Source organism: Phocoena phocoena, chromosome 15 (genome assembly GCF_963924675.1).
Source record: "Phocoena phocoena chromosome 15, mPhoPho1.1, whole genome shotgun sequence".
Taxonomy (NCBI): domain Eukaryota; kingdom Metazoa; phylum Chordata; class Mammalia; order Artiodactyla; family Phocoenidae; genus Phocoena; species Phocoena phocoena.
In genome coordinates, this window is record NC_089233.1 from 22,674,743 (window position 1) to 22,746,831 (window position 72,089).

Here is a 72,089-nt window from a genome sequence, read left to right on the forward strand (position 1 = left end):
ACACAAGATACTTTTGACATAAAAATAAAAGGGGGGGCTAGGGAAAGGGAGAGAGGAATAGGTGAAGCACAGAGAATTTTTAGGGCAGTGAAAATATTCTTTATGATGCTACAATGATGGCTAATGTCCTTATATATTTGTCCAGACCCATAGAATGTGCACCACCAAGAGTGAAGGCTAATGTAAAATATGAATTTTGAGTGATAATAATGTGTCATGTTCATCAGTTGTCACAAATGTGCCACTCTGACAAATGTGCCACTCTGGTGCGGGATGTTGACGATGGGGGAGGATCTACACGTGTGAGGGCAGAGGAGATATGGGAAATCTCCCTGCCTTACGCTCAATTTTGCTGTGACCTAAAACTGCTCTAAAATATAAGGTCTGGTTTTTAAATTAAATAAATCATTTTAAAATGAAACAAAACCTATGACTTAGCTATGACAGAGGACTAGCAAACTGGCATCCCATGGGCTGAATTCAGCTTGCAGATGTGCTGGTTTTACCTGCCCAGCATCTATCCCCATTTCTCCTGTTACAGAATTCCAAGTTTCCTTTGGATACATGGTCTATCTTATCTCACAGTCCATGTGGTTTGGGAAGAACTGACCCCTTCTTTTGGCTCCATCGCTGGACCCGTGAGCCCCACCCGGCCAATCAGTGCGTTTGGGTCTGTCTTCAGAAATCCAACCCAACTCGTGCGTTGGATTGAGATGGGCACATGAGAAGGGCTGGTCCGACAAGAGCGAAACTTCTATTTTAGCTCAGGTTACTAAGCTGTTAGGATACATCCAGGGATGCTGGAGTCCACCTTTTTATGATGTTGTAAGAGCCTGTATAAGAATGTAGCTAATCCAAAGCAAAGCAGAGCCCATTGGTGGAAAGGGACAAGTACTTTTTGCTCCTGGATCCAGCAAGTTCTAAAGTTCAGCAAACTTCTATATTTTTCAGTTATGAGTTGATACATTCCTTTTTAAAATTTAAGCTGGTTTGAGCTTTGTTATATTGATTCCAATAAAAAGATTCCTGATGAATACACAGTAGTGAGCTGATCTGGGATTCACACCCAGGTCTAGGTTCAAGGACCCACTACACACCCCTCAGTGAATTCCTACATTAAGAATTCAAAAGGGAAGGAAACTGACCTTGCCCATGAGGCCATCTGAATCCAGGAACTGCAGGTAGCAGGTAACGCCTGAGCGGCAGCAGGGCGTGGTGGTGTAGAGGAGGGGGGATCTGTGCAGGGAGCTACAGGGGGTGTGCAGACTTCCAGGGTGAGAAATCTGTAAAAGGGAGGAGGGACCAGCGGACAAGTTACACTCTTATGGGAGGTGGGGGACTGGGCAGGTCCGCACCGTGGGCCTAGGGTGCTCCAAGCGCGCTTTCACCGGCCCTTCCATCCTGAATAATTTCAGTCATAATCACTGTGTGTGTCTCTCTCCCTATCAGTCTGTCTGTCTTTCTGTCTATTCATCTATTCCTTGCCTCCCTGTGTCTCCACTTCTTTGTCTCTCCCTCACTGTCTCTCTTTTTCTTTTCCTCTCTGTCTCTCCCTCTCTGTCCGGGTGTGTGCCCCTCCCCCTCCCCTTCCTCCTCCCCCCACCCACACTCGCTCTCCTATAACTGCTGGGAGGCAGTCCACTCCATCACCATCACCACCAGAGTTCAACATAACATCAGTTCTCACATGTCCAACTTGACAGCCTCATGACTTGTCTTCCCACCCCCATTCTTGTCTCCCTTCCATCAGTCCTCCACCTCTCTGACAAAGCAAATGTTTTAAAATGCAAATCTAAACCTGGCACTCCCCTGCTGAAAACCAGAGGTAAAGACCAAACTCCTCACCACAGGCCACAAGGCCCTTCCCACTCTCCAACCGCAACCGGCTCCATGTACTCTCCAGCTCACTGCACCCCAGTCTCCCTGGTCTTCTGGTTCCTCAAAGAGTCCTTCTCACTCCCACCCCAGGACCTTTGCACTTGCTCTTTTTTCTCCCTGAGATGCTCTCCTCACTCCCAGCCCCACATCCCTTCCTTAGTTAACTATTATTCATCTTTCACATCTTGTTTCAGGTCTAAGTATTGCTTCCTCAAAGAAGCCTTCCCTGATTGCCAAACCACATCGGATATCACTAGTATGTGGTTTCTCATTCCTATGACTTTTTCTGTAAAGCATTTACCTAAGTTTATAATTATGTGTGTGTGTGTGTGTCTGTCTGTCTGTCTGTGTGTTTATGGTATCAGATGGATTAATTCATGCCTGTCTTTTGCACTTAAGATCCAGGAAAGCAGAGACCAACTTTTTAGAACAACTGTATACCCTGAACTCAGTACAGCGGCTGGCAGACAATTCTCGTTTGTTATAGTCCCCACTTCTCCCTTTTGCCTTCCCAACACTGAATAAAGTGTTAGTTACAATTTATATTATATTTGTGCTACTGTTTTTCTTAAAGAATTATTACTTTATACCACTGTCTCTGTCAAAGGGCAGAGAAATGAAAGCTAGACCAAAAAGGCTAGGTGTCACCAGAAAAATGGGAAATAGCATATTTCCTTATGGAACTGAAGAATGAACAATGGTTCTGCCTCACTCATGTTTATTACCTGCCCAGGCTCATAGGTATTTGAGTTTGCAACCCGCGTCCCTAACATTCTCCATATATTTCTATTATATTTATTTACTCATTCATTTAAGATTTATCGCTGGACACCTACCTGGCACTGTTCTTAGCACTGGGATACGGCAGAGGACAAGACAGATGAAGTCCCAGCCCTAGTGTCACATGGAGCCCACCTTACATTGTGTAACAGTTTTCTGTTGGATACATGTCTCTCCACTAAACTAAGCTCCTCCCAGTGGTTACAGCACAGGCTCTGAAGCCAGACCACCTGGAACCTAATCCCAGCCAGGTGGCCTTGGCAAATTACTACACTTCTCTGTGCCTTGGTTTTCTCACCTGTGAAATGGGGCTAATAATTGTACCTTCCTTCCAGTGTTATCATGAGGATAAAATGAGTGAAGACATACCTGTTTCATAAGTCCCCAGTCAATGTTAACTCTTATTACCCACCTCTGTACCCTAAGCAGGGCCAGGTTCATGGGCGTGCTGTCACACAGGCCCCTCGCTTAGAAGGGCTCCATGTTTGGTTTAATGCTCTGCTGTTACCACTCTGAAATGCTTAATTTTTGAACAAGGGCCCCACAGTTTCATTTTTGCAACAGGCCCTGCAATTATGTAGCCAGTCCTGGTCAACACATGTCAAATGTCCAGTGAAAGTCTGTTGAAAATGAATAAGTATATGAATTTCACCAACCACAGTTGTCAGCTCACATACTCCATTGTCTTACAGAGCCAGTCAAGTGGGTCAGCGCTTGGGCAAAATTAAACAGACTTTGTTGTTGACTCATCATGTCCCTCCCCCAGGACCAAGAACACCCAAGGCCTGACCTTGGACCTTAAAGTTCTTCTCTTCCCACCCATCCATTTCCCAGGAAACCTGGACATTGACAAGCTGCCAAGGCTCTCAATAGAGCAGCAGAGAACCCAGTCCAATTCCCTGTTCTCCAGAACTGCAGTCTGCACTGTCTCTGCTACTCCACACCATTTCTCCGTGCTCAGCATCCCTAGAATGAGGCATACCTGGTTTCCTTCATCCCCATTTTACAGATGGGGAAATGGAGGCTCAGAAACAAGACGTGTTAAGATTCCCCATGCAGCCCAGTCCCTCTGCCCAGTCAAGTCTCTAGTTTTATAAAGAGTCTCTAACTAGAGCCCCAGAATCAAGCCACACAAATTATTTTTAAAGTAGCAGCCATATATGATAATGACATACCCTGACTGAGTATCGTGTCTGTGTGAGTGTGGATGAGTGTGTCTGAGTGGCTGCAACATCCCATCCCTGGCAGGAGGGATCCATGTGGAGGGCTTCTGCAACCCTGCCCATGTCCCATTCAAAGGCACTCAGCTCAGGGACAGTCCACCTCTGGCCAACACACACACTCAGATGAACGCACACTTCCTTTTTTTTTTTTCTGTTTTTTTTCTTAACATCTTTATTGAGTATAATTGCTTTACAATATTGTGTTTGTTTCTGCTGTATAACAAACTGAATCAGCTATACATATACATATATCCCCATATCCCCTCCCTCTTGTGTCTCCCTCCCACCCTCCCTAACCCACCTCTCTAGGTGGACACAAAGCACCGCGCTGATCTCCCTGTGCTATGCAGCTGCTTCCCACTAGCTATCTCTTTTATATTCGGTAGTGTATATATGTCCATGCCACTCTCTCACTTCGTCCCAGCTTACCCTTCCCCCTCCCTGTGTCCTCAAGTCCATTCTCTACGTCTGCATCTTTACTCCTCCTGCCCCTAGGTTCATCAGAACCTTTTTTTTTTTTTTTTTAGATTCCATATATGTGCGTTAGCATATGGTATTTGTTTTTCTCTTTCTGACCTACTTCACTCTGTATGACAGACTCTGGTCCATCCACTTCACCACAAATAACTCAATTTCGTTTCTTTTTATGGCTGAGTAATACTCCATTGTATATATGTGCCACGTCTTCTTTATCTATTTATCTGTGGGTGGACACTTAGGTTGCTTCCATGTCCTGGCTATTGTAAATAGTGCTGCAATGAACATTGGGGTACATGATTTCTTGAATTACAGCTTTCTCAGGGTATATGCCCAGTAGTGGGATTGCTGGGTCATATGGTAGTTCTAAGCTCAGCTCCTCTGGTCCAGGAGAACGGACAACCCTAGAGCATCTTCGCTCCTACAGCCTCCTCTTCCCACCCCCTGCCCTGGGTGGAGAATCCTCAATATGGAGATGGACTCGAAGCCCTGGCAGGGGGTGGGGCGCGGGCGCTTGGGGGGAAAAGAAGTGGCTGGGGGGAAGGTTGAGAAAGGCAAACTGAGGACACGCTGGAGGAGTACGGAGCCTTTGCGGGAGAAGCAGGTCCCACCCACACCACGCCCCTCCCATGCGGTGGGGGGAGATGAGGGTAGTCTGTTCCCACCCAGACTTCCTCTGGTGTTCCCAGGTCTAACTCCATCTCTAATCCAGAAACCGAAGCCGAGAGAGGCAGCTGGGACCCCCTCCTCCCAAGCATCTCCCCCCTCCACCTCCACCGCGTCCAGGCATTGCTGATTGGCTGCGGGGAGCGGCGTCCCAGCCCCCCGGCTCCGAGGCGGGAGCCTAGAGGGTCGGAGGTGGGAGGTGCACAACCGGGCTCCGGGAGCCCCTCCCGAGTCCCTGCGCCCTGCGCCCTGCGCCCTGCGCCCTGCGGGAGGGCTGAGCCGGGACTCCAGGCGAGCAGGTGCGGAGGGAGCAGAGGGGACCACGGCCGAGGGTAGAAGCAAGTCCTGCAGGGAGAGGCGCTGCTGCTCCAGCTGCTGCCTCGGCGGCAGCCACCACCGAGCCGGCGTCCAGAGCAGGGCTGGCAGGCCGGGCGCAGAGCTGAGGCGAGCGAGGGGCGCGCTCATGGAGCACACGCACGCCCACCTCGTAGCCAACAGCTCGCTGTCCTGGTCCCCCGGCTGGGCCTGCGGCTTGGGCTTCGTGCCCGTGGTCTACTACAGCCTCTTGTTGTGCCTCGGTTTACCAGGTGAGGGGCGTGGGGGACAGGGAGGGAAGACGGGAGCCCCGAGTGCGGGGTGACCCTGCCCGGGACCCCCAGGCCTAGCCACTCGGAGCGATCCCTGACGCCCCCCTCTGAAAAAGTTTACGCCTTAAGGGCAACTGCGGACATTTCCAGGCTGGGGGAAAGGAAGTTGCGGTGGCCTGGCGGGGACCGTGCGTGTGTGCGTCTCACGAGTGTACGCGGCAGGCGATGGGCAGGGTGTGAGTGGGGTCGGTGTGAGTGCGCGGGATTCGAGCGTGTCTGTGTGTATTTGTGTGCGCGACTGAAGCGGTCGGCGCCCGTGAGGGGGTCCAGAGCGGGCTGTGTGTGTGACCCGACTGCAAGTCCGGACAGATTGTTTCGCGGGGGCCTCCCCTCTCCTGTCGCCCCCAGACTAGGGGCACCTCTGCCCCTCTGCCCCGCGGCGTGTCGCCGCCTGACCCGAGATGAAGCTGGAACCCCTGATCCTGGGCACTCTCTGGCCCCCGGGGGGCGCTGGGATGGAGCGAGGGATGAGCCCCCGCTGCCACCCTGAGGAACGCGTCTCCAGGCCGGCTAGAAAGAGTCGGGGCGGCTCCGGAGCCATGCCCTGGACACAGGGCAAGGGTGCAGAGGTACACGCGGGCTGCCGAGGCCGCCACCTCAGGGGGTCACAGTCTCCTTGAGGACATGCCTCACCCCTGGGCTTTGCCTCCTGGTCCACCCACCCTAGGCAGCTCAGAGCTGCTGCACATGTCTGGCTGGTCCCACATCCTAGCCTCCTGTCCAAAGTATAGCTGAGACTTGTCCTGAGTTCCTGAAGAGAGCTGAGCTGTTGGGAGGGGGCTTACTGAGGGGGGAGGGGGGAGTTGGTGCTTGCCATGGTCGCCTGAGGCGGGGGCGGGCTTCCTGAGGCTCCAGCTTGAGAGGGACCTTTCTTCCAGCTAGTCCCTGAGACAGTCTCTGTGGCAGAAAGATTCCTAAAGGTCACTTCCATGCAGATGGGAGAGAGGGACAGAAAGAAATGAAAAAAAAAAAATCCAATCTATGTAAAGCCTAGAATCGTAGCATCATCAACCCCACTGTCTTTAGCATCCTGGGATCCTGGGAATTTGGGAGCTGGATTTCTGAGAGCCTAGTGAGATTTCCTTTCCAAGACATTCATCTTGGTAGTCATGGACCCTGCTAAGGTTGTTTAAATAAATCCTCCCTCCCAAATTTGGCAGGTTCGAGAAACCACAAGTTTGCTAAGGCTGAGCCTCTCCCCCAGTGAGTGATGGGAATTTTATCACTAACTAATCGCTCTGGCTGCCCTCGCAGAGAGGCTAGCCTGGTTCCCCCTGCTGGGGTGGTGGCATGTGTCCTGTAATTACCTAGAGCTGGAATTGATTTCGGCCCAGTTCCCACCTCCCCATGTTGGCCCCCCTGAGCCTCTTCAGAGCTCTCCTTTGGGGAGTGTTCTTGAGAAGGTTGGTTATTTGTTGAACCGGAGATGTGACAGGGCCCCTTTCTGACTCCTACCCTTCACCCCTCCATCTCCTCTTTGGACTCAAGAGTAACTACTCTCTCAGGCTTTTCTTCTGGAAACCCCTTAAGGGACAGAACCATAAAGACGAGGAGAGGCTCTAAGGGTCCAGAGCAGGGAAATGAGGATGGGGAGAATGAGGGAAAGCTCAGACCTTCAAGCACCTCAAGGTGGGAGTCAAGGTACCACACACCTTTACGGCTTAACTCCTATGCCAGCTAGGAGCTTCCTGACCCATTGACATTGGCACCTATTATATGCCAGGTACATGCTCTTCAAGGCTGAGCTCAGGGCCTAGAGACAAAAGAGTGGGGGACTGTGATTAGAACTTGAAGGGCATTGATGTGTTCATACATTCAGAGTTATGACCACCTACTGTGTGCCAAGGGCTAAGGACGTGTAAAAAAGGGACTCAGAGACCCCTAAGATGCAGTCTCTGAGGTCAAGGAGCTCATACGTGGAGCTTGTGATGGATGCAGAAGGACCAAACATTCTGGAGAAAATCGATTAGAGAAGCCAGGCTTGCAGGAAGATCATGGGCTCTGTTAATGGCTTGCAAGGTGGTTCAAAAGTGAAATCCTTAAGTCATTCTCTCGAAACCGTAAGGGCAGACAGGTATGTCCTAGTGACTAAGAATGCAGACTGTAGAATGAAGCAGAGCTGGGTATTAATCTGTGAACCTTTCATGTCTCTGTGCCTCAGTTTCCACATCTGTAAAATGGGCATTATGCGAGTACCTACCCCTGAAATTGTGGTGAGAAGTAAAGATGTGGATGGAGGCGAGGGTGCATGTGAAGCCCACAGCTCAGTGCCTGACACACCACACATTGATTGCTGCTGTGCTGCTGCAGTTGTGGTTATCATGAAGCTGCCTTGGTTATAAGGAGGAGGGGGGTTGCTCAGCCCTGCCTGAGCCAGAGAAGGGACTGGGAAGCACGCTGAGAAGAGCACTCAGCGCAGTGCGGTGCTTCTCTGTCTGAGCTCACTACAGTATTCCCTGCCCTGCCCCTAGCCCCAGCAATTCGCAAACCCTTTCTACCTGGCCTCCGACTGGGAGGCTCAGCTATGCTGGGTGTGAAGTAACAGACCACAGGGCTTGGTAATATTGTTGAAAACTGAGATTTTAATTGAGTCACTTTTCCTGGCAGTGGACTCACCCCAATTCCAAATTCTCGCCATGGTGGTTGGAGAGTGAAAGAGCGATGGGGAATGGCTGTTTGGCAACAGGGGAGCTAGTAACTAGGGGAAAGCCGGGCTGTTTCTTAGCACTTTCAGCCTCTAGATTGAAAGGAAGAGCTTGGGAAAGGCCATGTGGTCCAATCCCCTGCCTCTAGAAATTACCCCAGACAGTCCAATTTAACTGGTCTGGTGTGGGATCCAGAGGGTTCTAATGTGAAGTATAGGCAAAGCTCTGCCACTTAAGAATTCTTATTCTCTGTACCACAATCTTCCCTACCTATAAAATGATGGTAACGGTAGCGCACAGGCAGTGTATATTAAATAAGATAACCTATGTTAAAATGGCTTAGCACAGGGCCTGGACTGTGGACCACACTGGATCTTTCCCTGTATTAAATGCTTATATTATTGCAGTGGATCCCCACCACATCCCTGTGACCTGTACGTGCCCTGAATGCATCTTACAGAAGAGCAAACTGAGATTCAGAGAAGTGGAGGTCTCATCTACGGTCACACAGTCCAGCCAGCGTGCAAACATCTTTCCATTGCATCCAGTGCCTTCATTACTGCCTTCGTTACTACTAGTTCTTTTAACTAACTTCAGTTCTTCGTGCTGTGGGCTCACTGGAGAAAATTGGTGTCCCAGCTGTTCCTAAAACTCCATCTCTTTCCTCCTCCATTTTAAATAAGCAAAATGTTTCCAACTTTTCAAAACGCATACACTAAGCCAACAAAGTAGAGTTGGGGACACTGATTGGGCCACAGCTGGGACAAGACAGTGCAAAGCAAAAGGCAGTGCCAGAGGAAAAGATGAGCCTGAATGCCTGGGGGAAGAGAGTGGGAGGGAGGACGGCTGAGCCCCCCTGATAAGGAAGGAGTAGTGGAAAATTAAACTGAGATTTGAAAGACATTTTTAAAATTTTACCTTCTAAAAGGCACAATGGATGTTAAGGGAGACAAAGTGAAGAAGATGAAGCCCGAAACTGCATGCCACCCAGCAGAAGGGAGCATTTCTACAACTGCCTGCCTGCCTCTGAGGGCTGGTGCAAGATGAAAGGAGATGATGAGTCTGTAGCCTGGCAGGTAGTAAGTGCTTTGACATGTGCTAGTTACTGTTGTTGTTAACCACAGGTGGAAGAATGGTGGCTGCTAAGCTGGGCTGAGCCCTCCAGATGTGTTCTCTTTTGCCTGTAAAATCTTTAGAGAAAACGTAGTAAACAGATTAAGAGTACAAAGTCTGGAGCTGGACTTCTGGAGTTTGAGTCTTGGCTTTACTACTTATAAGCTGTGTGACTTTAGGCAAGTGGCTTTAACTCCTCTGTGCCTCAGTTACCCCACCTTTAAAGTGGGGATGATGATAATAATGGTACATACTTCATAGAGTTTCTGTAAGTATTAAATAAGTTAAGCACGTAACACAATGCCTGGCACACAGGAAGCACTCTGTAAGTCATTTTTTCACCATTTAAAAATTAGGGAAATCAAGGGAAAATTCCCTACTTGCTTTATGACATCAGCTTTACCCTAATATCAAAACCAGACAAAGACATTACAAGAGGGCTTCCCTGGTGGCGCAGTGGTTGAGAGTCCGCCTGCCGATGCAGGGGTCACAGGTTCGTGCCCCGGTCCGGGAAGATCCCACATGCCACGGAGCGGCTGGGCCCGTGAGCCATGGCCGCTAAGGCTGCGCGTCCGGAGCCTGTGCTCCGCAACGGGAGAGGCCACAACAGCGAGAGGCCTGCGTACCGCAAAAAAAAAAAAAAAAGACATTACAAGAAAACTACCAACCAATAGTTAGTCCTCATGAACATAGTCATAAAAATCCTCAACAAAATATTAGCAAATCTAATCCAGCAATATATAAAAAGGATAATATGTAAGACCAAATTGGGTTTATCCCAGGAATGCAAGGCTAGTTCAACATTTAAAAATCATTCACCATAGTAACAATGTGATTCACCATATTAACTAAAAAGGAAAATCCATATAATCATTTTAACAGATGCAGAAAAATATTTGACAGAATTCAACATCCATCCATTTGATGAAACCTTATCAAACTAGGAACAGGCAGAGAACTTCTTTAACCTGATAAAGGACATCTATAAATAATCTACAGCTAGCATCACATTTAATGATGAAAGTTGGAATGCTTTCCCCTCAAGATCTGAAACAAGGCAAGGACGTTCTCATCACTCCTATTCAGCATCATACTGGAAGTTTTAGCCAGTGCAATACGGCAAGAAAAAGGAAAAAACCCAGGTATACAGGAAGGAAGAAATTAAATTGTTTCTATTCACAGATGATATAATTACCTTCATAGAAAATCACAAAGACTCCACAATAAAAGTTCCTACAAACAAACTGAGTTCAGCATGTTTGCACACTGTTAATATGCAAAAATTCTATTGTATTTGTACATATTAACAATGAACAATTTGAAATTAAGCTCTGGGATTTTAAAAAAATAGCTTTCCAGGTTCCCTTAAAAAATCAGAACTGAGGGCTTCCCTGGTGGCGCAGTGGTTGAGAGTCCGCCTGCCGATGCAGGGGACGCGGGTTCGTGCCCCGGTCCGGGAAGATCCCACATGCCGCGGAGCGGCTGGGCCCGTGAGTCATGGCCGCTGAGCCTGCGCGTCCGGAGCCTGTGCTCTGCAATGGGAGAGGCCACGACAGTGAGAGGCCCGTGTACCGTAAAAAAAAAAAAAAAAAAAAATCAGAACTGAAAACATTAAGCTCATGTTGCCAGAAAGTAGCAATTGACTAGAGCTGAGTAATAGGCTGCTTTTCCTATGCAGCTGTGTGTGTGTGTGTGTGTGTGTGTGTGTGTGTGGACATACACACACATTAAAAAGGTAATAACATTCATATTATTTGAAAACCTAAAAGTATAAAAAAGGCACACATTGCGAAGTCTCCCTCCCATTCCTTTCCCCTGCTCACCAGTTCCCAAATCCACCCCATCATCACCACCACCACACAAGTAACCACTGCATTAGTATCTTAGTTTCCTATTTATTCTTTCAGAGTTTTTAAGTATATATACAAGCAAATATGAATAGAGGATTTCAACTCTCCCTTTTTTTTACTCTCTCCAAAATGAGCACATTATTCACACCATCCTATATCTTACTGTTTTTTCGCTTAATATATCACCCAGAACAGTATATATAATGCTTTTTTCATTCTTTAATGAAGCTGCATGGTATTCCATTGTATATTTGTACCATAATTTAGTGGTCGCCCCCTCAAAAGCACACATGCACCCCAGTTCGAAACATTCCCTACCTGGTGCACCTAATTCTCCTCTAAAACCTGTCTGGCCCCTCTTAATGCGCATTTGGCCTTAGGATCCTTGTTATAACAGTGGGAGAAAGACTACTACATGAGGAATCCTGAATTCCAGGATTGGTTCTGGTAATAAGTCACTGTGAGACATTGGACAAGTCATTCTTGATGGGTCTGTCAAAGGCCCAGGAAAGCTGGGCTCTGCTTGTGTTACTCAGTTGGAGATATGGCCCGTAGATGGGACATAAGTACAGACCAATGAAGTATCTATGCTGGAGGCTGCCTGGGCTGGCCTTGGGTTGGGGTTCAGAACAGTAGCTTTGTAATCCTTGTCTCTGACTACGAGTTCAATAAATGTTATTAAACTTCTGTGCCCTGCATTGTTTTGTGGCAATTTGAAATAAAACATGCAAAGGCTTCTTTTGTTTTTGTTTAATTTTTATTTATTTATTTTTGGCTGCGTTGGGTCTTTGTTGCTGTGTGCGGGCTTCTCATTGCAGTGGTTTCTTTTATTGAGGAGCACAGGGTCTAGGCGTGCGGGCTTCAGTAGTTGTGGCACGTGGGCTCAGTTGTTGTGGCTCACAGGCTCTAGAGCACAGGCTCAGTAGCCGTGGCACACGGGCTTAGTTGCTCCGCGGCATGTGGGATCTTCCTGGACCAGGGCTCAAACCCGTGTCTGCTGCATTGGCAGGCAGATTCTTAACCACTGCGCCACCAGGGAAGTGCACAAAGGTTTCTCATAGTCCCTCACACATTGTAGAAGCTCAACAAATAGTAGTTCACATTGTTTTCATTGCCTAACATGTCATTGTGTTCAAGCCCTGAAGCCACACACTGCTTTATACATAGGTCTTTTCCATAAATGCACAATTCCACTCCAAGTGTACCCACCAGATATGAAGCTCCATGTCCTGGCAAACTAGGAGAGAATGATCCAGTGGATTAAGCAATCAGTGCCATCGTAAGCCTAGGGAATTTGTACCCCTAAGAGAGCTGCCTGTGGTTCAGTGAAACCTCCAGACATAATATCAGTTCGGAACACGAAATGGTCTTCAGCTAAAGCTAGTGCAGAGAATGACAAGCACCACCAGCAAGATCACCCTGTATGCTGCAGCCGGGATCGCGAACAGAAGTGGAGCAGGGAGGGGAACGCAGATCCTGCCACCGAACCTCCATGTAGATCTGAAATCCGTGGACGATGTTCATAGGGGAAGCAGCCCTGCAATGCTAGGGGTTGGGGAGGGCCTGTGTCTTGAATTCAGATACCTGCATGGGGCAGTCAGAGAGTATAAATGAACAAAATGGGCCAGTTTTAAGAACTGCTTCACTTATCCATAGAATTGTGCTTCCTTGCTGTTTTTCCGAAAATACGTGGCTCTCAATGATAGAGACGTAGGTACCAAAAACACTGCCCTTTCCTCTTAATAATTGCTAGCACTTATGTAGCACTCATTATGTGCTAGAGATTCTTCAAAGCACTTCATATACGTTAGCTTATTTAATTCTCACCACAACCCTTTGAGGCATGGATAAATATTATGCCCATTTTCCAGATGAGAACATTGAGACACTTACCCAAGGTCACATAGCTAGAAAATGACAGAGCAATATTCAGTACCGCTGTCCAGCTTTATTATAAGAAAATGGCAGCACACGTGTAATGACAGCTGACAACTGACGGTCAGGCTGGGTTGAGAGGTGGGGGTGATAGACAATAGGGAGGAGGGGGACCTGGGGGAGTTAGAAAGTGCTGCCACCACTCAGCTTTCCAGCCAACGGTCCAGTGTTGCCAAATTGTTCCCAAAACTCTAGAAATCCAGATTTTTATTTGAAATGTACCAGTGTTTAAATGTTGGCAACTAACTCACAAATTTTAAAAACACTATGTGAGCCAGCTATGTGAGCCACTATGTGAGCCAAATCAGACATGTCTGCAGGCTTGATACGGCCCACCAGGCTGCCAGTTCTCAAACTCCAGAGTGGGGACATCTTCCAGAAGCACCCAGAAACACCAAGGGGGTAACAGGGAGTGGAGAATAAAAGCAAGAAGCTAAAAGGAGGAGCAAGAAATAACAGAGATGGAGACCCAAAGAAAATGTGGGTAAATCAGAAAAGCCTGCCAACTCAGGAAACCAGGGACGTGGCATAAGCTGGAAGGAAAAGCTCCAAGAAATACCGCACATTTCATGTTGATTATGTTTTGAAACACAAACCTACCATTTGGGGGGATGGGAGTTGCCCTGAGAACCTGACAGCGTGGGCTCAGTGGTCCTCACACCTGGGTTCAGGTTCTAACTTTGTGGCTTCTATTGGTGGGGCTCTGGCAGGTTGCTCAAATCTGTCTGAGCCTCCACGTTTCCGCCTGCAGAAGGAGTGGAACAGTGCCTTTCTCACAGGGCTTATGCTGTGGACAAAATGAGACAGTTCGCGGCTAGCCAGGGCCCAGAGCCCGCCACTCCATGGCTGCTGGTATTTGGTGAGTCCAAACACTTCTGTTTCACAAAATGAGGAAACTGAGACCTCACCCAGAGTCACAGAGCTGGCAATGACAGAGTCTGAACCAGAACGTAGTTTTTCCAAGTCTCGCTTAGTTCACTTTTTGCAAGATCACATGCTAGTGGTCTCTGAAGAGGAAGCAAAGTGATAAGAGTAAAGGAGCAAAAGGCTACAGAATTTCAGAGTGCAGAGTGATCATCTAGATTTGGGTGGTCCGTTGATGTTTTATGCAGGATTATTTTAGGTGGTACAAGGCTGCGGCATTAAATTCCTTTTCAGTTTTCTTAATCCTTTTGATTCCATCAAAAGGAGAGTCTCAGCTAGGTGCCAGTGTGTTTTTAACACCTTTACATATGTGCTAAATCTCCCTTTTTAACAGACACAGAGCAGACCTAGGGCTCGGCACCTCAGCAGGCAGCAGTATCTAGCTAGAATTTAATGTCACTCTTGTATTGTCATTGTATTTATTTTTAAGGCTACCTTCTGTTTACAACAGGGAGGTGGGTTTGTTATCCACGATTGTCATATGTCCATGCTGTCCACTGTAGTCACCACCAGCCACATGTGGCTGTTAAGCACTTGACATTTATTTATTTATTTATTTTTAAAATTATTTTTTAATCTATTTATTTATTTTCGGCTGCATTTGTTCTTTGTTACCGCACGCGGGCCTTCTCTAGTTGCGGCGAGCGGGGGCTACTCTTCGTTGCGGTGCGCGGGCTTCTCATTGCGGTGGCTTCTCTTGTTGCAGAGCACAGGCTCTAGGTGTGTGGCCTTCAGCAGTTGTGGCATGCGGGCTTCAGTAGTTGTGGCTCGCGGGCTCTAGAGCACAGGCTCAGTAGTTGCGGCACACGGGCTTAGTTGCTCCGCGACATGTGGGATCTTCCCAGACCAGGGCTCGAACCTGTGTCCCCCGCACTGGCAGGCGGATTCTTAACCACTGCGCCACCAGGGAAGTCCTGCAGTACAACCTGCAGAACTGAGTTTTTTATTTCATTTCATTTTAATTAATTTACAATTAAAATCTGATACTTGACTCACTTATTAGAAAATAACTGTGTGCTTGGAACAAGTTGAGTATGTGAGTCTATTCTTTCAACTGTACATTTTATGACATCTAAACAGAGATCAAGGATTTCCAGTGAAAATTTAGCATCCATAGAGAGATCTGCTGGAAGTGTAAAATACACAGCAGACTTTGGACATTTAGTATGAGAAAAAGTTAAATATCTGGGTAATTTATAGTGTTACATTTTTGGATGAACATGGTTAAATAAAATATATTGTTAAAATTAATGTCAGAACTTCCCTGGTGGTCCAGTGGTAAAGAATCTGCCTTCCAATGCAGGGGACGTGGGTTCAATCCCTGGTTGGGGAACTAAGACCCCACGTGCCACGGGGCAACCACAACTACTGAGCCCTTGCACCTCAACTAGAGAGCCTGCGTGCTGCAAATTACACAGCCCACACACTCTGGAGCCTGCGTGCCACAACTAGAGAGAGAAAAACCCACATGACACAACTAGAGAGATGCCCACGCACCACAACAAAAAATAAATAAAAATAAAATTAATGTCACCTAGGGCTTCCCTGGTGGCACAGTGGTTAAGAATCCGCCTGCCGATGCAGGGGACCTGGGTTCGTGCCCCGGTCTGGGAAGATCCTACATGCTGCGGAGCGGCTGGGCCTGTGAGCCATGGCCACTGGGCCTGTGCGTCCGGAGCCTGTGCTCCGCAACAGGAGAGGCCACAACAGTGAGAGGCCCGCGTACCACAAAAAAAAAAAAAAAAATTATTTCACCTCTTTCTTATTGTTTTAAATGAGGCTGCTATAAAATTGAAAGTGCATATGTAGTTCATATTACATTTATATTGGAGAGTAGTATTATATAAAATATAAATTCAAGAAAAAAATGGCAAGCCACTTTAAAACAAGATGTTAAGTAAGTAACAGTACAGGGAACATAAGAACATGGCAAAAGTCACAGCACTGGTGGGCCAGTTACTAAAATCTGGGGAACACTGATCTAGTACAATGCTCTTGATGAAAAAACTGAGGCCCAGAGAGGCCAAGGAAGTTCCCCCAAGGTTTCAGAGCTAATTAGGGGTGACCTTGACCCCAAACCTTCCAGATTCCAAATCAAGTGAGCTTTGGCCATTGCAGGGGGGATAATCCTGCCATCTCTACTCCCATCAAGGGAAACGCAAGGAAGGTAGGGTCAGGGTGTGGGGAGGAAGTGGCTACCCTGGGCCCCGGTGGGCTTCAAAGGGAGGGAACTTCTCTGTACGGACGACCCAGGAGCTTGGTCTTCCTATCAAGTGGAAGCAGAATGACTGGGGCTTCTCTTGAGGAAAGGCGTGACCAGCTGAAGTACACTGAGGGGAAGCTAGGGCTTTTAACCCAAAGGTATGTTTTCATTTTGCCCCGTGACGAAGAAGGATGAGATGAGAAACCAGAGAGCACAGACTTCAATCCAGAGAGCATCTGCATTCGTTGATTCACTTATCCACCCATCCGTCCATCCATCCATCTGACCATGTGCCCGGCAGTGCCAAGTACCAGGCACTGTACTAGACCCTTGCCTTGCCTTTGTGCGCATGTGCACACAACACCACACACACACACACACACACACACACACACACACACACAAAACCACACACACAGATGGGGAAGACCAGCATGATCAGAAACCCGAATAAATGTAAACAGTCACCTGAGAAAAGATCGTGAAGGAGAGAGAGGCACATGGAGAGCTCTTTATGGGGGCCTGCCCAAATGGGGAGCCCAAGGATGGGGACCCTCGAAGGGAACAGCTGAAAACTGAGGCGGAGGAAGGGAAGGAAGGAAGGATGAGGGCGACGGGAGCGGGCTGTGCAGCCACCTGTGGCAGGAGGGGAGCTGGTGCCCGCACAGCGGGACAGAAGGGTCACCCGAGTCTGGGGGCCAAAAGGTGGCTGAGGTGGGGGAAGAACGTGGTGTGAGATGAGAGCCAAGGGGGACAGGAAGCCAGAGCTTCATAAAAACCACGCACGTTGACCCTGAGTTGGGACAACACGCTCTGCAGTGTGAGGACTGACGGGTCCACCAGCGACCTCTTTCCTTGCCCATCGTTTGCCATCGATAGAGCTCAGGGAATTGCTTTTCTGCCACAGACATTTCTTACCATTTTCAGCTAAGTGCAGAGCAAACTATCAGCCACATCACTTCAACTGAGGGCCTCTACACACACACACATACACAGAGATGCGCATACACAGACACGCACACGCAAACACACAGACATATAGACAGACACACAGAGACACGCACACAGATACCACACAGACACACACTCCACAATCAAAGTCATAGAATGGCCAGCGATTCCGTTCTGGCTGCAGCCCTTGCTTTTAGCATTCCTCGCCTCACCCCATGGTTCAGCTCCACAGAACCGCTGACAAAAACCACCATCTGCCTCTTGAAAGAAAAGCACCAGCTTCCCTGGAAGGTGGTAGAACAGAGCAGTGACTGCAGAGGGAACTCGAGCCAGTGGGGCCAGTTTTTGAGGAGGGTGGGGATGGATGTTCCTTAAAGGAATCACACGACCCACGCTCTTGACCTTCACAGAATGCGGTTCCTACACATGTCTGCCCTCCACACCAAGGACCCTTCCAGAACTCCACTGCTCCTGGCCAGAGGGATCAGGGAAGTAACATTGGTTTAGGAATTAAGTTCCACTTTGCTAGCTGTAAGGTCTTGAGCAGGTAATTTGCCCTCCTTCGAGCCTCAGTCTCCCACTGAGCATATGTATGTGGAGGCCCTTTCACGTGCCAGGAACCCTTGTTGTCACTGGAGGAAAAGCAGGGGGACGAGCAGTCAGCAAGTAAACCACGCGTCCACAGAGTCATGTTAGCTAGTGATGCACGCTACGGGGATAAGAAGACATGGTAGAGTGATGGGGGGCAGGCAAGGGCTCTCCAGAGAGCTGATGTCTGAGTGGAGATTGGAGTGATGAGAAGGCAGGAGTGGCAGCGGGGAAGGAAGGGCGTGCGGGCACAGGGACCAGGAGGTGAAAGCCGGGAGGGGGGACTGCACGCTGCCTCGGGGCTGGGATGTGACGAGTGAGAGGTGGGGACGAGGGAGTCACCGGCTGGACGCTGCGGGCCCTTCGGTCCAGTGAGGAGCTTGGATTTTACTCTAAGTGTTGCAGGACACACTAAGCAGGTGACATGACCTATTGTGAGGTTTTCAAAGGCCTGTCTAGCTGCTGTGAGAAGAATCGAGGGAAGGCGGTACAAGGGGAACAGCGAGCAGCTGAGGAGGTGGCTGCTGTGGGAAGGGATGTGAAGGGTTTGGGCGCTGGCACAGGGCACGCGGTGGGAGTGCGGGTCAAGGGTCACGTTCAGAGCCCTCACATCCCACTCCTGCCCTTTCCACCATCTCCTCCGTCTCCAAGTAAAACAGAAGTGGCCAGAAGAAGTGAGCCAACTAACGATGTTCTGGGACGTGTGCCCGCCCCAGGGCCGTGGGGGGCGCCCGCGTTGGGAGGGCCATGGTCTCAGTCACGGCCATGAGCAAGTCCCGCTGATGACCCAGCTGTCAGCTGCAAGAGTCCTGATCAGAAAGGAAGCAAGTGCCTAGGTGAGAAGAATAGGGTCACCTTCAGCTCTGTCACTTGCAAATGAACGGGAGCGAGCTGTGGCCAGTTGTGGCAGAGGGACATTGTCACTGTGACTGCCTTCAGTTCTGAGGACCAGGGTCCAGCAAGAGGAGGGGAGGAATGTCCCCAAGACTGAGGTGGAGACACTGAAGACATCTTGACAATGGGCAGAGAGAGCTCGTGGAAGAGGGAAGAAAAGGCTGGTCGCCTCTTGGATTTTCTCAGAATAGACCTTCCGGCCAGAAGAGGTGGGCTCTGAGAAATGAGAGGGCTTTTTTTTTCTTGATCACTGTCAGCAGTAAATGCTGGTCAGATGCTTGCTGGTGAACACCCTTCTCAAGCCCCTCATTCACTTTCCAAGGAGGCTGGGCTGAGGGGTCACAGTCTCAGAACTTTCGGAATGAGAGAGAAGCCTGTTCAAGGTTTCCTTAAAATGCAGCACCCTCCCTATCAACATTCAGACACAAGCTCATAACAATTCAGATTTCTCATGACTCTTGAGAAACTTTAAAGTCTGGCAAAACTGAGCTCTCCCTGACTGTCATCAAGTGCCCAGAACAAGGCAGCTCTAGTCACTTTACGTGAAGCTGGTGCTGTCCAGTTCACCTCAGCCCCACCTCTCCCTACTCATACACAAAGATTATTTTCTTCTACCTGGTCTGCTTCTTTCACTTATGTCTCCTGCCCTGCCCCTCTAGGATTTGGAATTTTCTGTGTTAACGCCTTTCCTCAAATTTAACTATGTGTACAATACACACACACGCCCTATCTATTTACACCATCACACGTTTGGCCTCACAGCCACTTTCCTACCACTCTAAATGCTTTACTGCAAGAAAGGAAGCTGGTAAGACCTGGATTTGAGATCCACTGGACTTTCTAGGTGTGTGTAGTTAATTTCTCTGAGCCTCTATTTCCATATCTATAACATAAGGCTAAGAGTACCCACCTTGCTGAGAATACATGAGATGATATACATCATGGGCCTGGCATGTAGCAGGTGCTCAGGGCCAAAAAACCAAAACATAAACCAAAAGCAATGCAATATTGTAACAAATTCAATACAGACTTTTAAAAAGTGGTCCACATCAAAAAAAAAAAAAGGAGAGACTGACAAGGATTTCTCATCTGATCCCCACTTGTACTCTTACGGTGCATAAAGGACCAGGCTCCATTTCATGAGGCCCTGCTTTGTGCCGAAGGTTATAGGGGATAACGATGTGGGAAAAGACAAAGATGATGGTGAAATGGTCCCTTAAAGCACTCACACTCTATAGTTAGGTAGGAAGGCAAATCAATAATCATAATACAATGTGACACATTCTATAACAGAAGTGAGGGTGAGGCATTTAAATTCCTGTAGGGACTCACACTTATCTCTGTCTGGGAGCATCAAAAAGATATTGAGGGCTTCCCTGGTGGTGCAGTGGTTGAGAGTCCACCTGCCGATGCAGGGGACGCAGGTTCGTGCCCCGGTCTGGGAAGATCCCACATGCCGCGGAGCGGCGGGGCCCGTGGGCCTTGTTATGTTTGTTATGTTTGGCCGCTAAGCCTGCGCGTCCGGAGCCTGTGCTCCGCAGCGGGAGAGGCCACAACAGTGAGAGGCCCGTGTACCGGGGGGGAAAAAAAACATATTGAGTCAGGCAATGTACCCTTAACAGTAGGCATAGTCATCTCTTTGACTCCAATGCCCTCTGGCATTGGCGCGTGGCACGTGGTAAGAGGCTTGTTAAGTAGTGGATGGGTGGATGGATGGATGAATAAGCAGATGACTGCCTTCTTAATTCCATAAGTGTAATTTCCTTACTAATCTTGAAGAGACTGAAGAAAACATCTTGACTATAACCATCATCATCACCATCATCATCTTCATCGTCGTCGTCATCACCACCACTACCATTTATTGAGCACTTACTCTGAGACAAACACTAGATCGAACATTTTCTCCACGATGCCTCATTTAATCCTCACAGCAGTGGCTGTGAGCTTGGAAATTCTATGCTCACTTGGCAGATGGGGAAAGCGAGGCTCTGAGAAGTAAAGTGAGTTGCCCAAGAGAATTCAGCCACTGAGCGGCAGAGCAGAGCTGTGACAAGCCTGTGCACCCCTGCTGGTACCTGTGCTGCCGCTGGCCCTGCAGTGGACATTGGTATTCAGAGCACTGGAGAAGACAAATGCTGTGTCTACAGACCTCTGCCTCGGTTCACCCTTCCGGCCTGGTCTTTACAGGCATCTTGAGGGACTATGTCTTCCTTCGTGATCGAAGACTCTCCCGGCGTCCGCATTGCCCTTTCCCCAAGCAGATGGTTTAATTACTTGAAATTATTTTTAAGCAAGGACAGGAAGGTGAATTCCCTCTCTGCTCCACTCCTAACCTACAAAAAGGAAATTGAGTTGCTTCTTTTCTTTTCAAGTGTCACATTGTGATGAAACAACTCCCTGGAAAACTCTGCCGTCTTCCAGAGCCTTCCAAGGTCTCCTTTATCAGCCAGAAGTGGACTCAATTCAATCAAGTGCTCAGAATTCCAAATCTAGTCCATGGGGTAAATGTTTATTGACCACCTATTATGTGCCAGGCTCTGTTTCTAATGCTTAAAAAGAGTCATCAGTAATAGCTATTAATGTCAATATAGTGTTGGCCAATATGCAAAGTGAATTGAAATTTACAAAGGGCTTTCTCATCCATTATGAAACTGAAGTTAGGAGGAGGCAAATAGCTTTCCCAAGTTACTCCTAGTAAGCAGGTCTGAAAAACCAAAGCTACATCCTTGGACCTCAAACCAAGGGTTCCTTGTTTCACTAAATATACAAAGCTGTTAAAGATAGGAATGAGTCCGCACAAAGGGAGCCACCCCACTGAACCCTGCTAGGACTTACCAGTATTCATTCATTTGAGAACTGAGTGCTTCCTACAGGTGCCACAAATAGATCTGGGACCCTGCGCTCAGGGAGAGCACAGTCTAGTTGGAGAGATGAAAAAGCAGATACCTCAATGTGAAGCTTGAAGTGTGATATACTAGAAGGGAGCCTGGGTACCATGGGACAGAGAGGAAAGCATCAACTCCCATCCTGGGGTAGGGGCAGTGCTGGGGATGGGGTGTGGCTATCGGGGCAGATATTTGCCCCTGCTCTCTGGAACTCCCCTTTGTTCCTTCTGGGATGGACATGCTATGTGTGTTCTGACCACAAGTCTTTTCTTCATCACACACACGCGCTGAGCACCTCCTTCAGCATCAGAACCATTGCCAAGGACTGGGGACCAGAAAGAGGAATGAACTTTGCCCAGGCTTTCAAGACATACACAGTCCAGTAGGCAAAACAAGTAAATTGAAAATGATCAGGTCACTTTTTGGCCACTTTTTGCCTTTTAAAATGTCCATTTTGTATGGTTCAACCTATTACCCTATAAATGTAATAACTTGCTGTTCTGAAGAAAAACTCAGGCTGATGTGAAAGCCCCACATCCTCAGCCAAATAAGGCACACTTCCTCCTCCGCCACCCCCTGCGGCAGTATCCATGGCTGAAGCTTAGAGAGCACGACTGCTGAAGCCTTGATGGTAGAATCCTAATGGACATTAATCGAGTGCCTGCTACCTATTGGGCACTGTTTCAAGCACTTTCCATGAATTAACTAATTGAATCCTGATAAGCCCACAAAGTAAACTCTATTATTACCCCCATTTTACAGGTAAGGAAACTGAGGCACATGGTAAGTTGTTAAGTGGCTCAAGGTCACGCGGTTAATGCTACGGCAAAGACACGTTTCTGACCCAGACACTGGGAGCCAGAGCCTGTGCACTCCTTGTTAGCTGCAGCAAGGGATGGAGATTTCCATAGCGCTTTCCATCAGTTTTGTGAGAGACTTAGGGAGATTTCAGGCACGAGCAGGGCTGCTTCGGGACCCAGGAGACAAAGTACAACCCAGAGTCGTCACAAAGGAGGCCATCCTCCCCACCTGTGGGCACTTAGAATGCTGTGAGTGGAATCTTCTTCCCATTCCATCTTCTGATCAGCCATTGCTGTTATGTTTGGGCTTTGATACTCTCGAGGTCTCACTTGCTGGTTCCAATAAAGTTTTGACTACTTGTCTTGAGTTCTCTAAGCATACTATTATATAATCAGCAAATAAGAATAATAACAATTATGCTTTCTTGAATAGTTTCACCTCTTTGTTTAGTTTCCTACCTTAGTGTTTTGGTTAAACTGTAGATTTGGACTCTTCATTAATAGCATTAGTATGTAACATTAGTTAAGTTAGTTTTACGAATAGTATTTTATTAGACTGAGGAAAATGGATTGAGGTTTTGAGCAAATGCAGACAAATGGCTTCGGGAACAGAGGGGCAGGGGCCAGGGTGGAGCTAAGGAGTCCCTGCAGTAACTCACATATAGTATGATGCCATGCAGACTTGGATGCTACACTAAACAAATATTTATCAAGTGCCTACTATCTGTCAGACGCTGTGCTAGTGACTAAGAATATGTCCCCAAATGAAGGAGACATAGACCTGTCCCCCACCCCAGTGTCAGAGGAAAGGGAAGAGACAGGGTGCATCTAAGAAGTACTTGGATAAAGAATTAGCTGGATGTGGCCTTATGGGTGGGCAACAAAAATTCCTACAAGTCTCAAAACCTGCTAGTGTAATTGATAATGACCAGGAAATTGACTGAATTTTTATTAGAGTCCAAAATCGATTACGATTTACTAACCTGAAAAACAGATGAGAGCAATGACATGAGAATTTTTCATTTATGAGTTCTTTCGAGAATGTGGATTCATGAGAAGTTAGCAGGTCTTTTCGTTTTCTGCTCTCTCTTTCCCGATACCAATGAGGCTCCTCCAAAACATCTTGTGATAATTAACATTTGCCTAACGTTTCTCCAGTTTGCAAAGCCGCTTCCGTGCGGTGTCTCCTTTGGTCCCCACGACAACCCTGGGAGTTTGCAAAGCAATTTCACTGAGGTTATCACACTGGAGACTTGAATTCTCAAACCTCATTTCCCTGCGGTCCACATGCCAGCCAAGCCTGTCACTTTACAGTTCCGCAAGCACAACATGGTTTCACATTGGCTTGATTTTGTACTTGTAGTCCCCTCTGCCAAGAAAGTAGCCCATCCCTTCCCTGTACAACCAAGGAGTGCCCTCTTCATTCTGGAAAACCCTGGGCAGGCAGGGAAAGGCCTTTTTCCCTGGGACACCCTGGAGTCAGGAGCACCCAAGGATGGGGCCCATGTCAGAGGCAGACCAGCAGGCCAATGAGCACAGGGCCTGTCCTGCAGCTGGTCTGGGTGTCAGTAGAAGCAATGGTCCCAAGGCCTTCTGACTTCTTAAAGAGTGTAGCAGTTAACAAGTTGGACAGATCCGAGTTCAAATCCTGGCTTTGTGACTTACTAGCTGTGGAAACTTGGGCAAGTCTCTAAACCCAGTCCTGAGCTCCCTCCTTTATAGAAAGAATCTGATAATACCCACCTTTAAAGTGAGGGGAGCTGCAGTGACTTTTTTTTTTTTTTTTTTTTTTGCGGTACACGGGCCTCTCACTGTTGTGGCCTCTCCCGTTGCGGAGCACAGGCTCCGGACACGCAGGCTCAGCGGCCATGGCTCACAGGCTCAGCTGCTCCGCGGCATGTGGGATCCTCCCGGACCAGGGCACGAACCCACGTCCCCTGCATCGGCAGGCGGACTCCCAACCACTGCACCACCAGGGAAGCCCAGCAGTGACTATTAAGTGTAAAACGCTTATCACAGTTTTTAGCATATAATAGATTGCTAAGTGGAAGCTATTCTTTTTATTATTAAGACCACTTCTGTCTGCGTCTTTGTTCCTGTCCTACCCCCATGTTCTTCAGAACCTTTTTTTTTTTTAGATTCCATATATATGTGTTAGCATATGGTATTTGTTTTTCTCTTTCTGACTTACTTCACTCTGTATAACAGACTCTAGGTCCATCCACCTCACTACAAAAAACTCAATTTCGTTTCTTTTTATGGCTGAGTAATATTCCATTGTATATATGTGCCACATCTTCTTTATCCATTCATCTGTCAATGGACACTTAGGTTGCTTCCATGTCCTGGCTATTGTAAATAAAGCAACTATCCTCCAATAAAGATGTTAAAAAAAAAAAAACACTTCCAGGAATTCCCTGGCGGTCCAGTGGTTAAGACTCTACACTTTCACTGCTGAGGGCCCAGCTTCAATCCCTGGTTGGGGAACTAAGATCCCACAAGCCGTGTAATGCAGACAAAACAAAACAAAACAAAACAAAAAAACAGCCTGGAGAGCTGGGTTGAATTTTTTTAAATAGTAATATTACTAAAAAAAAAAAAAACACTTCCCTCATGGCAGAAAAAGGTATAGAATCACTCATCATCATCACCGTTACTACCACTACTGCTACTATTATTAACATTTTCTCTTATTTCCAAAGGGAGAAAAAAAACCCACTTGCTTTTCTACTGACACTTTCCCTGTCCTCTCTTGGAAATGATGTTTCTGCTCAGAAAAAAAAAGGAGGCAGATTGTTTTGTCATAAGCAGGGCTACAGCAAAGCATGGGGGGGCATCAATCCAGGGGGCTGGAGAAGCTGACTCCTGAAGGGTCAAGCACAAGGGTCAACCAGATAAAGTGGATGAAGAGTGTTCTAGGAAGACACAACTGCATAAGCAAAGACCCAGAGCTGGAGACAGTGAGGCTTGTTTGGGGAGCTGCACGTGCTTTGGTTCCTCTCCACTGGGACAGAGGGAAGGCAGGAGTGGTGAGTGAAATGGGATGGAGAAGGGAGCCGAGGCCACAATTCCAGGGGTGTCAACTCTGCAGCCCTAACTTTTGTAAGCACTTTCTATGCATTGACTTATTTAGTCCTCACAATAGGCTTCATTTCACAGCTGAGCACATGGAAGCACAGAGATGTTAGGTAACTTTCCCCAGGGTCACACAGCCAGTAGGAGTCACACCTGGATCCAGTGCCCATGCTCATCACCACAGCACTAGGAAGGGCACTGCTTCTTTTCTTCTGTGACATTCAGGTGTGTGTCCCCCAAGCTAGAAAAGAAAGATACCCCCTCAAAATCACAAGGAAGCAAGCCGACTTTCACCTGCTGAACCCAGCTTGGGCAGAATGGAAGCTACACTCTCTCTCTGCCACCTCCCAGCGTGCAGAGGTGGGTCTTTAGAAGTTCCCAAACATAAATCCATTTCCATATAATTACACCTCCCTGACCTACAGGTCATTCGGCCGTGTGGCACAAAAATCAATTTCCCCAACCAGAGAAAATTGCTTCCTGAGGCCCCCAGGTAATTAGACATTGTCTTCTGGGCGTGGCCTGTTCCCTGTCCGTCCATGTCCTCTGGCACAGGTGCTGCCGTTTCAACCCCGCATCTGCTGGGAGAATGCAGGTCCCGTCGTGGAACACAACCACCACCAGGACACTGGCCTTGGAGAAAGTGCAGCCAGGTGGTGTACATCAGAGAATTTTCCAATGTTCTCGGACATCCAGATCCCATGGAACTTTCCGCTGCCGGCCTAAGAGGGGAAGGAAGATGGTACCTCTGGAGCATTTCTGCTGTCAAATGTTATATAGGAGGAAGCTACAATACCGACCCATGCTTGAAAGTTTCAATGAGTTATAAAAAGGACCCTCTGTTTTCCACCACCCCCCTCAACTACCTTCAAGGACGTCTAAATAACAAGCATCTTACTTAGTAAAACCCTTTAATGCTTAAAGCCCTTCAATGACGCTCCATCACCTCAGGACAAATTCAACTCAAACCCAGTTTGAAGCATGAGAATCAAGTGCTGTTACTTCTCTACCTCTTCTCCCGCCAGGCCTCCCTCCAACTCCCTCCCCGGCTCTGGGCAGGGGCAGGCAGATGGCAGAAATGAGTGCGGCCCACGGGGACTTGTTGAGCTGCAGGGTAGCCCCCAAGTGGAAATGTGGGCCCAGTGTGGCCTCTCCTTCTGATTTTCAAAAGAAGTTCAAACCCTCAATTGGACATGAAATACTCCAATTTGTAAACATGGCAACTGATTCAAAAATCTTAAAGACACATCTGCAGCCTGGAATCAGCGCCTCAAGCCCCCAGTCTGTGGCCTCCATTCCATGCTGAGCTTAGGAGCTGAGCTGCTGCAAAGGCCATCCTCTTTCTCTCGCCTCTTGGCCTTCGCACATTCTGTTCCCTCTTGTTGACACACTTTGCTCCCCAGTCATTCGACTGGCTCCCATTCCTCCATGTCACTGCACACGTGCCACTTCCTCCAAGAAGTCTTCCGTGATCCTCTAGGCTAGACTCGTTACCCCTTCCTAAGTGCTCCCATAGCACAATGTCTCCTGCTGTCATGGAGCTTCTCTCTGGTGATCTATCTGGCTTCTGTCAGGATAGGAGCCACAGAAAGGAAGAAACCATTTCCTTGGGTTTACTACGACGTCCACGGCTGTAGCAAGGTGGCTGAATCCAGCAGGGAGTCAATATCTATAATAGAAGGAAGGGTCTGGAAGTCGGCCTGAGTAGTCTTGGTGAATATGCAAAATTCTCCTCAGCCCTGAGTCTCTTGGGTTGGGTTGGTGAGCGACAAAATGAACACTTACTGAGCCCTCACCATGTGCCAAATACCCTTCTAAGCCCTTGATTTAATTTCCACAGGAACCCTAAGAGACAGGTATCATTATCCCCATTTTACAGATGAGGAACTTTAAGGCACAGAGTTATTTAAGTAACTTAGCCAGGGTCACAAAACTAGGAAATGACAAACTTGGGAGTCAAGCCCACGAAGTCTGGTTTCAGAATCGGTGCTCCCTACTTTCCAACAAGGGAAAGAGTCAGTGCTCTAAGAAAGAAACTATCACACCCAATACAGAAATGAATAATACTTTTGAGTACATACTAAATGCCAGGCATACTAATAATGTTTTTATATATGAAGTTACTCAGTCTTCTCAATAAGCCCTTTGGGGAAATGGTATTTTCCCCCTTGCACAGGTGAGGAAACTGAGTTAAATCATGCCTGGACAAGTAAATGGGGAATCTGAGCCCAGATCCATCAGCCATCGTAAGAGGAAACAGGAAAATGTTCCCGCGAGGCTACCTAGAGAGACTGGGTTTAGAGAGAAGACAGAGGGAAGGGATAAGATCAAGTCGTCGTGGATAGAATGGAGTACCACAGAAGTGACAGCCAGCAGTTGAACACTCCACAGAGAGTGCCTTGGGTAACCCATTCATCCACCCATCCATCCATCCGTCACACTTTTATTCCTCTATCACTGACAGAGTGCATACTCTTTGACTGCCCTGTGATAGGCCCTCAAGGTTCAGAGAAAAAAGATACAGTCTCTGCCTTCCAGAGAACGGGTGATAAAGATTTTGAAGGAGATCAGTACCAAAGTGTTCTAAATACTCTACCCAGTGAGGTGCTTACCTCAGTGCACTGAGATCAGGAAAGGCTTTAAAACTAAAAAGTCTGCCAGGCAAAGTGCTGTAGGCAGGGAAGGCCTTCCAGGCAGAAGAAATAGCCCATACAATGCTACAAAGCCGAGAAAGAGCACTGCACATTTAGGCAACAGCTCGTAAAGTGAAGAGCATTTGCGTGGCATGCAGAAGAGCGCTGATGGTGTGGGAGGTATCTGGTCGGCTGTGCAAAGACACTGGATTTTGCTACAGAGCAGAGGTCTCAAACCCATGGGCCACCCTCTGTGTGTGTGTGTGTGTGTGTGTGTGTGTGTGTGTGTTGCTTGCAAGCCTCTCTTGAAACATTGGATGACCTGGCCACAGTTGGCTGTCATTCCCTCCTGGGAAACCACCAAGTGGAACTGAACAGTGGCTGCCCTCTTGAAAGGGGCTATAAGCTGGGCAGCTCGCTAAAGGCCCCCGCAGGCTCACCTCACACATTGATGTCACCTAACTGGTCCCTTGTGCCATTTGAGTTTATAAGCCCTGGCACAGAGCCATTGAAGGTAGCAGGGAGTTTGAATGACTCCTCATGCTGCCTTGGGATGACTTATTCAGTAAGATCTCAGCACCCTGAGTGCAGGGTCTTGTACTCCTTGAGAGTCTGATCCAGGCTTGGCTACATAGTTGAGCACCACTAAATTTATGTCGAGCTGAAATTGGATTCACGTGGAAGATTCTGGCACAAAACCTCTTCTGGAGAAGCTGATAGTCTCTAAAAGATCTCACACAGTGAGCACTAAACTGATTTCCAATTAATTTCCAGTTACCCTTGATCACACCACCTGACTCATTTCCTGCAGTAAACACTTAGCAGCCTTCCAGTCTATTCAAAACGATGACAAAGCCCTTCTGCATGTCTAAAATGCCACGTTAATCTACGCTCATAGTCATTCATTCATTCAACAGATATTTAGAGCACCTACCATATGCCCAGAACTGTGTGAGAGGTTGGCAATATATCAATAATAGTAAGAAAAGCAAACACACTTCCTGCTCGTCTGGATTTCTAACCTAATAGCTATGATGGTAAAATTACATAGCCTGTATGATACCAGGCACTGTGCTCGGTACTTTCCGTATATTAATTCATTTAATGCTCACAAAAGCCTATGATAAGTGCCGTATCATCCTTTCCATAGATGAGCAAACTGAGGCATAGAGAGGTTAAGTAGATTGTCCAAGGTCACACAGCTAGAGTGGCACAGGCAGGTTTGAACCCTAGCAGCATGGCTCCGGAATCTGTACTCTTTGCCTCTTACCATTCTGGGATGACACTGGGAGTCCCTGAAGTACCTCCCAAATCATCAAAGTGATGGTTGTGATAGTTGTGGTCAGCACTGGTGGTGTCTATAGCAATGGAACCCTGGGTAAGTAGATTAACCATAACAACATGTTCTGGGACCTTTGTATATAATGGTGAGTGGTTTCTTTTTCTTTCCTGACATCACATGGTATTGCTTTTCCTTCTTTTAAGTTGGAGACACTTGATGCAGACCTAATACTAGAAAGCAGCTGGAGGTGCGAAGTGACAGCTGATTGCTGCAGTTTGTATGTGGCCTTGGCTGCAGGGCAGCCAGCTGTCCCTCGGAAGTGGCCCCTGGGAAGAGAAGCCTTCGGGCTAGAAAGACAGCTTGGGTCATTAGCTGAAGAATTATTTGTTTAGTTTATCTGTTATGTTCCTAGTTCTTGACTGTGTTGCCCACCGTCCTGCTTCCTTTGCCCATGTGGCTCCTGGATCCCACCAGCCCCTCCTTCACGCTTCCGTGCAACTTTCCCAGGCCCCGGGGTCAGAACTCATTGCCATTTTCTCCCATGGGCCTGAGAAAATGCCTGGGCCACCTGGGTCACGCTCGCTGCTTGGTCGTGCAACCTCTTTCCCTTTCTACCTCGCTTGCTAGTGGGGAGAGACTTGTCTCTCCACACCAGCAACCTCAGTGCTGTGAATGGCAAATAGTATATGCCCAGCACGTGCTTTTTGAATGAAAAAAGGTCCAGAGAAATGTGTGACTCACCAAAAGCCTCAGAGTTAGCAGAGCAGACCTCAACTCTGTCAAAATAGATCGTAAGCCCCATGTGGACTCACGCCACCTGTGCGTTTGCACATTGCTGCATCCACAGTGCCTGGCCCAGTGCCTGGTGCACGGTGGGCAGCTCAGTAAATGTTTGTGGAATGAGCAAATGAGTGCCAACCTCCTTTAATTCTTCTGTTGTCCTTGCCTGCGTGGAAGAAGACAGGCAACAGGAATGAAGGCTCTGTGTTGGCTGCATTTTGCATGCACAACTGATAAGCTATTTGCCCACAGCTAAAAATACCTACCCCCGACAGCCAGTGGGAGACGGATGGTGCTTAGAGCAAGACATTTAATCAAACAGCAACAACCCGAGCAGAGCCACAAAAGCCTCTGACACCCCAGTGAACTCCAGATGAAGAGCCCAGAAGCCTCTGACTTCCTGTTGGTCCCCTGACACCCAGTGACCATCACTCTGGGTCCACAAAACAGCAAAACAAATGAGCATTCTGTGCACGTGGCAGCCACCAGCTGCAGGTCTGGGGACGGCCATGTGGGCGGAAACCGTGCACCTGGGGTGAATCCCATGGAGAATTAGCCCACGCGAGCACCATTCCATATCGGGAGGTGCCATGGAGAGGGTCTCGGTGGTAAGCCCTGGACTTGGAGGAAGCGATTAGACCCTCAGAGGCAGAGATGAACCCCCTGTCCCTTTACCCTCACTTATTCCCAGGGACTGGGAGTGGCCGGTGTTCTTGAAGGACCTACAACTCCTCTGAAGGGAATTCTTCCCTCAGCTACCTCCTGCCACCATACATGCAGGCTGATACACACTGTTAAAAAAGAAAAAGAAACAAAGAAAATACTGACCCATTTCTACTTAATGGTCAGTTCCCTCAAGCTAATGATGGAAGCATCTGGATGAGCAGGTGCATCGAATGGGCTTTAGAGTCTAATACATTGTTTTTGAATCCTGGGTCCAGCATACATTTGATGTCCGATCTGGGCCAGTCTCTTAACCCACTGAGCCTCAGTGTTCTCACCTCTATAATGGGGATATTAATAGCATCTATCCCTTTATGTCATATGAGGATTAAATTTGATGCCAGTAAAACCTATAGCAAGTGAATCACACATAGCAAGTGCCCAATAAAGGGAATTGTTGTTAATAAACGTACCAGTTATTACTGCATGTGCTCAGCCCTTGTATTACAGGTCTGCGTGAATGGAAGAACTGGAAGAGGCATTTGACACTTTTGCATCCAACCTCAGTCAACTTCTTCACCCTCTGAGCCTCAGTCTTTCTCATCTACAAGAGGGGATGAAAATAGTACCTACTTTATTAGCAAGGATTACATACTGGATATTTAAGGTTAGATATTATAATATTAGATAATGTCTGATATTGTAGACATGAAATATGCTTCATGGATATGAAGCAGTGAGTTCAGGGCCTGACAAACAGCAAACAGTTAGCTGCCCTGAGGACCTTCCTCTTTCCTGCCTTCGCACGTGCTATTCACCCTCCCTGGGAGCCTCTCCTTGTCTTGTGTGCCTGTTTAACCCCCGACCACCTTTACCAAACGGGAGCTATGATACTAATTTTTAAATTATTTCTTTATTATTAACCGGCTCACTTTGCAGATATGGAAACTGAGGCTCTGAGAAGGGAAGGGGCTTGTCCAGGAGCACACAAGCGTCTATGTGAGAACTCAGTCTAACCCGAGGGGCCTCCTAACAAAAATGGAAAAGCTAAAGATGCTTTCTTTTTTCTTCCACGGTTTTATTGAGATATGATTGACTTACAACACTGTGTAAGCTTAACATATACGGCATGATGATCTGACTTACGTATATTGTGAAATGGTCACCGCAATAGGTTTAGCTGGCGTCCGTCATCTCACAGAGATACAAGAAAAAGCAGAAAAGGAAACAAAAATGTTTTCCTTGTGATGAGAACCCTTAGGGTTTACTCTCTTAACAACGTGCATCTGTAACATACAGCAGCATGAAGGACACTTTCACTGACCGAGTGTGAGAAACAAGTTAGAGGTCTTTTCTCCAGCCAGTTCTCCCATCCTCAAGAACTACACCAGGAGAAGCCCCACCTAGATTTGCGGGCGCTGCTTCGCCTGCACCAGGTCTTCGCCTGGTTCAGTTTGTCACCTTCACAGGACTGGTCATCACACTCGCAGACAGTAACTGTGACCACTTACACTGCACACTCTCCCTGGGCCAGGCGCCGTGCTAAGAGCTTTGTGTGTGTGTGAGATTCCCTCTAACCCTCACAACAGCCCTCTGAACTGGACAGCACTGTTACTCCCATTTTATTGACTGTTCCTTGTGTTTACTTGCCCAAGAGTGCCAGCAAGAAATGTGCACATCTGGGGTGCTAACCCAGCTCCTCCAGACATCAAAATTCATGCCTCTCTAAGGAGCCTGTCCTTTCTGATAACTCTTCTGTTTTTGTTTGCTGGAGAGCCACCTCAAGCCCTGCCCCCATCTGTCTCTGTGACAAACCCCCAGAGCTGAAAAAACACAGTCGCATCCATCACTTAGTACAAAAGTTGACCCAGAATGGCACCATCAAGTGCTTTCAGAATGCTTCTTTGACTTACCAGCTGTGCCGTCTTGGACAGGTGGCTAAACCTTTCTGAATATTAGTTTTTCCTCATTTGTAAAATGGAGATGAGAGCCTACATTCTGCTTGCACTGTCATCTCCTTAAATATTTCTTTAAGTCAGTTCACTTTTTGGATAAATTTATTTTATAAACAGGCTTTTATCACTACCCTAAATGGAAAAATAACATTCCTCTAATACCACTTAAACTAAATGTATAACTTTGAAAGTAAAAATGTTCATCAGCAAATCTCATAAAATCATCTCATCTATACAGAGCCACCCAGCACACAGTAGGTGCTCAGTGCATGGTAGTCATAAGAAAATGAAGCTTGGCATTGAGAAGTATGGTTTGGAAACTTTTGAGTCTGTTGGCCAACTTGAATGTGGTTTCCCAGTTGAGAATCTAGTTGTTGTCATGCTTACCCAAAGAAGCTGTGCCTAGTCAAAAAGCCAGAAGCAATTTTACGGTCAAGAGAAGGCCAACTGATTGGCCTGTAGCCTGGAGGATGACTCACTTCTCCCCATCGCCCTGAGTCAGACTGCCCTGGGGTGGCAGCCATCTTAGCTCTTGCTGACTACTCAACCACAAGGGCAGGCTTGCTAGGTCTCAACTAGTCCTGGTCTATACTGGAAAACACTACTTTATTAAGTTCTGGGAAAAAGGAAAACTGCACCATGTATCCAGGTCCCAAGACTTCCTTGTGGCAAATCCACAACATTTCTTCCACCAAGGCAGGCATCGCCAATTCATTGCAGCACTGCTAAACCCAGGTGTGGTTTTGGAATAAGTTTCAACATGGCGCCCAGCAGCCTCTACCAGTCAATTGAAGAGTAAACATTTTTTGTCATCCCTGCCTCAGGCTATGCTATCACCCCGGGCAGGAGATCCTAGAAAGGGAGATTCAAAGGAGGAAACACAGATCCTAGCTTTGAAAAGGATCCACTCAAGTGCTAAATGTGGTGACAAGTAGGGTCTCCACAAAAAAGTAACAGTGAAGGGCATGATAGTAAAGCTACAAAGAAAATTAAAGACCTGTCAAATAAGAACTAAAATTTTAAAAGAACAGAAGCTGTTTCAGAGAATGCAAGAAACAACTGAGTTATCATATAGTAATGGCTCTTAAGGGTATAGTTCCATAGATAAAGACCGATGTTTTTCTCCACCAAGCATAGAAAAATAAAGGGGTGGGGGTTGTTGGTGGGACACAGCTGCAGCTAGAGGAATTGGGAATGAAGAATTTCCAGGGCTTCCCTGGTGGCGCAGTGGTTGAGAGTCTGCCTGCCGATGCAGGGGACACGGGTTCGTGCCCCGGTCCGGGAAGATCCCACATGCCGCGGAGTGGCTGGCCCCGTGAGCCATGGCCGCTGAGCCTGCGCGTCCGGAGCCTGTGCTCCGCAACGGGAGAGGCCACAACAGTGATAGGCCCACGTACCACACACACACACACACACACACACACAAAAAAGAATTTCCAGATAAGGTGACAGGACTATAGTGCCTGGAATGATCCATGGAGGTAAACGAGAATCTTCCACGGATTCCTTGAGAGCTCAGACTCTCTCCTATTCAGCTCTGCTTCTAGCAAAGAGTCTGGCCTCTAGCTCAATAATTGTCTGCTGAACTGAACTGGCCAGGTGTGAAAAGTAACAAAACTAACATTTACAGAGTGCTCACCATGTGCTAGGGGCTGTACTAAGCATTTTACACGTTATTTCCTCTATTTTTCTAACAACCTATGAGGGTGATATTTATATTGATGCCGATTTCACAGATGTAGGAATTGAGGTTCAGGGAGATTAATCACTACACTTCACAACCTCTTCCAGCTATGATAGGTTCCTTTTTTTCTATTTTTCTTTTTAAGCGAGAATTTTAAAAATTATTTATTTATTTTTTGGCTGTGTTGGGTCTTCGTTGCTGCGCGGGGGCTTTCTCTAGTTGCGGCGAGTGGGGGCTACTCTTCGTTGCGGTGCACAGGCTCCTCATTGCGGTGGCTTCTCTTGTGGAGCACAGGCTCTAGGCGTGTGGGCTTAGTAGTCGTGGCTCGCGGGCTCTAGAGCGCAGGCTCAGTAGTTGTGGCGCACGGGCCTAGTTGCTCCGCAGCATGTGGGATCTTCCCGGGCCGGGGCTCGAACCTGAGTCCCCTGCATTGGCAGGAGGATTCTTAACCACTGTGCCACCAGGGAAGTCCTATGATAGGTTCTTATGTACTTGGATATGTGGGGTGAAGTTCAGCCTGCAAAGAGGAAAAAGAACAAATGGCCCTTCAGAGCCCTTGCAGGAACCTGGAAGCTATCCCTCAGGGATTGCCTTCCCATGAGCTGGGGCCCCACTGCCTGACCTCCACCCCCCTAGTCGACAGTCAGTTTCCTGCCCCCAATAGCCAACTTCAGGAAGTACGTTCCACATTCCCTGGCTTCTGCCCTGGAGCAAGTGGAACAATGGGAAACAAGGTTGGCCACTGGCCAGCGGGCAGTGCCTGGGGTTGGGACCACATGGACGGACAGCTGCCCTTGGGAAACCCTTCCCTGCTCCTCTCCTAGAAGCCCTCAGGGCACAACCGCCTGAAGACCTCCTGGCACCATCCACAGAGGTCAAAAAGACTGAACCAAGTCTCATCAGCATCATCTCCCCCCATCCCCCACTGGAGACAAGAGATTTTAATAATGCTGATGGGGTAGGAAAGGCCCGGGGGGCATCGGGGGCTGAGTCAGTCAGCAAAATGCATAAGACTTGGGCATGTGGGTGTAGGTTAGGGCATATTCATCATCCTTGGGTTCCGTGGCTCCTTCTTTGGGGAAGGGAGAGAGCATCTAGAGGGGAACCAGTCAAAGAGCAGTGAGGGAGCTGTTAGGGACTGAACAGCTGAGAGCTCCTAACCTGAGAGGACGCAGCACAGAGGCACCAACGTCTGTGTGGGGAAATGGGGAGGGGCAAGGGTTGGCTTCTTGGGAAGGGAGCCAACCTTGGCCTGGGTGAGCTCTCGAGAATACCTGGTATTCCCAAGCAGAGTGGGGCAGGACCCAAGGCTCCCTTCTGTGGGCCTCCTTAAGGAGAAAAAGGCATTCAGGGAGCACCCCCCCTCCAAGGGGTGCTAGAATTGTCCTTCAGGCTCAGCTGGGGGCAGACAAGGCACCAAGGCACCAGTTGTCCACGGTCGGGCAGGGGCAGCCTCCAAGCTGGGCGCCGTCCTGCTGCCAGGTCAAGCCCTCCAGGTAGCGCACAACGTGGATCTGCTCGGCCAGCACCTGGCCCTGCCCTTGAGGCGCCGCAGGTGTCAGGCTGAGCTTTCAGGTCCTTCCTGGTGCCCAGCAGGAGGATGTACACCTCAGGGCAGTGGTGACACACTGCTGGATGCCACTTGTGCCGCACGTTCTCTGGCAGTGGAGACATAGATGACAAAGACGTTGGGCTGAGGGTGGGAGAGTGTGCGAGATGGTCGTGCTCCTGGCCCCGCGTCCCACAGGTTCGGGCTCACCGTGCGCCAGTCAGGTGCACTTCGGGCACTGTAATCGTCGAACGCCGCAGGGGTGGACTCCTCGGGGAAGGCATCAGCTGTGTAGCAGAGGAGCCCCATCACCTACCACCACTCGCTTGATGCTGTGCATGGTGGGTGCAGCTGCCGCGTCGAGGCCACGCCTCCCGCCCCTTCTGGCCCCTCTGGACGCAGCGACCTGGTGCCCTGCCCACCACGGGGGAGCTGGGGCAGCAGCAGCGGCTTGGTTCAGGGTTCCAGAGCCAACACCAGCATCTTATTTCCCCTTTCCCCTTTATCTCCCCTTGCTCCAAGATCCCTCCGAGACCTGTAGTGGAGCAGGTAACAGTAAGGGAGATGACAGCCCTCAAGAGCAATGCCCCATCACCCAGTTCAGTCCCCACTCCCCAGCTGATCTAAACAAGGGCAGTGCTGACTTCTTGCCTGCGAGGCTTAGAAATTGCTTTTCCTAAAAACCTGTCCTTGAGGCACCTTCCAGCAACCATATAAATAGCACCACTGGAATGGCTCACAGTGTCAGGGGTCATCATGTGTCTGTAGGACATGAGGGCTGACTCTTCTAGTACAAAAGATAGGCACCTTGAAGGAGGGAGGGATGCATTTAAGTCACAGGGGATGGTGGCTGAAAGGGGTGAATTACTCTCTTTTTGGAAATTCACGAAAATATAATTTAGGATGCAGATAAAGAGGATTTGCAGAAGGTAACGCCAGGAATTTAATCAGCCCAGATACACAACTCTTTGTTCTTTTCAGAAGACCTGCGTGGACCAAACAGCTGTGGTGTCAGTGGCCTGCTCTCGTTCACATAACTACCACTGTAGTCAGAAAGTGCTTCTTGGTGTCTAAACTAAATCTTTTTGTAGCTTCACCTTGAGCTCTTTCCCTTCTTACAAATTCTATTAGCTGCCTTTAAGAAGAAAGGAGGGAGAGAGGGAGGGAGGGAGAGAGGGGGGAGAGAGGGAGGAAGGGAAAAAAATGTGTGTTACCCTTTAAGCCAGCATTTCTACTTTTGAGAATTTATTCTACAGAAATATGCAAAGATGTTTAATGAAGCTCTGTGGTGGCCAAAATAATAAAATAAAACAAAATAAGTAATGTCCAGCCATAAGTGAACATTTCATGAATATAATTGACATAGGAAAAAATCCACGATTTATTTCTAATTGATTAAAAAACCAACTTGGGGCTTCCCACATGCCGCGGAGCAACTAAGCCCGTGTGCCATAACTACTGAGCCTGCGCTCTAGAGCCCACGAGCCACAACTACGGAAGCCCGCACGCCTAGAGCCCGTGCTCTGCAACAAGAGAAGCCACCGCAACGAGAAGCCTGCACACCGCAACGAAGACCCAATGAAGCCAAAAATAAATTAATTAATTAAAGTTTTTAAAAAAGAGAGAGAAAAAAGATAATAAAAAACCAACTTGCACAACAGTATTAGTGTATGATCTCATTTTGTGGTGATAATCATATTACCAATTATATTTATAGTTATAGGCATATAAATACCCTAGAGATACAAACACCAAATGGTTAATAAACCTCTGTTCTGGTTGCAGCATTGCAAACCACCCTAAAACTTAGAGGCTTAATACAGCCATTTAGGATTATTTGTCCTGGTTCTTAGGCTGACTGGGCTCAGCCAGATGGCTCTTTCTCACGGTCTCTCACAGTAGCAGCCGCAGGGCACTGGGACTGCAGTTATTTGGGGGTTCCGTGGAGCTGGACATCCAAGAGCGCTCACTCACATGACAGACACATGACACAGACACATGACAGACAGTTGATGTTGGTTGTCGGCTACCAGCTCACCTGGGGCTTTCAACCAGAGTCCCTACACACGACATCTCCATGTGGCTTGGCCTTCTCACAGCTGGGCTCCAAGATGGAGCGTCCCAAAGCAGGTATTCAAAAGGCCCACGTACAACCTGGTCATGCAGTGTCACTCCCACAATAGTCTATTGGTTGAAAGTGAATCACAGGGACTTCCCTGGTGATGCAGTGGTTAAGAACCTGCCTGCTAATGTAGGGGACACGGGTTTGAGCCCTGGTCCAGCCTTGGATGGGGGAAGATCCCACATGCCGCAGAGCAACTAAGCCCGTGTACCACAACTACCAAGCCCGCATACCACAGCTACTGAAGCCCGCATGCCTAGAGGCCATGCTCTGCAACAAGAGAAGCCACCAGAGAAGTCACCACAACGAGAAGCCCGCACACCGCAACGAAGAGTAGCCCCCACTTGCTGTAACTAGAGAAAGCCCATGCGCAGCAACAGAGACCCAACGCAGCCAAAAGTAAATAAATAAAGTTATTTTTTAAAAAAAAGGTGAATCACAGGACAAGCTCCAATTCAAGGGGAGGAGACTACACAAAGGCATGAACACCAGGAGGTATGGTTCACTGGGGACCGTCTAAGAGACTAGATACCATAATATCTCTAGAAAATGCGATTCGGACAGACTTTCACTTTCCAGTGTCTAATGTAATAGTTACATGTACAAACTCAGGAGACAAAAAGCCTGGCTTAACGTCTGGGCTCACCACTCGCTTGCTCTGTGACCACAAACAAGTTACTTATAACCTCTCTAAGGCTCGATGCTCTCAGATAATTGTTCCAACCTCATAGGGTGGTTGTAAAAATTAAATGAAATTAAATGTGTGTAAGATGCTTAGAAGTAAATGCTCAATAAAAGTGAGCTAATATTATTATTATACGCTGATATAATGTTTAATTTTTACAGGTATATTTTACTTTTGTAATTGAAAAAAATAATTTTCAAAGACCAAAAGAAAACCAAGAAATGTAGCAGAATTAAGAGATATAAACTCAGAACTCCCGGTCAGGGCTTTTCCAAGGAATCTCCAGGAACTTCTTAGTCCTCACAGACACAGAAAATACCTCTGGAAGACCTTTCCCTCTGCACCAGTCAACCGTCCAGTGGTGGGGTCTGACAGCCCAACCTGTGTTGATCTTTTAGCGCTCCCTAAATCCTCTCAAGTTTGAGCATGGTAAGCTGCAAAGTATAGGAAATGAATTCCCCCAAGAATATAACCAAGAAGCTTTGCAATCACAAAACATGGGCTTTATATTACCCACCTGTCCAAAGACACCATTGACAGAAAAGATTTGCTTTTTAGAAGCATTGACTTTTTTTTTTTTTTTTTTTTTGTGGTACGTGGACCTCTCACTGTTGCGGCCTCTCCCGCTGCGGAGCACAGGCTCCGGACGCGCAGGCTCAGCGGCCATGGCTCACGGGCCCAGCTGCTCCACGGCATGTGGGATCCTACCGGACCGGGGCACGAACCCATGTCCCCTGTATCGGCAGGCGGACTCTCAACCACCGCGCCACCAGGGAAGCCCAGAAGCATTGACATTTTGATCATGAAGTTCACGGGGGCTTGCTTGGATGGGATTGGTTGGTTTTCCACACAACAGATTCTTGGACCTGTTAGTTTGAGAAAAAAGCTGAGAAATGGAACTTCAGGTGGTGATGACTTGGGTTTCTTCGCTTATTCACCCCTTATAAATGCACACAGACCCTGTCAACACCACTCCTTTTCTTTGGGGAAAAAACTATCACAGTGGAAATGAAAGGATTTTTCAATGTGGGGAATTATAGCAAATGCCAACCTTGGGAGTTGAAAATTCTACCTTCTCATTTCTTTTTCAGAAAATCAATACACGGGCATTGTTCCATTCCCCTCTGGGTCTCTGTGGCTCACACATCTCTCTCATCCCAAGGATGTTCTAAGTGTTCTTGATATTGCCTTGGGAGCAAATCGACCTGCACGAAAGAAATGGAAAACTCAATGTCTGCGGGTTAGTTTCTTGAGAGACGCAATTACTAGAAACTTAAGGAAATGTCAAATATGAAGAGCTGGAAATTTAATTTGGAGTTGATGACTTGCCTGAATTAAAGCATTAATTAGATGGAGATGGAATATTTTTGAAGAGTTTGGATATGGAAAATTTTTAGCACCACATTACAAACAGGGTTCGATGAGGAAGTAAGAGATGGTGTTGAAAAGTGACTCTCCGCAGAATATATACAGTCAGCCCTCTGTATCCGTGGATGCGGAACCCACGGAGACAGAAAGCCATCTGTACTCTACAATTTTATTTAAGGGACTTGAGCATCTGCAGATTTTGGTATCACAGGAGGGTCTTGGAACCAAATACCCTGCAGATACTAAAGGATGACTGTTTAACATTTTTTTCTAGGGAGACCCCAGCATTTATTCATTCCTACCCCCCTTATAAGCTGGGGAGCAGAGCAGGGACATGAGAGAGTGTGTGGGCGTTGTTTAATGAATGGAAAAAAGAGGTTCTGAGAAATGATGGCACTTTTCTAAGTCAGGGACAACTGAGAGAACAGGAATCACTTTCCTCCGGCTGGAAACAAAGCGGAACTTGATATTCCATAAAGTCAGAGAGAGCTGGAGTCAACTTCAGGCTCTCCCACTTACTCAGTTTGTGGCTATGGAGATATAACCTAAATATCCAAGCCTCAGTTTCCTCCCCTGTAAAATAGGGGTGCTAATAGGACTGATGAGAGTCCTTCTTTCAGTTCCATGAATACCAAGTTCTTTCCTACCTCAGAGCCTTTGCACTTGTCATTCCCCCTGCTTAGAGTTCTCGTCTCACGGATCTTTTTATGGCAGATCCCCTCTCCTCATCCTTAACTGAACTCAAATGTCCAATCTAAAAAACAACACTCCCCAACAATTTGTCTCATCCCTTGGTTTTATTCTGTATAGCACCGCTATCTCAAATTCTGTTGTACGTTTTTGTATTTATGTGTTGTCTCTCTCACCCACTATACTATAAGTCCCATGATAAAAGGGAACTTGTCCATTTTGTTAATTCCTGCATCTCCAGCACCTCATAGAGCGCCTGACACATAGTAAATGCTCCGTTAATAATTGTTGAATGAGTGGATTCTCAGTCAAGAACTAACATTCATTGAGATCTTACCACATGCCAGATACTGTTCTAACCACTTTATAAAAATTATCTCACTTAATCCTCAGAATAACCCTTTAAACCTATTTTATAAAAAAGGAAGCTAAGGCACAGCGGGATTGAATAAATTTGCCCAAAGCCAAAGAGTCAATAAATAATAGAGCCAGGACTGAACCCCAGGCAGCCTGGCCCCAAACTCCACATTCTAAATCACTGTGCTCTGATGCTCTTGGCTTGATGGGAAAGCATCAGACCTGGTTTTTTTTTTATATATATTTATTGGAGTATAATTGCTTTACAATGGTGTGTTAGTTTCTGCTATACAACAAAGTGAATCAGTTATACATATACATATGTTCCCATATCTCTTCCCTCTTGCGTCTCCCTTCCTCCCACCCTCCCTATACCGCCCCCCGCCCCGCAGGTGGTCACAAAGCACCGAGCTGATCTCCTTGTGCTATGCGGCTGGTTTTACAGCTTGAGTTCCATGAAACTCTGACAGTCAGGTCGGAGTAGCCTAAATTTTGACCCATAACCTCCTCCAAAGCCTTTGCCCTTCATTCTGTATCTATGCACCTGTGGCTCATGTATCACTGTGTGGATTCTTGTTTGTCTCTTTAATATTCAGCCCCTTGCATGCTGTTTCTACACTCTGAGTGGAGACTCTGAATGTCTACAATACTAATTTGTATCCATCTTGGGCTCATGTACACAGAAGGAAGATGCTAGATGTTTTCTGAAAGGATGTCTAAATGAATAAGACATTTTCGAACACTTTTCAACAGGCTGTTTAATAAAAGAGAGCTATGAAGTGCAAAAATGTACACAAAGCAAGTAGAAATCCATATGAGTATTCCTTGCCTTAATAAACTCAACTCTTCATGCTTTCCCCACCTCAGGGCCTTTGCACATGCTGTTTCCTTTGCTTGAAACACTTTCTCCAACCACCTTTTTTGCCTATTTACCTCCTACTGGGTCTCCAAATTTCAGCTTGGACATCACTTCCTCAGTAAAAATTCTTCTGATCACTAATAGCACTTACTAGAGCTTCCAGTTACACATTTTCTTCTGTGATTCTTCGGTTGATGCTTTTCTTACATAGTAAACTCTAAGCTCCATGAAGTTAAGATGGACCATGTCTATTTTGTTCAATATCTCCTTCCAGGGCATAGCTCATAGTAATTATGGAAAAACACTGTTGAATGCATAAGTAAACTTTTGAAATTCCAGGATTAAGAATATAAAGAATTTTGCTTTAATGGACCTCTTTTCTTAGATATTGACTTAAAGTAAAATTTACTCATAATTTTTCTTTATTGTCCAGGGTGTAACACACTCACATGGTGCCCTCGCCCCCGCTTAGAAGTACTGATATTGCCGAGTGGTTTAAAGCATGGGTATTGAATGCTCTAAACCACTGGGATTGAATACTGGATAATTAATATAATTGGTACCTTAACTCTCCACCACTTCAAAATGTTATTTCAAAGTGCTTTGAGCAAGAACAAGGACAGCACAGTCTTAAACAAACAAACAAACAAAACAACCTGACAGTGCCGAGTAATAAGAGGTTATGGAGCAACTGGAACTCTCATACTCTACCGTTGGGAGTGCAGATTAGTAAAACCACTTTACAGAGCAATTCAGCAATATCTGGTAAAGATGAAGATGCACATATTCTAAAACATAATAAACACCCTTCTACATATGTATATACTACCTGAGAGAAACTCTGACACACAGCTACTTCTCATGGAGAGTCATATCAAGGTATTAACTATAGCAGTTTATAACAGCAAAATCCTGAAACCAATTTAAATGTGTGTATATATATATATATATATATATATATATATATATATACACATATATACATATACAAAGACACATAGATGTCTATATATAGTATATGTGTATATATATATATATACACATATAGACAGCTAGATATATATGTCTACATAATATATGTATATATACATATATAGACATGTGTGTATATGTATAAATATGTCTACGTATATATGAATAAATAAATTGCAATAAGGTTATTAATGGAATTGCTCTATAGTTGTTAAGATGAGTGAAATAGATCTACATGTATCAAAAAAAAAGAGGTCTCAAAAGCAACTTGTTGTGTGAAAAAAAGCAGCATGTAGAGTGGCAGGTTCTGTATAAAAGAAGTTAAGAGTATGCAAACGTGGCCCTGAAGACCGCAGCACTGTGGCTGCCTCTGGTGGGAAAGGGGGAAGGGAAATGATGGGCTGGAACAATTTCAAAGGAGACTTCAACTGCATCTATAGTGTCATTTCTTTATTTAAAAAGAACTAAAGCATATGTGGCAAAGTGTTAAAATTTGCTTAACCTGAGTGATGAATACACCAGAGTGTGCATATTAAAGACATTTTCACATGTGAACTATTGTGAAATAATTATAAAGGCACATGCGAGAAAGAGAGCCCTGGATTCCAGCTCTGCCACTGCACTTCAGACAGGGGACATAAATTCTCTCAGACCCTTGTTTGCAAAGTAGGATTAATAATGTTCAAATTTCAGGTTTGGTTGTGACTTAATGAGAATAAATGTGTAGAATGACTTCCAGATGTTATCCATTGGGATATCATTTTAGAGTGAGTCCCTAATGACTTTCCAGATGTATCTTATTCAGAGAGACATTTGTTTTTTTTAAAACTGATCAGAATTATGTGGATGCATTCCAAAACAATTCTGACCCCCAGAAAAATAATCTATTGCTACTATATTTGCAAAACCCGTATACACACATATTATACAGACATGCATAAGCACAGATTATTTATTAACTATGATTGCCCTGAGGGAGGGGTATTTGGGTGGTTGCAGAATACGAGTGGAAGGAAATTTTACCTTTCTATTAACTTTAATTATGTACCATGTGTACCTACTCTAAAAATAAATATAATTTATTTTTAAATTAATCTAAAGGTCATGATCTTCTCCATTCCTTCAATTCTGAACCCACTTAAAAAAGAAAGGTCTTAAAATCCAAGTTCTAAAGGTTCTTAAGAGGTTGTATAGTCCAATGTCCTACCTGAGCACGGGAAACAGGAAATGCCATCCCAACCCCATATTCTCCATGCAGTCAGACAAAAGAAAGAGCACAGGATTGGGGATTAGAGGATCTGGGTTTGGTCCCTGTCACCATGAATGACTAACTCTGTGGCTCTAAGTGAGTTCCTTAAGTTCTCTGAGACCCAGTCTCATTTCTGAAGTGAGGACAACGGCAGCACCACTGTCATGACTGTGTGAGGGAAAAATTAAGGACCATGTGAACAGGAAACTTTGTCAAAATCGTATCCAGATGTTTGTGTGAGGTGCAATTGCGGTGCAGAGGTTGTCCCTCAAGAGCATGGGTTCAGTCCCTTTGATTTCCGTGGGAGTGCCTGAGACACCATGCCTAGGGGCCCCTAGTAGGCAATAAAGTCATCTTGCTTCAGATGTAAGCCAGATTCTCTTGTCTCCACAGCAAATATCCTAACCGTGATCATCCTCTCTCAGCTGGTGGCCAGGAGACAGAAGTCCTCCTACAACTATCTCCTGGCACTTGCCGCTGCTGACATCTTGGTCCTCTTTTTCATTGTGTTCGTGGACTTCCTGTTGGAAGATTTCATCTTGAACATGCAGATGCCCCAGGTTCCCGACAAGATCATAGAAGTGCTGGAATTCTCATCCATCCACACCTCAATTTGGATTACTGTTCCATTAACCATTGACCGGTATATTGCGGTCTGCCACCCGCTCAAGTACCACATGGTCTCCTACCCAGCCCGCACCCGGAAAGTCATCGTAAGTGTTTATGTCACCTGCTTCCTGACCAGCATCCCCTACTACTGGTGGCCCAACATCTGGACTGAAGACTACATCAGCACCTCCGTGCACCATGTCCTTATCTGGATTCACTGCTTCACTGTGTACTTGGTGCCCTGTTCCATCTTCTTCATATTGAACTCCATCATTGTATACAAGCTCAGGCGGAAGAGCAATTTTCGCCTCCGTGGCTACTCCACAGGGAAAACCACTGCCATCCTGTTTACCATTACCTCCATCTTTGCCACACTCTGGGCCCCACGTATCATCATGATCCTCTACCACCTGTATGGGGCACCCCTCCAGAACCGCTGGCTGATGCACGTTATGTCCGACATCGCCAACATGCTGGCCCTTCTGAACACGGCCATCAACTTCTTCCTCTATTGCTTCATCAGCAAACGGTTCCGCAAAATGGCGGCCGCTACCCTCAAGGCCTTCTTCAAGTGCCAGAAGCAACCAATACAGTTCTACACCAACCATAACTTTTCCATAACAAGTAGCCCCTGGATCTCGCCGGCCAACTCACACTGTATCAAGATGCTGGTGTACCAGTACGACAAAAATGGAAAACCTATAAAGGTATCCCCATGACCTCATAGGTTTGGCACCTAGTGTCTCTGCGTAATCCACTTCCAGATGCGAATGTGGCCCATCCTATGGCTGAACAGCTCTCCTTAAGAGTGCTAACCTGACTTCCTGTCTCCATAGATTGAGCGACTCTCAGACTGGTAGATGAGGAAAGATGGAGGAGAAGAAAGAAAAGCATGAATCTTGTTTTCATTTATGCGTTCATTTCTACCAAGTCATGCTGACAGCAAAAGTTCCTACCAGTTTGAAGATGTCATTGGAGGTTGTGTTATTATCCTGTGGCCTGTAAGGACACACAGTAGAGAAATAGTCTATGACTTAGCCTTGGCCCCATCCACAGTCACTGGAAACCGCTCATTTATGTGACACATCAAGCCACAGTAGCACATAGCTGAGCCCACACTCTTCTTCCGAGAGCTGAGGTCATCCATCATTTCCCTGTGCTGTGACCAGCAGCTAACGATGCTGACCAATTCGAGAATTTTCCAAGGTGCCCTTTGTCCTAGTGAGGGTTTTGGTCTTGAAGTGGCCCTGGCACCCCAATCTGTAGAATGAGATTCTGGGGGCAGGGGAGGATTGGATCTTACTCAAACTCTGGCCAGAGCTTCTGTGAAAAGGCTCCTGGCCAACATAACCACGACACTCAGACCTGGGGTCTAAGATGCAGTCTTTCTATTTGCCATTATGTATAGATTTTAACTAGTTCCTCCAAAACAAAGACCCTGCCTGGTGTGTGGGGATATAGGAGGAGTTCTTGAGCCCAGAAAAACAAAAAAATAAGCCCACTCTTGCCATTGTTCCAATCCATCCTTGTGTCAGCTGTGTATGGTCTCCTTACTCAAAAAGCTTGTTGCGGTGCCACTCAAGCTTCCTGGAGAAGCCTTTATGTGTAGAGTTGCCAACCCTGCCTCCCTGCTTGCTGAAGCCGTCACCAAACTGTTTTATTGGAAGTGACTTTGGAACTGGGTTTAGTTTTTGAGGGTCAGGAACTGTAGCTCTGCAGGTGTAAAGGGAGACATTCTCAGCTCTGCCCCACTGTCCAGCTGGCATTGCCATTTAGCCGCAAATGGCAGTGGAAAGGTATGCATGTTGTCTGCATGTCTGCGCTTTGATGCACATGGCTCAAAAGGGTGGTGCCAGTTTTTGGTGATGCTATTTAACCCAGATCCTTTGCAAAATAATAAAATATGAATTTATTTATTCTGCTCTTGTCTGTCCAAGGCAAGAACAGTTCTAGGGTGTAATTAATAGAGGCTTCCCCGGGAACTACAACTCATGTGTGCACACACACAGACTTGATTACGTTAGGTTCCTATGTACCCCATGATGTGTTTTGAAAGAAAAATCCATGCTGGAGTTTTTCTCAGTTACCTTTTTTTAAAAACTTCTCTCCCAGATTCCCAGTATTTGAACTTATCCCTGTTCTAGAAGAAGTCTTCCAAAATGATTTTGGAATTGTATGATATTTTTGGTGACCCAACAAAAAGCAGACAGTCCACCTGGAACACCTGGTTCCTCAGGCTGAATTTTTACTGCACTTTTGTCCCTAAATTGGAAGACATGTCTACCCTCTGAAAGGGAACTTGCAATAAATGAGCAGGGTAGAAAAGGCTCTGATGTCACACAATCCCTAAACTTCAACCAATGTCCTCAACACTAATTCAATACAACCTTAGGTCACATTCATCCTGATGATCCGATTTCCTACTCCTTTTTGCAGTGCGCGGGCCTCTCCCGTTGCGGAGCACAGGCTCCGGACGCGCAGGCTGAGCGGCCATGGCTCACGGGCCCAGCTGCTCCGCGGCATGTGGGATCTTCCCCGACCAGGGCACGAACCCGTGTCCCCTGCATCGGCAGGCGGACTCTCAACCACTGCGCCACCAGGGAAGCCCCCTACTCCTTTTAAATAATTGCAGTAGAGTCTCATCAAAAAATCTGGCAGAGCCAAAGTTATTTCTGCAAAGTTCTCAGGAAGGAGCCATGTTGGAGACCATATTCTACCCCTTAAAAACTTAGCTAAGTTTTTTTCCAGCATTGGAACAGTTTGCTGTTTCTTCTGTTGAAGACAAGACGGAGTTGGCTTGCATTTAGGGACCATATGGTATGACTCTCATGTACCCAAGAACATTAGGATCACACTGGTGCGTCAAGATGCTCCCACTAGAAGAGGTTCACGGCAGTTGCTTGACTGAGGGACAAGCAGATTCGTTATCTCCCAGGTCACACTCTCCCCAGGGCATGTGCACATCTAGTGGAAGAGTGGCCAGATTTCCCCACAGAGTTCCCCTTGAGTTGCATTTCCCTCTGTTTCTTTCTTGCCAAGCATGTGTAGTCAGGCACCTGTTCATTAAATGTGCGAATGATGCGACTCCACCACACCCCCTTGTGAATGAACATTGACCAAAGGCTACCTACACCTAATATATATACGTATTTATTTAATTATTTATTTTTAAACACATAAATGCTAGTCTGAACTATACATGAATGAGTCACAGTGCAATATCTATAAAGGTTAAGCAATTCCTTTTTGAGAATGTATGCAAGATGAAAAATATGTATGTGGATCTCAATGCTCTCTGCTCCACGTTTTTAGTTGTATGTAACAATTATTTATTGATGTTTAAAAAGTAAAACCTGGGTGTGCATTTGGAATGTTTTCCTCATACACTCGTTTATTACTTCTCTTAACAACAGAGGCTGTACCAACTAGTATTGTGATCACTCTTCCTTCTGACTGTATTTTATATTTTGATACAGTAATGTTTAAAAGAGGTCTGATTTTTGAAGGCAGCCCAGAGGTGTTGTCTTCTGGTTAAAATGCATACAAACGCCTGTTGGCTTAGGTTGATACATATCTCCTAAAGTTTAGTTCAGATAATCTAAGGACTTTTAATTTATTCTTATTTATAGTAATAATTGTGGACAAAAGTTAAAAGTTTTTTTAAAGAAAAAAAACAAACTTTTAAGCCTTTTCTTTCAGGCCAGTTTTAGAAATAAAGCCTTGAATTTTGAAGCCTGTCACGTAAACAGCTGCTGTTGATGGCACTCAAGCAATTGCCTTATAACAGGATTTTGTGATGCCTCCTTCAAAGACTGTTAACTAGCATTCCTCTTGTATGATTTGTGTCCTTGGTTGGACATGCAGTGATGCTACACATGTACACACTGTATCTTTTTTATTGAACAGCTCAAGGACTGAACTGTCTAATAGGAAGGAAATAAGGAGGATGAGAGACAAACCATAAAAAACAGACCATGAGAAGGCATGAAGTTTCATTTTGCAAACACTCTGCAATTAGAAAAGGTTACTTTGCACAGTTGGTGCCTACTGGTCCAAAATGGGGGCCTATCTGAAGTGAATAAGAGACTCTAGTGTTGGCTATTCCAGTTGAAAGAATGGAATAAAACGTTACCATAGAAAAATAGTAGATGTTCATATTTTCTTAATTAGATATATTGTGTTTGGACTTGTTTGTATTATAATAAATTCTAATATGGTGCACACTTGGTGTTTGGTAGATGCATATATGCTCAAGCAATGGCAGAACTCTGATTAAAATTTTTAAATAAGTATCTCCCTTATGCTTTGTGCTGGTGCTAGAATGTGACCTGAGTCCCACCTGCCCCTGCCACTGAGCTCTGCTTCCTATAATCCTAAATTAGGTAGCTTACTGGTTATAAATCTGAATTCTTTTCTGACTACATCGTCTATGCATCTTCGAGACTGTGGTGGCTGTTATCATAGTGGAAATCTAGCATAATGGCTGAGAGCTTGGGCTTTGAAGTCAGACAATCACAAATTCATGTCCTAGCTCCACAATGTACTAGACGTTTGACCTTGAACAAGTCCTTGAAGATCTCTGAAAGATTGTCCTCATGTAGAAAGTGGTGTAAAAGTCAACTTTTCCCAGGTGCCTGAAAGGTAAGTAGACACTCTCAAGGTCAGGACACCAAAGTTTGGAGTGAGTTATTGTCAGCTGTAACTTTGCAGGCTCTGCCACTTTCTAGCTGTGTGGCCTTGGGCAATGTTTTCAATCTTTCTGAGTCTCGTCTCCATAAAATCGGGCTAATGGTAATTCCAGTACGTACTTCATGGGGTGGTGATTATTAATAGTAGAGCTAAAAAGAGCCTCCAATTGTACCTCCTCTTACAGGTGAGGATGCTAGACCCAAAGACTTAAATGATTTTGTCCAGAGTAGAACCCAAGTCACCTAACACTTCATCCTTTCCACTCTACCTCATCGCATCTCTGCAAGATTCTGATTCATCCCTCCAAAAGTTCACATTATTTTCGTGCCCTTTTTAGAGTTGGTTATATTACATAGTTTTCCGACTCTTCCAACCCAGGTCATCCAAGCGTGAGATATAGTATCACAGCATCATAATTAAAACACTTGATTTGACCTTTCCCTGTGAGGTGTAATTTTTGTTTTTAATTGACTCTATCAGGAATTCTAACCACAGCTCTCAAACCAGCTATGCATTTCCCACACAAACCACTGTCAATTCTGACAGCCACCCACAAACTATTGCCATAATCTGTCTTTGCATCAACTTGGAGCATGAAAGTAACTTACAAGTTGAGAGGGAAGTACAGAAAAGCAAAGATTTTGATAAGAAGTTTGCAAACAGAAGCTGGTAAGCATGACCACAGTGTTCTCGTTAATTTCGTTCACCAACTCAGGGAAGCAGGATAAAAGTGAGTTGATGGAAGTTGAACTGTTAAATAATAATCCTTTTATTACATTTATTGGCTAAATGTGATGGCTCAGCCTCTGTGAGGGTGTGCAATTAGTCTGAGTACTTACCAGACACAACAAGGGGGATGAGAGGTTTGTGTCTATGGGATAAATAGACACAGTGGATTTCCTGGGTTTACTGAAAGAACGTGTCACTGTCATGCCAGAAAAAAAAAAGAAAACTTTTCTGATTAAAAAGGAGCAAAACAGGGCTACGGGGAAGAGAGATGCCATCTCACCAACTCTGCATGAGAAGTTACCACGTCTGCGGAACTTTGTTACCTAGTGAATGGCGGTAACATGACATTTCTCTCCACTGGAGATAAAACAAGAAGGAATGAGACCTAAACTGCAGTATAAGGGATTCAGATCAAACCAAAATAGAAATCTTCACAGTGATGTCTATTAACTCCACAAATGGTTTTCCACGGGAGTCCTTAGAATCTGCTTCTCTGTATATATTTCCAAATGGATTGCATATCAATCAGAGTCTTGGAGGGAAGCAAATCTCACTCAGATGATTTCAATAAAAAGACTTTAACCAAGAGACCATTCAATAATGATCTGAGAAAGAATAAGAGCTATCGAGGCACCCGGGAACTAGAAACAATAGGAAGCCTCACCTCCCTATGCCTGATGGGGCAACGGGAGGACATAGCTGTTACTGCAGCTCAGAGTAGGATGTGCTTTGGAGAAGGGGCTTTCCAGCAAGCAGGTGCCACACCGCTGCCAGAGACATGATGCCAGAGAGGAAGGAAGGGGTACCCCAACCTCTTTCTTCCTTCCCTCTGATATCATGCTGATGCCTCCACTGACCGAGCTCAAAGAGAAGTCAGCGAGGGAGTGCAGGTGATGCGGTCCATCGTGGCCAGATCGCAAGGCACAAAACAGTGAAAAATCAAGGGCGAAGTGAGATAGGAAGTGATTACAGAATAACCAGCAAAGGGTAGATTCTTATTTTACTATCATAGGATGCTGGAGAGAATCTTAGAGATTATTTCACCCGAATATCAAAAAGAAAGAAAGCTAAGGCCCAAGAGATCCCTTTGCCCAAGATTATAAAACCTAGATGTTGGTTGGTCCAATTTCCAATGATTTCCTAGCACATTACAGGAAATATATGTCATAGACCTTTACAAGCTTGCTTTCTAACCTTCATCATTAGAAATTTCTTTTATTCATCTTCAGCATCTCCAATGACTAGACTATCAACTTGAATACGTCTAGGAATGGAAATAAAGAGCGCCAAGAGAGTGGGCACTCATTTAACAACCATGTGTCCCAGCACTCCCACGGTCATTGATTTATTTGACATGTGGCAAGATCCATTCTAGGCATAGTGATTCAAGGCAGATTCAGTGAACAAGACAGATAGGGCCCCTGCCCGAGTAGGAGAGACAATACACAAGGAAGCCAATAAAATCATTTCAGGTAGTGATAATTTCTAGGAAATAAATGATAGTAAGTGACTCAGGTCAGGAGGAAAGAAGAGCAGACAAGTTAGTCAGGGAAGGCCTTTTTGAGAAGGTAACAGAACTGGAATCCAAATTAAAAGGAAACAGTCATATAAAGAACATTCCAGGCTGAGGGGAAAAAAGGACAGAGGCCTTGAAATGGGAATAATTTTGAGTACTCAAGGAAAAAACAGAAGACTAGGACTTCTGAAGCACAGTGACCCAGCAGAGGATGGTATTGGACAAGGCAAGGGGGGGTGGGCAGGAACAAAACCGTGCAGAGCTCCGTGGGCCCTGGTGAGGAATTTGGTGGTAAAAGGCAATGGAGAATTTTAAGTAAGAAATTGATGTGATCTTCTTACTTCATTTAATCATCATAACTCTTAAAATGCTGTCACCTCCTTTTTTCAGATGAGAAAACTGTCTCGTGGGAATTAAATTAAGCTTGTTCAAGGTCACAGTGAGTAACTTATGAATTGTTATTTAAGCCCAGTCCCGTCTGGTTCCATGAGCCACTTCATCAGGCCACTTTGACACATTTTCCTTGACATCCCAACACTCTCCTGAATTAGCAGCTTGTTCCCATTCACCTTTTCAGTATCCAAGGTTGATATTTAGGCTAAAGTCATCCTCTAATTCCAGTAATGAGGATTCAGAGATCATCAGGTCATAATATTAAATGGTTCTATTTCATGGTCCAATTCATGTGTCTAATGATATCAGGCAAAGTAGAGTATCAGCCCCACAAGACTGTAGATGAAATAATACAGACTCTACTAGCAGGTAGGGCATTAAGAATGTATATACTTTTTAAAACTTTCCCACACAACCCGCAGTAATATATTCGATATCATTGTTTTGCAGATGCTTTTGTATGCAGATTTCAAATCTTGGTCCTTCCCTAGTTTATGCACTGTTCTTTCAAAAAAAAAATTGGACTTCCGGGAAGACGGCGGAAGAGTAAGACGCGGAGATCACCTTTCGCCCCACAGATACACCAGAAATACATCTACACGTGGAACAACTCCTACAGAACACCTACTGAACGCTGGCAGAAGACCTCAGACCTCCCAAAAGGCAAGAAACCCCCCACGTAACTGGGTAGGGCAAAAGAAAAAAGAATAAACAGAGACAAAAGAATAGGGACAGTACCTGCACCAGCGGGAGGGAGCCGTGAAGGAGGAAAAGTGTCCACACACTAGGAAGCCCCTTCGCGGGCGGAGACTGCGGGTGGCGGAGCGGGGGAGCTTTGGAGCCGCGGAGAGAGCACAGCAACAGGGGTGCGGAGGGCAAAGCGGAGAGATTCCCGCGCAGAGGATCAGGGCCGACCGGCACTCACCAGTCCGAGAGGCTTGTCTGCTCCCCCGCCGGGGCGGGCGGGGCTGGGAGCTGAGGCTCGGGCTTCGGTCAGAGCGCAGGGAGAGTACTGGTGTTGGCGGCGTGAACACAGCCTGCAGGGCGTTAGTGTGCCGCGGCTAGCCGGGAAGGAGTCCGGGGAAAAGTCTGGACCTGCCGAAGAGGCAAGAGACTTTTTCCTCCCTCTTTGTTTCCTGGTGCGCGAGGAGAGGGGATTGAGAACGCTGCTTGAAGGAGCTCCAGAGACGGGCGCGAGCCGCCGCTAAAAGTGCGGACCCCAGAGACAGACATGAGACGCTAAGGCCGCTGCTGCCGCCACCAAGAAGCCTGTGTGCGAGCACAGGTCACTCTCCACAACCCCCTTCCGGGGAGCCTGTGCAGCCCGCCACTGCCAGGGTCCCGGGATCCATGGACAACTCCCCCGGGAGAATGCACGGCGCGCCTCAGGCTGCTGCAACGTCACGCTGGCCTCTGCCGCCGCAGGCCCGCCCCGCACTCCGTGCCCCTCCCTCCCCTCGGCCTGAGTGAGCCAGAGCTCCTGAATCAGCGGCTCTTTTAACCCCGTCCTGTCTGACCAAAGAACAGACGCCCCCCGGCGACCTACACGCAGAGGCGGGTCCGAATCCAAAGCTGAGCCCCTGGGAGCTGTGAGAACAAAGAAGAGAAAGGGAAATCTTTCCCAGCAGCCACAGAAGCAGCGGATTAAAGCTCCACAATCAACTTGATGTACCCTGCATCTGTGGAATACATGAATAGACAACGAATCATCCCAAATTAAGGAGCCCTGTGGATGAAAGGCTCTTGGTGCTACAGCCAGGAGTTAGTGCTGTGCCTCTGAGGTGGGAGAGACAACTTCAGGACACTGGTCCACAAGAGGGCTCCCAGCTGCACATAATAGAAAACGGCAAAAATCTCCCAGAGATCTCCATCTCAATGCCAGCGCCCAGCTTCACTCAACGACCAGCAAGCTACAGTGCTGGACATCCTATGCCAATCAACTAGCAAGACAGGAACACAACCCCACGCATTAGCAGAGAGGCTGCCCAAAATCATAATAAGTCTACAGACACCCCAAAACACACCACCAGAAAGACAAGATCCTGCCCACCAGAAAGACAAGATCCTGCCTCATCCACCAGAACACAGGCACTAGTACCCTCCACCAGGAACCCTACACAACCCACTGAACCAACCTTAGCCACTGGGGACAGACACCAAAAAGAACAGGAACTACAAACCATCAGCCTGCAAAAAGGAGACCCCAAACACAGTAAGATAAGCAAAATGAAAAGACAGAAAAACACACAGCAGATGAAAGAGCAAGATTAAAACCCACCAGACCTAACAAATGAAGAGGAAATAGGCAGTCTACCTGAAAAAGAATTCAGAATAATGATAGTAAAGATGATCCAAAATCTTGGAAATAGAATAGACAAAATGCAAGAAACATTTAACAAGGACCTAGAAGAACTAAAGATGAAACAAACAATGATGAACAACACAATAAATGAAATGAAAAATAATCTAGATGGGATCAATAGCAGAATAACTGAGGCAGAAGAACGGATAAGTGACCTGGAAGATAAAATAGTGGAAATAACTACTGCAGAGCAGAATAAAGAAAAAAGAATGAAAAGAACTGAGGACAGTCTCAGAGACCTCTGGGACAACATTAAACGCACCAACATTCGAATTATAGGGGTTCCAGAAGAAGAAGAGAAAAAGAAAGGGACTGAGAAAATATTTGAAGAGATTATAGTTGAAAACTTCCCTAATATAGGAAAGGAAATAGTTAATCAAGTCCAGGAAGCACAGAGAGTCCCATACAGGATAAATCCAAGGAGAAATACACCAAGACACATATTAATCAAACTGTCAAAAATTAAATACAAAGAAAACATATTAAAAGCAGCAAGGGAAAAACAACAAATAACACACAAGGGAATCCCCATAAGGTTAACAGCTGATCTTTCAGCAGAAACTCTGCAAGCCAGAAGGGACTGGCAGGACATATTTAAAGTGATGAAGGAGAAAAACCTGCAACCAAGATTACTCTACCCAGCAAGGATCTCATTCAGATTTGATGGAGAAATTAAAACCTTTACAGACAAGCAAAAGCTGAGAGAGTTCAGCACCACCAAACCAGCTCTACAACAACTGCTAAAGGAACTTCTCTAGGCAAGAAACACAAGAGAAGGAAAAGACCTACAATAACGAACCCAAAACAATTAAGAAAATGGGAATGGGAACATACATATCAATAATTACCTTAAATGTAAATGGACTACATGCTCCCACCAAAAGACACAGATTGGCTGAATGGATACAAAAACAGGACGCATATATTTGCTGTCTACAAGAGACCCACTTCAGACCTAGAGACACATACAGACTGAAAGGGGATGGAAAAAGGTATTCCATGCAAATGGAAACCAAAAGAAAGCTGGAGTAGCAATTCTCGTATCAGACAAAATAGACTTTAAAATAAAGACTATTAGAAGAGACAAAGAAGGACACTACATAATGATCAAGGGATTGATCCAAGAAGATATAACAATTGTAAATATTTATGCACCCAACATAGGAGCACCTCAATACATAAGGCAAATACTAACAGCCATAAAAGGGAAAATCGACAGTAACACATTCATAGTAGGGGACTTTAACACCCCACTTTCACCAATGGACAGATCATCCAAAATGAAAAGAAATAAGGAAACACAAGCTTTAAATGATACATTAAACAAGATGGACTTAATTGATATTTATAGGACATTCCATCCAAAAACAACAGAATGCACATTTTTCTCAAGTGCTCATGGAACACTCTCCAGGATAGATCATATCTTGGGTCACAAATCAAGCCTTGGTAAATTTAAGAAAATTGAAATTGTATCAAGTATCTTTTCTGACCACAACGCTATGAGACTAGGTATCAATTACAGGAAAAGATCTGTAAAAAATATAAACACATGGAGGCTAAACAATACACTACTTAATAACGAAGTGATCACTGAAGAAATCAAAGAGGAAACCAAAAAATACCTAGAAACAAATGACAATGGAGACACGACGACTCAAAATCTATGGGATGCAGCAAAAGCAGTTCTAAGAGGGAAATTTATAGCAGTACAAGCCCACCTTAAGAAACAGGAAACATCTCGCATAAACAACCTAACCTTACACCTAAAGCAATTAGAGAAAGAAGAACAAAAAATACCCAAAGTTAGCAGAAGGAAAGAAAGCATAAAAATCAGATCAGAAATAAATGAAAAAGAAATGAAAGAAACGATAGCAAAGATCAATAAAACTAAAAGCTGGTTCTTTGAAAGGATAAACAAAATTGATAAACCATTAGCCAGACTCATCAAGAAAAAAAGGGAGAAGACAAATCAATAGAATTAGAAATGAAAAAGGAGAAGTAACAACTGACACTGCAGAAATACAAAAGATCATGAGAGATTACTACAAGCAACTCTATGCCAATAAAATGAACAACCTGGAAGAAATGGACAAATTCTTAGAAAGGCACAACCTGCCAAGACTGAATCAGGAAGAAATAGAAAATATGAACAGACCAATCACAAGCACTGAAATTGAAACTGTGATTAAAAATCTCCCAACAAACAAAATCCCAGGACCAGATGGCTTCACAGGCGAATTCTATCAAACATTTAGAGAAGAGCTATCACCTATCCTTCTCAAACTCTTCCAAAATATAGCAGAGGGAGGAACACTCCCAAACTCATTCTACGAGGCCACCATCACCCTGATACCAAAACCAGACAAGGATGTCACAAAGAAAGAAAACTACAGGCCAATATCACTGATGAACATAGATGCAAAAATCCTCAACAAAATACTAGCAAACAGAATCCAACAGCACATTAAACGGATCATACACCATGATCAAGTGGGGTTTATTCCAGGAATGCAAGGATTCTTCAATATACGCAAATCAATCAACGTGATACACCATATTAACAAATTGAAGGAGAAAAACCATATGATCATCTCAATAGATGCAGAGAAAGCTTTTGACAAAATTCAACACCCATTTATGATAAAAACCCTCCAGAAAGTAATAGGCATAGAGGGAACTTTCCTCAACATAATAAAGGCCATATATGACAAACCCACAGCCAACATCGTCCTCAATGGTGAAAAACTGAAAGCATTTCCACTGAGATCAGGAACAAGACAAGGTTGCCCACTCTCACCACTCTTATTCAACATAGTTTTGGAAGTTTTAGCCACAGCAATCAGAGAAGAACAGGAAATAAAAGGAATCCAAATCGGAAAAGAAGAAGTAAAGCTGTCACTATTTGCAGATGACATGATACTATACATAGAGAATCCTAAAGATGCTACCAGAAAACTACTACAGCTAATCAATGAATTTGGTAAAGTAGAGTAGCAGGATACAAAATTAATGCACAGAAATCTCTGGCATTCCTATACACTAAGGATGAAAAATCTGAAAGTGAAATCAAGAAAACAGTCCCATTTACCGTTGCAACAAAAAGAATAAAATATCTAGGAATAAACCTACCTAAGGAGACAAAAGACCTGTATGCAGAAAATTATAAGACACTGATGAAAGAAATTAAAGATGATACAAATAGATGGAGAGATATACCATGTTCTTGGATTGGAAGAATCAACATTGTGAAAATGACTCTACTACCCAAAGCAATCTACAGATTCAATGCAATCCCTATCAAACTACCACTGGCATTTTTCACAGAACTAGAACAAAAATTTTCACAATTTGTATGGAAACACAGAAGACCCCGAATAGCCAAAGCAATCTTGAGTATGAAAAACGGAGCTGGAGGAATCAGGCTTCCTGACTTCAGACTATACTACAAAGCTACAGTAATCAAGACAGTATGGTACTGGCACAAAAACAGAAATATAGATCAATGGAACAGGATAGAAAGCCCAGAGATAAACCCACGCACATATGGTCACCTTATCTTTGATAAAGGAGGCAGGAATGTACAGTGGAGAAAGGACAGCCTCTTCAATAAGTGGTGCTGGGAAAACTAGACAGCTACATGTAAAAGTATGAGATTGGATCACTCCCTAACACCATGCACAAAGATAAGCTCAAGGTGGATTAATGACCTAAATGTAAGGCCAGAAACTATCAAACTCTTAGAGGAAAACATAGGCAGGACACTCTGTGACATAAATCACAGCAAGGTCCTTTTTGACCCACCTCCTAGAGAAATGGAAATAAAAACAAAAATAAACAAATGGGACCTAATGAAACTTAAAAGCTTTTGCGCAGCAAAGGAAACCATAAACAAGACCAAAAGACAACCCCCAGAATGGGAGAAAATATTTGCAAATGAAGCAACTGACAAAGGATTAATCTCCAAAATTTATAAGCAGCTCATGCAGCTTAATAACAAACAACCCAATCCAAAAATGGGCAGAAGACCTAAATAGACATTTCTCCAAAGAAGATATACAGACTGCCAACAAACACATGAAAGAATGCTCAACATCACTAATCATTAGAGAAATGCAAATCAAAACTACAGTGAGATATCATCTCACACCAGTCAGAATGGCCATCATCAAAAAATCTAGAAACAATAAATGCTGGAGAGGGTGTGGAGAAAAGGGAACCCTCTTACACTGTTGGTGGGAATGTAAATTGATACAGCCACTGTGGAGAACAGTATGGAGGTTCCTTAAAAAACTACAAATAGAACTACCATATGACCCAGCAATCCCACTACTGGGCATATACCCTGAGAAAACCATAATTCAAAAAGAATCATGTACCAAAATGTTCATTGCAGCTCTATTTACAATAGCCCGGAGATGGAAACAACCTGAGTGTCCATCATCAGGTGAATGGATAAAGAAGGTGTGGCACATATATACAATGGAATATTACTCAGCCATAAAAAGAAACGAAATTGAGCTATTTGTAATGAGGTGGATAGACCTAGAGTCTGTCATACAGAGTGAAGTAAGTCAGAAAGAGAGAGACAAATACCGTATGCTAACACATATATGTGGAATTTAAGGGAAAAAAATGTCATGAAGAACCTAGGGGTGAAACAGGAATAAAGACACAGACTTACTAGAGAATGGACTTGAGGATATGGGGAGGGGGAAGGGTAAACTGTGACAAAGCGGGAGAGAGGCATGGACATATATACACTACCAAACGTAAGGTAGATAGCTAGTGGGAAGCAGCCGTATAGCACAGGGAGATCAGCTCTGTGCTTTGTGACCGCCTGGAGGGGTGGGATAGGGAGGGTGGGAGGGAGGGAGACGCAAGCGGGAAGAGATATGGGAACATATGTATATATATAACTGATTCATTTTGTTGTGAAGCTGAAACTAACATACCATTGTAAAGCAATTATACTCCAATAAAGATGTTAAAAAAAAAAAAAAAAAAAAATAATTGCCTGTGCTTCTGTCCAAGGTGCTGAAGCCGTCTGGCCACGAATTTGACTTGAGCAAGAAAAGTAGTATCTGTTAAAATTTTATGTATGAAGATTCAGATTTTGCTCCCCCTTTTCATTAAAAAAAGGAATTGGGGCAGCACTATTTACTTTATGAAACCATTTAAAATACGATTTCTTACAGAAACAAAATTCACTGACCTTGCTTCTCCACCTAACAGGAGCATTGCATGGGCATCCCCTGGGAGTTTGTAAGAAATGTGGAATCACAGACCCCATCCAGCCTGCTGAACCAGCATCTGAATTTTAATAAGATCCCCAGGTGATTCATACACATATTAAAGTTTGGGAAGCACTGCACTGCTGCCCTTTAAAACAGTGGCTTTACACCCTTGGCAAGCTTTTGAAAATCACAATCCCAAGATGAAATCCAGATAGCAGTATTTTTAAAGCTCCTCAGGTGATTCTAGTGTTCACCCAAGATGGAGACGCTTTTTTTTTTAGTGAAGTACAGTTGATGTGAAATATTATTTAAGTTACAGGTGTAAAATATAGTGATTCACAATTTTTAAAGGTTATACTCAATTTATTGCTATTATAAAGTATTGGCTATATTCCTTGTGTTGTAGTCATATTGTGTTGTATTCTTGTAGCTTATTTTATACATAATAGTTTGTACCTCTTATTTCCCTACGCCTATATCACCCCTCCCCTCTTCCCTCTCTCCACTGGTAGCCACTAGTTTGTTCTCTATATCTGTGAGTCTGCTTCTTTCTTGTTATAGTCATTAGTTTGTTTTATATTTTAGATTCCATATATGAGTGATACCATAAGTATTTGTCTTTCTCTGTCTGGCATATTTCACTTAGCATAATACCCTCCAAGTTCATCCATGTTGTTGCAAGTGGCAGATTTTCATTCTTTTTTATGGCTGAGTAATGTTTCAATGTGTGTGTGTGTGTGTGTATATATATATATATATATATATATATATATATATATATATACACACACACATATATATTCATACATATCTTCCTTATCCATTCATCTGTTGATGGACACTTCCATATCTTGGTAATTATAAATAATGCTGCTATGAACATTGGGGTGCATGTATCTTTCTGGGTGCATGTATCTTTTTGAATCGGCGTTTTGGGGTTTTTTGGATGTATACCCAGGAGTGGAACTGCTGGGTTGTTTCGTAGTTATATTTTTAGTTTTTTTGAGAAACCTCTGTAGTGTTTTCAACAGTAGCTGCACAAATTTACATTCCCACCAACAGTGTTTGAGGGTTTCCTTTTCTTGATAGAGATTCTTTTCAAAGAAAACTTAATATCACTACCATAAGCGAAAACCAGTATCACCTGCCATAAATAGATAGACACCATTAAAGGAAAAGATCAAAGACTGTCAATAATTCTTACCTTACATAATTGTCGGAAACTGACATCTACTCTCTTTTTGTTAAAAAAACAAAAGGTAGGTGTTAAGGGCCTACTACCACCATATTGAGACTTTTCTTTAACCTAATCGGAAGAATTAATAGCAAAATAGAAAGGGAGAAATTTTTTTCACTGTGTGCTTCATTGTTACTGCTATCTCAGCCTACTCACACACCCCTTGTGTTGTAAACACTGTACTTTGTGAAACACTGATCTATTAAATCAGGAGGTTTCAGCAGCTTCTTTATTTTAGTGACTCCCAGCTTTAGCTGCACTTTAGACTCACCTAATGTTTTTAAGCCTAAGTCTAGACTCTACCCCCAGATGCATTAAATCAGAACATCTGGGAATGGGCCCAAGGCATCAGAATAGTCTAAAACATTTCCAGGTGATTCTTATATACAGCCAGTATTGAGAACCTGCTTGTCTCCTTGGTAACACTTGGTTGGCTATAAGAACTGAGAAATTACAACATAACTTTCCCAAATAATCTGTCATCAGGCCAGTTCCCTAATTCAAACTCTCCACAATTGGTTGAGGTTTCCATTGCACGTGCAGTTCCACTGTTGAAGATTAAGGGGGCTGACAAATCATACCCATCTACCCCCTCACTCTCAGTGCGGAACAAATTGAGAAATAGACTCAAGAAATAGACTAGTGGCGATCAATTATCAGCTCTATTATTGGAAGGGTAGGTTGGAAAACCTCGGTTGAATCCAGGGCCAATGGACTTCCTCCCCAACCAGTTTAGATCTCGGCTCAGACACCCCTGAGGGAGTCTGGAACTGCATAAAAGACAGTTACCCAGATGATTACAAGCAGACTTTCTGTCCCCCCAAGTAGAGTCTTATTAGTGAGGACAGTTAGAGATGGACATCTAGACCCTACTCTGGAAGCTAAGCCTGGATCACAAACCAGTTAGCGTTCCTGTATGTAAGATGGGTGCATAGAAAGAATTCCTCCCTTCTAGAAACCTGAGAAATAAAGAGTGAAGGAGGCTTTCTCACATATGCTGTGTTCCTTCTTCCAATCCTACAAATCAGTCAAGGCTTTCTTTCCCCATCAATGATGGAATGAAAGAGAAGGGTTGAGAGAAATTATATTCCAAATACATCTGACAGTAAGATCAAGAATTCCTAAATTATGGACTAAAATAGAACTATTAGAGAAAACGGTTCCCCCTGTACTCACCTCCTCATGACCTAGGGAATTTTACAAATGTGACTCGGAGTTTCACAACCCTCAAGGAGATAGACAGGTGTGCTGTACTGTTGAAATACTTAGAGAAAAGGCAAGAGAAGATCCTCCTGGGGCTTCATTGTCCTCAAATTAAGGTTATTGGGTACTTCCAAAGGCATAATTCTATCTTCAGGGTCTGAGATTCTAGGCCCTGGTATATCCATCTCTCATGGCTGGCGCTCAGATACCTAAAAGTTCTGAAATCAAAAATCATTTTAATTGACTTTGATTAAAAGAAGGATGCCAAATAACACTTTTAGGAGTGAACAAAGGTGGTGCTAAAATCAGACACATTCATAGCATTGCAACCCCCAAAGGCAGGTTTCTGGTTTGCAAGGATGTGGGTTGTGCAGATCTGGGTTCAAATTCTGATTCCACCACTTTCTAGCTGAGTGACGTTGGACAAGTTATTCCCAGTCTCTGAGCTACTGTTGCCTGATATGTAAAATGAGAATAACCATAGTACTGACTTCAAAAGGAGGTATTGAGAATTATTTGTAATATGATTAAGTGTATAGAACATACTTGTAGTATTCATAAACAGTATTATTATTATTTACTTCCCTGTGATAGGGACAGAGAACATGGCATATTCTAGGACTTCTCTGGGAAACTTGGTCACCTTTGCAATGAAGAGGACACTCCCAGGAAGAAAGGGTTTAGCTACGTCATTTTCCAGCTCTTTCTCTTTTCTAGTGTAGAGAAAGCATGTCATTCATTTCAGTTATCCAATGACAGTCCCTGAAAAAGCTATAGCATCAAAGATTTGGAAGACAAGAGGCCAGCCATCAGTCACTCCATACTCAATTTCAATGAAATGTGGCCTCTAGTTTTACCCTAATTCTTTCTCTCAGTCAGTTTGCATCCACTGTCAATCTCTGGAGCAAAACTTTAGCCTTTGGGATGATATGATGGCAGCTGCATAAAGGCCAACTCTCCTGTCTTGTTAGAATTGCTATCACTTGGTTCCAATGATGAGAAAAAAGGAAATAGTCCTTCCTGCTGGTGGGTGGAGGTTGATACAGGTGACCTGTACGTCCCCACTATGTCAAGAATGTCTCTAGGGCTCTGAAAGAGGATACAAATAGTCCTCAGCTGGAGACAAGGGCTTCTTGTTATTGTAAATTAATCTTGTAAATAGCTGATTTCTAAGAAGCTGTAAGGAAATGACTCCCTACTGCTATATGTGTGTGCCTCTTAGTGTATCTGATTTCTGGGGCATGGTGATGTGTTCTGACATTGCTGTCCCAGTGAGGTCTGCAAGGGAAAGGCCACAACCATGAGGGGAAAGGACAGGGCCTTTTCCACAGATGAGGTTATCATAGCATCAGTCATCCAGGGGAGAAGCAGGTCATCAGACAGGTGAAAAAGAAAACGTGCCTGGGATGGTAGGAGAAAGGGCTCAGATTCTCTGTCTTACCTTGGACAGTCTAGATATCAGCAGTAGTTTTCCTGGGGCAGAGATGTTAAAGATAGGGCTTGAATCCAGAAGAAAAAGGACTGGGATGGGCCATTTTTCCTGAGGCCCCATTAATGAGAAAGGTATACCTGGAGAAGCAGCTCTACTTCAAGCTTGACCAGATCCTTAAGGTTCTGTTTGTTAGTTTCCTGCTATAATCCCAGGACTTTAGCAAAGCCCTGTTTAAATATTCCATCTTGTCTCACTTGAACTGACATGTTAAACAAGAGCATACCCCCAGTCAAAGCCAGCACAACTGTAGAACCTCCCTCCCAAAGAGAAAGTGAGACAGGATCAGATCTTATGATAAGAGATCTCCTGCCTGGGAAAGCAGCAGTATCTTTGAGAGATTAACTTTTCCCTTTGGTTTACACCTATGCTGCTAGGGTTATAAAAGGATTGAACTGACGACATATTATCCACAGCCCAGAAAAGGGTAAAATGTTTAATAATCCAAATATGCCCCTGCCTCATCATCTTACAGACACACAAAGAACTACATCGAGATGTTCCATTAATCAAATTGTTTATGTCTTGCCTCCTTGTGTTCACTCAGGTCCCTCCTTCAATATTTCTGGGAGTCTCTGCAGTCACTTCACATGTTCTCAGTCTGTCAGCTATTGCGTCCATGTGGGGTCCCACCACCCCCTATTCCTCTCCTCTTGTCCCAGGTCCTCCTTGTTGACGTCTTCCAATCACGAAGAACTTCAGGGACCTCATTGCTGCCACTGCTGACAGAGGCCACATGAAAAGGACACCAAGGAGCTAGAGTAGGGCCCCTTCCTAGCAGAGGTGGGAAACTGTCCCTCTTCCTGGTCAAGTCACCTTGGCACACATTTGGGGAAAAAAATGGATGAAAGTTCTGACTATGAATAGGCAGTTCATAAAAGAGAAACCTGGATGGCTAATAAAAATATAAAGCTTGCCTTAGTTCACTAAAAATCAGAAATGTGAACATTAAGATATCAACAATGTTCACAACTATCAGATTGATAATAATTAAAAGAAACAGACAACCTCAAGTGTTGGGTGGAAATGGAAAAGACAAGGACCTCTGGTGAGAGTGAAAGTGGATACAGTCACTTTGAAGAGAAGCTGGGCAACCTACAGAAAAATCCATGATGCATTACCTTACAACCAAATGATTCTATTTCCAGGTGTATGCTGGAGGGAAAAAACCTCACATGTGCTCAGAGAGGTAGATACAGCAATGTTTATTGCATGTTGTTGTGTTAGCAACAACTTGGAAGCAACCTATATGCCCATCAAGAGGAGAATGGATAAATAAATAGAATCCTATACCACAAAGCAAATGGATGAACTAAGGCTACACGTGTCAACAAGGATAGGCCTCAAAAAGGGAGTGTTGAAAGTTGACACCTATGTACGGTATGATTCCATTTACGTGAAGTTTCTCTGCATACATACATATCTTTGTAGAAACAGTATAAAAAACATGAACAGAGATGCGAAATTCCAAATTTCCGAGAGTGAGTACTTCTTGGACAGGAGAAAGAAGTTAAGAAGGGGACAGACATACCAGGAGCTGAAACTCTATCTGATATGTTTCATTACTTTAAAAAACTCTGAAACGAACAAGTCAAAATATTAAGATATTATATAGAAGAGTGTCCTTTCTGTTATTTCCTATGACTTTCTGTGCATTTACCATATTTTATAATAATGTGACAGATATATCCTAACGTAACCTTCAATGAGTCAAGTCCTTACATAATTCACTCCGTATGAGTGCAGGCAGAACCTGTGACTTGATTCTAAACAGAATGGGGATGGATTGTCATTCTCATCATTAGGTTATGTCTTATGGCAAAGGTGGTAGGCTGTCCCTGTCATGATTTCATTACATTACATAAGACTCTGCCTTAGAAAACTAGAGTGAGTTACTCTTGCTGGCTTTGACAAAGAAGCTGCCATGTTGTGGGAGAGCAACATGGCAGGGAACTGTGGGTGGCCCTCTAGGACCTAAGAGCTGCCCCCAGCCGGCACCCTGCAAGAAGCACGGACCCTCAGTGATATAGTCACAAGGAAATGAATTCTGGCAGCAACTTGACTGACCTCGGGTCTGAATTTTTCCCCAGCCAAGACTCCAGATGAGAATACAACCCAGCCAATCTCTTGATTCCAGCATGCTTGGATCCAAGCAGAGGACCCAGGTAAACTGTATCTGCACTCTCGACCCACAGAAACTGAGACCATGAAGGTGCGTTGTTTTAAACCTAAATTACTAAACTACTATATTTGCAGTAACTTGTTACACAGTGGTAAAAAGCTAATACAAGTAAAATATTCATGAAAAGAAACAGAAGTTTAGAGGAAAACCATAAAATCGTGATGTCGTAATGCTCAAGTTTCAAGAAGGAAGCAATTAGCTAAACAAAAGCTCTCAGGCTAAGGTAGGGGATGACCAAGACATCTCCTTGGCATTAGCAGTTTCAAAGTGGTGGATGGGTCGGAGGCTGGGTGCCAGTGGCTTGAGAAGTGAGTAGGAGATGAGGAACTGGGGACAGCTGGCCAACAAGTGTCAGGAAGGAAGGTTGAGAGGGATGGAGCTGCTCGCCGCAGGGAGTTGTGAGGCTGAGGGAGATTTGCTGGGTTTAGTTATTTTTATAAACCAGGAGAAACTTAAACATGTTTACTTGGTGTCTCGAAAGTTCTTATTTATGATGGGATGGTGTAGTACAGGTATACCTTGTTTTATTGCATTTTGCTTTATTATATTATGCAGTTTTGTTTCTTGCAAATTGAAGGCATGTAGCAACCCTGCATCGAGCAAGTCTATCGGTGCTATTTTTCCAGCAGCATTTTCTCACTTTGTGTCTCTGGGTCACATTTTGGTAATTCTCAAAATACTTCAAACTTTTTCATTATTATTATATTTGTTGTGGTGATCTGTGACCAGCAATCTTTGATGTTACTACTCACTGAGGGCTCAGCAGGTGATTAACATTTTTTAGCAATAAAGTATATTTTAACTAAGGTACGTACATTTTTTAGACATAATGCTACTGCACCCTTCAGTATAGCGTAAACATAACTTTTATACACACTGGGAAACAAAACGACTTCACGTGACTCATTTTATTGAGATATTGGCTTTACTGCCAACGGTGGTAGTAGTCTGTGTAGTTTGGTAGTTTGGTTCCAGTGGTCTGGAACCAAACCCACAGTGTCTCTGAGGTCTGCCCATATCTGGTGTATATCCATGCTATAAAGTACTATTCGACAATAAAAAAGAATAAAATACGAATACATGCTACAACATGGACGAACCTCATGAACATTACGCTAAGCGAAGGAAACCAGACACAAAGACCACACACTGTGTTATTTCATTTACATAAAATGTCATATACACAAAAAGGCAGTTCTATAGAGACAAAAATAGATTAATGGTTACCTGAGGTAGAAGGTGAAGGTGGTTATCAACTGTAAACTTTTTTTTTCTTACCACTGTTGCATTAAAGAGACGTTCTCATCTCATTTGTCCCCAGGTCCTGGCTCCTGGGGGTCCACCCTTCTATTGGGGTAACCCTCTCTCCAGATGATCCTCGCGTGTGACATGCCTTTGAGGATGACCCATAGCCAGCTCCCTTCCATGGGTAAGGTGGGGGCAACCTTGGCAACCTTGGCTGTGAGACTCAGGGGAATACAAAGGCAACCTCGTCTCATTCTCTGCTTCGAGCCAGCATCCTGGCTGTGGATGGCTAGGAATGCAACAGGTAACAGTTACTGTATTCCTCCGGTTTCAGGGGATAATTGATGGAGCATAGACCCTGAGAACCCAAGAGGGGGGATTCCAGAGCACAGGCGAGACACCACTTTGACCATACGAAAGAGAAGGAGAAGATGCTCAGTTGGAAAGGAGGATCTCCCCTTGACTGATGGCTTCCATGAGCATCTGCTGAGGGATGGTAGATGGTGGGAGGAGTAAGAACAGAGAAGGTTAAATTGCCATCTTGGAGGATGGACATGAAAGCTGAACAGGGACGCGGAAGGCATGGGGACCAACCACAGTGAGGCTCAAATTAACTCATTTTTAAAGTGAAACAGTGCCACCTGCCTCACCAGATGATGGCGGAAGTGTTAAAACAGCCATCTAGGTATTCAAGAATCCTGGAATGTCTGACCAGGAAGGGACTTTGAAATCATGGAGGCTTCCCCAAATGAGTCATGGTTATCACTGATGAGGGTAGAGATTGGTTTTTATGTGGTGCCCAGCCGTGACATTAAATAATATCTATTCATATACTGGGGCAGTACTTTCCTTCTCTGTTCTTTTTCTACCTTCCTAATCACCTCACATAGACAGTCTCCATCTGGTTCCGGCATGTCTATAACACCTCTCGTAAACGTGCTATTTTCCTATTTAACAAATCATGGCAGGCGCCAGATTCAGAGCTTGCAATGGGTGATAGCATCTGAATAGAATTTAATAGTGGGGTTTTTTTCCTCCTATTTATTTTCATAGTCGTCTTCTACTTGTGGCAATTGATTGGCTTTTCATTCATGATATAAAGATTCTATAATTTTTCCTTTTAAAGTAAATTTAAGGTGAGTCATTTTAATAGAAAAAAATTCAAGTAACTCAGTCTCAAGGTGGTACACAAATAGGGAAACATAATGAAGATGTTGATAGAATCAGACATCACAGATAGGGCTCCCCAGAGGAAAGGAATTTCTCCCAGATCACACAGCATGCTAGAGCTAAGCTGGAATCAAACACCAGGTCGCTCCATTCTGAGTTTCTTAGTCTTGCTGGTAAACCAGGCCTCACTCTCACTGAAAAGTTCTCGTGTTTTGCATTGTACAGCCCCAAGCTGAGACCCCCATCAGTAACCCTTTCACGCTCTCTTCTCAGAGGCGCACCTTGGCAGGATGCAGTCGACATCGTGGGCGAAAGTGTTCTTGTCCATCAGCTCTGGGCTTTCATGCAGGAAAGAGGAGCAGCGCCGTGATATGTGTGAGGAAGCAGCTAGTGAAGGGACTGGAGCTCAGGGAGCTGCACGCGGCTTTATCCCAGAGTCTCGTGAGGAATCAAGATGCTCCGGCAGCCACTGGCGCTGATGAAAAAATGTAAGGGAGAATTGGGAAGGATGCTGAGGGTCTGGAGGGGACAGTGAAACTTGATCAAGGTAGCAGGCATTTCTGGAGGCCAAGGGGCCAGACCCACTCAGAACTCAAGGGCAGACCCCCACTGCCCACATCTTAAATGAAAATCGCTGCTGTGCTGTTGGTCACGAGTGGTCTTTGTTTTGTTCTCTGCTATATCCCTGCCTGTGTCCTGGCACGTATTAGACACTCAGTGAAAATCTGCTAAGTGTCTAATGAAAGTGAACCTTGAGTAAGAGAGAAAGGAAAGGGGGAGGGAGACAGGAGAGAAAGAAACACAAAGGGGAGGAGAAGCAAGAAAGAGGAGACTGCAATTTCCGTGCAGGCAGGGACTGTGTCTAATGTCTTTCCCAACATTTCCGCAACTGGTAAGACAGTACACAGCGCAGGGATAACTCTCAATGGATAACTTTTAAAGAAATGAATGAATGAATGGAAGCAATATAAGAAGCATTCATAAATGACCATGATATAATCACGAAGTGGGAATAGTCAAAACGATTCTAATAGATAGCATTTATTGAGCACCTACTATAAGCACTCAATGGATATAAATGATGTTAACTGTTGCTACTATAACTAGTCTTACTGAATACCAGGCACAATGCTAGGAGCATTTACATGATTATCCCAGGTAATCCTCAGTGTTCCTCGAGGCAGGACCTCTTATCAACCCCATTTTACAGGTGAGAGAACTGAAACCTAGAGAGACCAAGTATCTTGCTCAAAATCACTCAGCTAATAAAGAGACTGGTGGAGGCAAGACCCATGTCCAGATCTATGTGGCCCCAAAATCTGGGATCTGTCCCTTATATGACACCCAGAAGGCTGGATAGATTTGACAGGTGTTTGAAAAGAATCGATTAGACACAAAGTAGAAAGAGGAAAAGAGAGGGAAGAGACACTGTGGGAGACATTACTAGGATTCACCAAGATTGGGGGTTCCCCTTTCTTTCTGGGCAGACCTTTCTTAAGGTGAGGCACAGACGTATGACTTTCTTTGGCCAATGGAACGTGAGCACAAGTTACATATATCACCTCCGGGCATTTAAGAGCTACTCGGTGATCTGTCTGCACTCTCTCCCTGCCAAGCCATTGTTGAAAGAATCTGGGACGAGCCAATATATGGAGGTCGGGCACCCAAACCCACAGTGAATTTTAAATGAGTAAGAAATGAATTTGTGTTAAGCAACTACACTTTTGGGGACGTTTGTCACTGCAGCATCACTTTGCCTACCCTGAGTAATACGGTGATAACTATGAAAGAGTTACAAAGCAGTGGTACCTGTAAAAACTGAAATGTAGGGAACAATGTTTGCACAGAAGAATCTATTCATGGATGTCAAATCAAAGAGAGAGGTTTTCAGTCTGCTTAAAAAATAGAGCAGCAATATCAACCCCTTTGAAAAGGTTGTACAATGTGGTAGATAAGTGGTGTCTGATCAACCTGGGATTAATTCTGGTCTTGGACACTCACCAGCTGGGTAGACTCAGCCTCTCTGAGTCTGTTTTCTCATCAGCAACATGGGATTGACAGTAACATTAACCTCATAGAGTGGTTACAAATTTTAAGTGATACTTTACCCATAAATTACTCAACGTACCTGGCACAGGGTAAGCCCTCAAGAAATGTAACTATTATGACTGAAGCAGGAGGCAAGAGTTACTGGCAGGAATGAAGATTATGTTTGCCCCTCCCAACAATGCCCCGTGAGTCCTGCAGGGCTTAGCCCGAGACACACACACACACGCACGCACACGGTCACATGTGCAGGTACATGCAGCCGCACGCACTGCCCTATGATTCCTCTCCCAAGGCAGGAATGGAGATGAAGTCTGCCAACTGTGCAGACTTAATTGCATTTTCTTCCTGAAAGAGGGTCTGGTGCAGAACACCTGCGGTCCAGCGCTACGTGACCGCCAGGCTGTCGTGCAGGCAGCAGTGGCACAGGCAGCGTGCAAATTCGGGGCCTCTGGGACCTGAGATGTAGCCAGACCCCTGGATGCCCTCCCAACCGCTGCACCCACCCCGGAAACAGAGCTTCCTGCGCAAGGCTGGGGGCAGTCTGGAATTTTGCAACTAATCCCCCTTTCAAGGGCCCTCAGGGACCGAAGGTGGAGAAAGGGGAGTGCAAACCTTTCCCCGACACCCTGGAAGGCAGAATACAAACGTGGTGTAGAGAGCAGAGGGATTTGAAAGGGAAGAGTCAGACCCCAAATCAAGCTCTAGCCGTGCAACTAGCCGTGCAACTTAAGACATCACTAGCCGTGCAACTTAAGCAGGTGTGACACACTCTTCCAGAACTAGTTTCCTCAGCTGTAAGACCTGAGATGGTAACATTTGCAGGTCTGTATGGGGTGATGTATCTAAGGTGCTCAGCCAATATTGGACATGTAGTAGGTGCCCAATAAACTGTAGCCATTATAATTAGGATGATTCATTCATTCATTGGACGAACATTTATTGAGATTTACCATGTGTCAGGTACAGTTCCAGCTCAGTGGTTTGCTAAGGCAAACCACTTAGACCAGGTCTCTGCCCGTGCAGAGCTTACAGGGCAGAGGAAAATAATCATGCAAACCAATTAGATAAATTTAGCCCAGGATAAGTTCTCTGAAGGAAATAACACAGGATGGCAGGATAGAAGATAGCTGAGATTAGAGAGTCCTACTACAGCCACACTCTTCAGGGAAGTCTTCTCTGGGGCACCTGAAGGAGAACTTGTTGGCAACTATGAGAAGATGGAGGGTAGTATGTTCCAGGCAGAGGGAACAGCAAGTACAAAGGCCCTGAGGCAGCCCCTCAGTCATCATGTGGAGAGGTGGCAAAGAATGTCTCATAAACCACAGCTACCAGCACTCATTCAGGTTTACAAGAACTGGGATCCATCTAGAAAGTTTTCAAACGTTCCAAGGTTCTGAAGCCCAGAGCAGAGGGGGCGGATTAATATTCCATAAAATGTAGTCTAAGACCGCTTAGACTCTACAAATATTTACTGAGCATCCTCCATGAAGCAGACAGTAGGCTGAATTCTGGGGAATACAAAGGTCAATCCAGATGGCTGTTGCCTCCTATACCTGTGACCTCCCTGTATCCCAAGCTTGAAACCCAGGCTCTG

The 72,089-nt window shown here is 45.3% G+C and overlaps 1 protein-coding gene across 1 annotated transcript; it reads left to right on the top strand.

The window, feature by feature from the left end:
* The first annotated feature begins 5,487 nt into the window (after positions 1 to 5,487).
* Positions 5,488 to 45,713, top strand: GPR139 (G protein-coupled receptor 139). The gene is made up of 2 exons (XM_065893448.1): positions 5,488 to 5,611; positions 44,779 to 45,713. Exons 1-2 carry the CDS (start codon positions 5,488 to 5,490, stop codon positions 45,711 to 45,713), a joined length of 1,059 nt encoding a protein of 352 aa, XP_065749520.1.
* Positions 45,714 to 72,089: the final 26,376 nt, after the last annotated feature.

Bases quoted from the DNA above. Each gene is read 5' to 3' on its own strand.
- GPR139 (XM_065893448.1), top strand. From the start codon at position 5,488: ATGGAGCACACGCACGCCCACCTCGTAGCCAACAGCTCGCTGTCCTGG. The intron at 5,612-44,778 runs GTGAGGGGCGTG...TTGTCTCCACAG, and splicing joins GTTGTGCCTCGGTTTACCAG to CAAATATCCTAACCGTGATC.